At 41.0% G+C, this 72089-nt stretch overlaps 2 protein-coding genes and 1 long non-coding RNA gene across 7 annotated transcripts in view; 2 read left to right on the top strand and 1 right to left on the bottom strand.

Annotated features, from left to right (window-relative positions):
- Positions 1 to 6685, bottom strand: part of TOPBP1 (DNA topoisomerase II binding protein 1) — a 59924-nt gene extending 53239 nt beyond the window's left edge. For 2 of the 5 annotated variants that reach the window (XR_003908885.1, XM_029940255.1), the window contains exons 1-6: positions 6506 to 6685; positions 5791 to 5881; positions 4102 to 4236; positions 2514 to 2657; positions 1761 to 1942; positions 250 to 446 (exon numbers count right to left, since the gene is read on the bottom strand). Coding sequence is in view for 4 of the 5 variants with exons in the window: in XM_029940255.1 (XP_029796115.1) it covers positions 250 to 446; positions 1761 to 1942; positions 2514 to 2657; positions 4102 to 4236; positions 5791 to 5874 (742 nt within the window). In the remaining variant the exon portion in view is untranslated. Of the gene's footprint in view, positions 1 to 249; positions 447 to 1760; positions 1943 to 2513; positions 2658 to 3456; positions 3623 to 4101; positions 4237 to 5790; positions 5882 to 6505 lie in introns of those variants that run through there. The other 3 variants (XM_029940256.1, XM_029940257.1, XM_029940258.1) reach the window with 3 other exon arrangements.
- Positions 6686 to 6715: 30 nt separating this feature from the next.
- LOC115292265 lies at positions 6716 to 7412 on the top strand. Its single transcript, XR_003908887.1, has 2 exons — positions 6716 to 6773; positions 7170 to 7412. It is a non-coding gene; the product is annotated as an uncharacterized LOC115292265 (long non-coding RNA).
- Positions 7413 to 25472: 18060 nt separating this feature from the next.
- Positions 25473 to 56638, top strand: LOC115292837 (inhibitor of carbonic anhydrase-like). The gene is made up of 16 exons (XM_029940827.1): positions 25473 to 25571; positions 29210 to 29318; positions 30227 to 30388; positions 31569 to 31725; positions 32554 to 32609; positions 36016 to 36194; positions 37558 to 37729; positions 38643 to 38785; positions 40777 to 40867; positions 41999 to 42040; positions 44867 to 45022; positions 47894 to 48035; positions 53116 to 53180; positions 53684 to 53868; positions 55130 to 55316; positions 56211 to 56638. Exons 1-16 carry the CDS (start codon positions 25488 to 25490, stop codon positions 56243 to 56245), a joined length of 1965 nt encoding a protein of 654 aa, XP_029796687.1. The 5' UTR covers positions 25473 to 25487; the 3' UTR covers positions 56246 to 56638.
- Positions 56639 to 72089: the final 15451 nt, after the last annotated feature.

The following is a 72089-nucleotide window of genomic DNA, read 5'->3' as shown; positions in this document are numbered from 1 at the left end:
ACTTAGTTCCATCTACTAGCCTTTTTGTTATTCATCCAAATTTCTTGTCCTATAAGTTTTTCCAGTGACCTGGATAAACCTGGATAGTCATGTACTTTTTCTACAGAGTGTGAACCAAAGTATCTTCGTAAGATTTCAGGGGGGAAAAAATACACCAGATTTATAACATATCAGGAGCAAAAGCTATTCTGTAAACATCTTCACATGTTAAATCCTAGGGAAATTCCGTGCTTTTCCATAGGGCCTTACCTTTCGGTTCCTGCACAATGAGGTGCGTACACTCGTTCATCTTCAGTTGTCCCGTGTACTGGCCTCCATGCTTCACTGTGAGCTGCTGGACCGTCCTCCTTTTTAAGCCGCACAAGCCAGTCACACAGATTGTGCAACCAAGAAAAACAGGACACTTGAAGTCTTCCATGTTTACGTCAGTATATCGGACTATTCTTCTGGGGAAAATAATAAGGAAAAAGTAAACATATTAATATACTAGTCTAAAGTTTACCAGAAGAATAATGACAAACAACAGAAATCATTAAGGTCTTCCTCATTTTTTAGGATTTTAATCATTTTTAAGAAAGGGGAAAATGACAAATTGCTCAACACCATGTCACTAACAGAAAGTAATATTTCAGAGAAAGTTTCTCAAATAAAACTGTTTTGATGGAAAATACATTTCATTAACTCTTTAAATCCATGCTGGTCAAAGTGGTATGTTTTCCAAAATTTTAGGTCCGAAATCCCTACAAACACAAATGATCTTGGTTGCCTACTGGAAAAACAGACTTTTTATCCTTCCATTATACGGATAATATGCCAGGATTTCTGGCTGAACACTAACTCAAATCTCATTACCATTTTGTTTCCATGCAAGACAGACATGCTGGGAATGCAGGTTCCAACGAGGAGACACGTTTAGGATACGCTGGACAGTGTTAAGAGGAAGACTGGAAAAATGCCCATTTCTAAGGTCCACGAAGGCAAGCATGTATCCTGCTTTGCTATGTATATCTAATGCCTAGCTCAGGCCAGGGCCATAAAGTGAGCTTGATTAACATTTACTGAAGGACCAGAACTTAGTCAACGGTTTACATATATTTACATTCAACTTCACATGGGCGGGCGTCTTGCCAAAATGCCAAAATGGCTAATTCACTCTCCATCTTAATATACAGGCTGAGTAGTGGAAGGATAATGGGACTTAAAAGCTACAGTTGCTACAGTGATCTCAACTATTTTATAAGCATTTACTGCTGCAAACAATTTTATTATCAAAGCATGTCTTACCTTGTAGCTAACATTAAATCAATAGCCAGCCTATTCTACCTATCAACTAATACCTTGATGATAAGAGCCTGCAGATACTGTTCTCTTGTTTTCACTGAAGGGTAATAACTCTATTTTTTGTCCCTGAATAGCAAATCCTCCCCTATAAAAACCCACATTAGGGGCACCTGGGTGGCTCAGTCAGTTAAGCGTCCAGCTTTGGCTCAGGTCAAGATCTCACGGTTGGTGGGTTGGAGCCCCCGTCAGGCTCTGTGCTGACAGCTAGCTCAGAGCCTGGAGCCTGTTTCGGATTCTGTGTCTCCCTCTCTCTCTGACCCTCCCCTGCTCATGCTGTCTCTCTGTCTCTCTCTCTCTCTCAAAAATAAATAAAACATTAAAAAAATTTTTTTAATAACAATAAAATAAAAACCCACAATAAGCCAAAATGACCAAATGTATCATTTTTTTAAATCTAGAAAACTAAATGTGTTTCTTACTTCTCTTGTGACTTCTCCCAAAGTGTTTTAACCCAAGAAGGAAGTAAAATAGGTTTCTTTAGGTTTGCAGCAACTAAATATTTTTTGCTGCCAACTTCTCCTGCAATAAGATGGGTTACTGATATATTAAGATCTCTGTATACGCGTCCACCCATCATTTGTACGTATTTATGAACTTCTTCCTGTAAACCCAAAAGAAAATACATTAATAGTATTCTCACCACCATAAAGTTAATAATCAAATTACTTTTTGGATAAAGAAAATATGAAATATGAATTCAAAAATAATTACCTTCACACATTATTTTCTATATTTGTCCCTTTCTACTCCATGAGTTTATTTTTTTAAATATAAATTTTATGCATTATATATAAAACTATATATTTTATCTCAGCATTATTCAAGCATTTCTTACCTTGGAGCTAATGATAAACCCATAGCCCAGGCTACCTGTGAAGGCTTTTTTTTTTTTTTTAAGATTAATCACCTAGAGTGGAAAAAAATGTGACTCAAACTCATCAACTGCAGAGAGGAAAAAGGGAGTTTTCTTTCAAGTAGTCAGTTTTCAACTAAACAGCTGTTACTGTATTCATTAAAATAGAAAACATGTACACTATTGTATACTGACTTTGTTTAAGCCAAGAACATCAAATACAAAGTCTTTCCAAGTACCTTCTACATAGTAGAAGATTAAGTGTGGAGATATATAGATAGATAGATAGATATAGAGCATGATATTCCTCAACACTTACCCTTTTGTCTTTCTCCAGGCTTGTACAAGATACACTTACATCAGACATAACCATATTATAAACTGGATATTCAGCTCTGGGGACACATCGCTGGTGGTGCATACAAAATGTGACTACTTGAGGGCCAACAATTCTGCAGCCAAGCTGTAAAAAGAGGAGAAAGTTTAGTATGTAGGAAAAGACGTCCTGTATTATGAAATTACATTTTGTAACATTTACCAATTATTTACAGAAGGTAATGACCACTGCAGAAAAATCACCAAATTGTTACAGGAAAACTTATTTAATTTCTCAGGGACACTACACATTAAATAAACACACAGGCAAATCAAACAATGCAGTCTATCAAATGAAGTAAGCTTCAAGAGCCACATCAGTCAAAGCTGCCACCAAATTTTAATCTCGGAAACAAACACAGCCTTAATGATAGGATGTATGACTAACAGTCTTATGCTATAATAATTAGGAAATATCCATATGTACTTTTTAAATGAAGTACTCAGCCAATCAAGCAGTTTAAAATAAGAGCCTCACTGACCCCCTTCTAAAATACCTACACTGTCACACACAAAAAATAATCCTAGGCAGTTTCTACATCTGTGTTTTAACACTTTGTCTTCAACTCAATGTCCTTCCAAGTAAGACACAAAGACTTCTCTAAGGTATTACAGATTGCTAAAAAAGTGACCTTTCTTTGTCATTGATAACTAAGAAAAGTGACAGTCTTGCTCAATCAGCACATTCACGCCAGAACTCAAAAAGTCTGTGAGTGATTTAAATCATGACTGATTTAGAGATCTACAAGGCAAAAGATTACTGCTATCTTTTTGTTCAGCCATAGGAAAATTTGAGTTTTTAATGCTATTGATTCTATCTGACAAGGACTGTTATTTCCAAAAGGAGGGTAAGACCAACAATGCTTTTGGCAAAGGTGGGCACAGACCTTCCATAAATTGTGTAGGCACTGCCATCTACCTACTCTTCTATGTTTTCTTCTCCTTCAAACAAGAATCACTTCTTTGTAATCTGCATGGAATTACAGCCAGTTTACTTTTATTTCAATGCTTCTCTCTTGTCCCGACACCAAAAAAGTAATGAGTCAGTAGACTCTGGAATCAACAAAAAGAAATAAGATGGCTCATTGGTATATTGCAATACTCATCTCCAAAATGCTTCTTTCTTAGCATAGGTTTTAGACCCTACACAAGGTACAGGTACTAAAATTCTGTGTGTAAGAGCACATAGGAAAGACAGTAAGTAACCAAGAGTTATGGCGAGATCTTTTCCTGCTCTTTACTGAAAATCTTGCAATCGAACTAAGTTTAAGTACAGCAGAACTTCATCACTAAAATGTTTCACTACTATAGGGTTCATTTGAACTAAATGAAATTGTATCTCCTGAAACACAAAAGCCTATTGTAACATAATTAGCCTTTGAAAGTATTTTTCTGGTCTTCTAAAACCACAGGATTCCTCTATATTCATAATTTGCATAATACTTCATGGTCAGTAAAGAATTTATATCCACTGAAGAAAAAAACAAAACAAAAATCAGACTACAAAAGGGACACACTAAAAGTTAGCAAACCTTTTTGAGGTGATCAAAGACATTGCCACTAAATGAGTCACAGATATAAAGTGACCTATCATTCTCCTTTATGTTCAATGCCTCTTCTTCTGTAATAATCTGAAGATAATCGTCTGATTGGAACTCTTTTATTGACTGAAAGAAAATAAAAAAGAATGCACCTGAAATTTTTCACCTGTACTTAAGTCCTAAGAACTTAACCTTCAAAATCCATCTCTAATCCATTCTTTTCCCCTTTGAAAGCTATCATCAACTCTCCCCTAGACCTCTGCAGAAGTTTCCCCAGGGGTCCCTTTTCCCTTCCTTGCCCTAAATCTATCTCCACACAGCAGCTAGAAATCTCTTTAACAATACAAATCAGGTGATGAGTCTGGGCCCCTGCCTATCTCCCCACTATTACCTTCTACCTCTCATCTCTCTAGCCTCCTGCTTTCTTGCTGGGCCTGGAACAAGTTAAACTTGACCTCATTAGAGATCCTGCTCTTGTTCCCACTACCTGGAATATACTTCTCCCAGGTCTTTACCTGACCTGATCCTTCACTTTAATCTGACATGCTCAAGTGAAAAAGAAAAAGTCAAAGTCTTCACAATGGCCCTCGAGGCTTTTTCCATGACCTCTTTATTCTTACGCTCTAAACCACCCCTTAATATTCTTGGCTCATCCCTTGTTCACTACACTATAGTCACATTAATGTTGGATAGACACTCCAAGTGCTTTCTCAGGGGCCTGTGAATAGTTGTTTTCTCTGCCTGAAAGCTTCAGTCCAGACATAACACATGGCTAACTATCTCCCCTCCCTCAAGGGCACTCGATTATCATCTTCTCCATAAAGCCTTCACTGATCACACTCCACTTAAAATTGTAACCACCTCTCCTCCAACAAACATCCTCTAGAACCTGAACCTGTTCTGCTCTTTTCTATTCCCGTAACACTTACCACCCTGTAACATATTATAGAGTTTACTCATTTATCCTTCCTGATTTAGGTCTAGTCCCTCCTAAAATATAATGTAAGCTCTGAGAGTAAGGATCTTTGCCTGCTGTGATCACGGAGGTAGCCCAAGTACTAGAACAGTCCTTAACAAGTCATGACACTCAATAATTATTTGCTGAATGAACGTTAGAGAAACAAAATAATGCTACAATCATGTTTCTTAAACTTTAATATACACAGTAATCACACTGAGGATCTTGTTAAAACGCAGGTGCTAATTGGAAAGTCTCATTTAGGCCCAATGTTCTGCATTTACAACTCCATTGATGCTACTGGGGTCTGTGAGTAGCAAGGTTCTACAAAATCCCCTACACCTTCCCATATTACACTGTACACAATGAAACAAACATTTAATGCCAAAAAATGAAGTGTAACCAGTACACAATAGACTCAAATTTCTTCAACACACAAAGGTCTACTCTGATTAGTCCACAAAGAAAGAAATGTAACTTCCAAAAACAGGTGTGTTACTTTCAATAAAAATGTCATCATAGATTTAAGCTCTCCAATATATGCAGTAATGATATATATATACATCAACCCCAAAATGTGTAACAACACATCTATATCAATGTAGACTACAGTAAAACTCCAAAAAATAACTAAGGCATAAGAAACCCAATAAATAAAAAAAACACTAAAAAGAAGAAAATGAATTCATAGCATCAAACAAGGTGTTTTCAAGCGCCCTTACCTCAAGAGCTTTAAAAAAACATTCAGAATTGTCTGAAGACTTTAAAAACTTCACAAGAAACGGTTCTTTGTCATTTCTGGACATTTTTGAACTGTCAAAACAAAGGAGCCATTAAGAAGGACAAAAACACATCCTGTATGAAGTTAAATGTTAAGAGCAGCTATTTTTCTGTGCAGACAACAACGGCCAAGGACAGACATTCTGGCTTTGCCCATGAATTCATTAGTTTCTAAGAAACGCCGGAATATGGGCAAAGTCAAGAAAAACGATGACAATAACGATCCTGGCAAATTAGAAAACGACGTTAATGTCCCTAAATTGAATACATTCAGGGCTCTTGTTGTGGGCCTCTAAAACCCCTAAGCCCACTGGACATTCGGCTGCGCTTAGCTGAAAGATACACAGAACGCAACTGTCCACGGCCCTCAAGGTTTGTTCATTCCTCAGTAAACGGACTTCAATGCCTAAGTGGAAAGCCGGTTTGCTGGGGTCATGCCCCCAGAAGGCCGAATGGTCTTGCAAGCCAGCTCCCGGAGAAAGGCCTGACTCTAGGTCTAACCGCAGCCACGTCCTCTTCGGGTTCAAAGCCCCACCCGCCCGTACAAGGGCCGTTTGCACAGGCGGGGGAAACGAAGGCCCCGAAGGCCAGGGGAAGTGTAGCGACCCCCAATTAGAGTAAGGAGAGAGCTGGGTCCTCTCTCCGTGCCTCTCTCACCTCGGTGGAGCCTGGGGGTCTTCGGGCAGCGAGTTAGGGGCCGCGTGGCCAGCAAGACGGTGGCTGGGGTCGGGCGCCACCCCGGCGCACACCCGCCGGAGCCGGCGGCGCCCCCCGACCCGAAGCAAACGTAAAAACCCGGAAGTTGCTAAGGCCGCGAACCGACTTTCGCGCCAACCGCGCGGAGGCGCCCGCCTCTTCTGGCGGAAGTGACGCTTTCCGCAGTTGCGGGAGGAGGGCGGAGATGTCTGAAGTCGTAGTGGCGGTGGTATTCGTGCTGTTGCAAGCTGGTTACGGGTTACGGGGGGGTTTAGGGTTTGGGGTGGGGTGGGTGCGTGGCGGGGGGCGGCGCTGGGCTCCCCTGGGAGTTGACAAACTGCTCATGGGAAGACCTGACACATCGAAAAATAAAGCCCTGGGGAAAAGAGGGTTTCCTTAATCGGTATTTTACACCTGCCGTTTGCCAGGCAGTTCGCGTTAAACCGTATATTACGGTTCAAAACAAGTCTATGAGGCAGATAGTGGTATCTCCGTTTTAAGGATGTGAAAACGGAAGCTTAGATAAATTAAGTGATGTAAGGTCATACAGTAAGTGGTAGAATTAAAACTGCATCCAGGTCTTTTTGATTCCACAGACGAGGTCCGTTTCCCTCCTATGTTGCAGGAATATAAACAACTCCTACCCCAGCAAAATGATGTGAAGGGAAGAAAGATGTCAGGATGACTTCAGCTACACACCTAATGCAAAAAGGTCTTTGAGAAGATCTCCAGTGTGCACCCTTCCCTCTGCCCCCTTCAGTTAACGTCTCACATTCTCTAACTCCTGGAGTGTTGGGATACTCTGGGGTGGACCCTAATGTCCAAATGGCAAAGATCTGGGGGAGAGGAATAAAATGGAACTGCAGAATCTTGGCTTGTTGATAACAACAACAACAAAAACTGCTTAATTTTATTCTTTGCTCTTGAGCTTGAGAAGCTCATAACTTTGGGTTGAGTAATATGAGAGTTTAATGCCATCTATCTGATTTTCTTTTCTTTTTTTATTTGAAAGAAAGAGTGAGCACACATGGGAGAGAGAGAGAATCTTAAGCAGGCGCCATCCCCAGATTGCGACGTGAGTTTCAAAGTTTCAGTCTCACCAACCATGAGATCATGACCTGAGTGGAATACAAGAGTCAGCACCTAACAGACTGAGCCATCCAGTCACCCCTTTCTTTTTCTTTTTAGTGCCTAATGACGGCAATAAGCAGCTTGTGTCTAATTATGCTAATAAACCTATGGAAGGTCAGAATCAGTAACACTGGGGCTCAAAGGTAAAAGCCATTGTTGGGGGAAAGGGTGAGAAAAGTCTTAAAAATAAACACAAGTAAAAAAGAAAAAGAAAAGAAAATTTCCTAGAGTTGTAAAAGCAGCAGCAGTAGCCACCACAGCGAAATGGTTAAGGAGCAAAGTCAACAAAGGACTCCTGCCTACACTATTCCCATTTACCCTTCTCATTGGTGCTCTAGTATGTAGGCATCGTTATCCTGTGTTGTGTACATGGGGAAGTGAGGCTCGGGGTCCAGGGAGTGCCTGCACCTGGGCTGGAGAAGAGGTGGTGTGACTGGAATCCCCTTGCCCTTCCTGACACACCAACCTGCTCCTTGTCACATGCTGCCTGCCCATCTCAGCGCCAAGAGGCAGGAGCGTATTCCCAGCACTTCCGGGCTGAGTGGCGGCCTCGCGAGAGGAAGAGAGTCATAGGAAGAGAGTCATACCTGCTCTAATGAGGAGGAGGAAGGTGAGTTCAACTCTAGCTTTTGGCCAGCTGATTTTAATAGCCGAGGAGTTGACCTCATCTTTAGAGTAGACCAGGTGACAAGTTCTCCCATCTGTGTCTCCACATGGGTGTAGAGGGTCTGTATCTGTCCCTGAAGTATCAACGCTTGGAAAATGGAGCAGAGTTTCTTAAGCTAGTGTAGTGCCTGGACCAGCTGCCTCAGCATCAACCAGGAATTTGTTGGAAATGAAAATTCATGGGCCAGACCTGCTGAGTCAGGAACTCTGCATGTGGGTCCTAGCATTGCATTTTAACAAGTCCTCCTGCTGATTCTGATCACACTAAAGTTTGCCTGAACAGCATCTCTGAGGCAAGGATGAAAGTGGTGATATCAGTGTGGTTCATAAAGGTTTGGTGAAAATGGGAAACAAGAGATGTGCCTGTAGGCAGCTGCCTCAGAAGATGGGGCTCAGAATTGCCTTTCCTCTCACTTCTCTGGCATTCAGCGTTATCTTCCTGTTTCTTTGGCACTTCTGTCACCTAGAGTCAGACCCTCTAAGCCCTGCTTGGAGTAGGATTAAAGGAAGCTTGATATTTGACTGTTTGTAGAATGAAAAAACACAAGAAACAAATATGACAAGACAGTGACTTATAAAATAATGGATGGAGGGAATATCAGTATTTCTTGTTATATTTTGCTACATTGATAAGATTTCTGAAAATTAAGAAATAAACTAAAAATATGCATTTTTTGAGTGATAGGATTTCATATTTAAGTTTTTAATGATGTAAATGGATAAATTTAGGAATTATAACCCAAAATGAGATTAACAAATGATCTTTATTGCTGCGGAAATCACCTTTGCAGTGGCAGAACATTTGATTAAACTGTTGTATTCAATAATCTACAAAGTAGAGCCTAAGCGTATTGAATCTGCTGAGGTACAGGGACCAGGAGGTAAAATAGAATGTTAGGTCCATGTTAGTTGCTGCATTTAGATAGTTACTATGAGAAAGAAACAAAGTCAGAGAAGAATTGGCTTGTTTGCATGCAGAAAATAAAAGGGAATTTAAAAGTCTAAAAATGTAGACTTTGTGCAAGATTGGAAAAGCTGACAACATCCAGGCGCTAAAACTAAGAGATGCACCTGAGAGGTTTTGCATAACAAATTTCCATTATAGCCTATCCTTGTGGGAGGGGTCTAGTTGAGAGGATGGTCATCCCCCTCAACTGGTAAGGGACCATCAACTGAGAGAGAGAGAGAGAGGTGTGGACTAAAATAGCAATCAGGCTGGACAATTGGTCTAGGACAAAACTGCGTGTGTGGCTGCTACCATAGGCCAACAGCTCTGCCATGACTTCCTGGAATCCTTGCACGTACCCATATAGGGAAGGGGTTGGAACTGCAGCATATCTGAAGCTCATCGAGACACCTTGTGATCCTGCTGGAACATGGAAAGATGGGGGCCCTAAGGAGCTGCTAGCTCAGAGGCCACTTTCCACCTGTCTTCCTTCCTCCCTTAGCAAGCGGTGACCAGTAGTTTCTCATGGCTTCCCAGCTTCTGATGATGTGTGGGGCTTTCTGCACATCCCTTCCCCTCCAGAACAGAACCACTTGGCTGTTGTCTAGGTTTGGCTCCTCAGTGGTGGGGTTCCCACAACTCAGGTTGCAGTCCTCAGCCATTCTGTTTCAGTGTCATCCCTTTTGGTGTGTGGGACAAGGGCCTGGGGAGCTGGCACCTTTGTTTCATATTTTTTACCATCTGTGGAAGTGATTGATGATCTAAAGGTGTCTCATGTGTTTTTACCAGGCTAATCAGTTAGGACTTCCCTTTGCCCTGTATGTGTGAGGTTGATGACTAACACATGAAACTGATTGGAAGCAAATATGAAGGTTACTAAGCTTTTGAGATAATTGCTTTGGAGAAGGCAGCCAGAAATCTGGAGGACTCAAACTTTGACACAGTCTTCAAGCTTGCACAATAGGAAGTGGATGAAAAGTCATACAGCCCGTAAGGAGCACAAACTCCTCAATACCCTATTCAGATGTGGCTAGAGAGGATAATGGAGAAGGAAGAACCTCCCTCCCAGGGAGATGCCACTGAGGCATCCATGTAAGGCAATGAACAAAAAGATACTTTCGGAGAGCAGAACCTGAATCTAATCAGGCAGAGGACCTGCCCAATGCCTGCCCAGGATGACTTCAAAGTTGATACTGACCAGCAACAGCTATGGGGCTCTACTCTGCCCCTTTCTGAAAGGGAGTTTTATTGTAGTTACGCTGTTCCTGCTCCACCATCATATGTCAGGTATGTGCTTGGGCAGGGGTGGGGAGGGGGAAGAAAAGACAGATGGTCTTTTCAGTCCATATGTCATTGGGCCATAAGGTAGATTCTTGCAGAGACTGTAGCAGACCTTTAGTGCTCCAGACACACCCCTTCAATGCTTAAGCACACTGGCAAACTTCCAAGTGCCAGCATCTGTGTTTCTTTGCATGAAGAGATTCTCTGATGCCAGGAGTCTGCTTTGCCACCTACAGAGGCTTGAGGGTAAAATTATGACGCAGGGAAAGAATCCTCAAACAATGACTCAAATTTTTTCCTATCCCACTTTCTCATCCTCTCACATGGGTTTCTTCACCTACCAAACACAACTTTTGAAAAGTCTTATTTAAGAGTCTATTTTCTGGGGGAAGTCAAACTAAGACAAAAGACCCAAGATGTGAGTTTCCCTTTCATAGCGTATGTATTATATACATATATATATAATATATTACATTATATATAAGTCTTTAAATTATTCCCACATTATAATTCTTCTTGGGAAAGTTGTCCAGCCAGGGATTGCAGTTCCCATCCTCTTTGCATCTAGGTGGGGCCATGCGACTGGGTTATGGCCAACAGAACATAGGTGGAAGTGGTCCACACTTCCTCGCACCATTTCCACACTTCCTAACTCTGGATGCCAACATACAGGGCATCTTGGAAGCCACATGTTGAGAACGGCAGAGCCTCTCTCAGCCTCCACCTCTGACTGCCTCACCAGATCTGTGCCGGTGAACCCCCTCCCCCCACCTCTCTAACAAATCACCACCACGACTGTTGATTGGGCTTTATTCCATTGTGATAAACCATTGAGATTTGGAGTTTCATCCTTTATGGCAACTACTACTAACCCAGCCTAATCAATTCTAACTTGGCAAAGTTTAAAGAATTCATCTTTATTACCACAAAAGCCCTTGGGAAAAAGAAAGAGGAAGATCACTCCCAAAGAAAGATGCCAGAAGCCACATGGGGAAGAGCATGGACTATGGAAGCGGGTTTCAGTGCTGGCTCTGACATGTATTCTTGTCTGACCTTGGGCAAGTTACTTAACCTCTCTGTGCTTCACTTTCTTCCTGTATGAAATAGGGATAATAGTAGCATCTGCCTCATAGGGTTACTATAAATTAATATTTGAAAAGCATTTATTTCAGTGCCTGGTATACAGTTAATGATAAATTTACAAAAGCCTTATTTTCCAAAGGCTTTCATGAAGTCTTTAAATTATTCCCACATTATAGTTTTCTAACCTTTTGCTCCGCTACTGTGACGGGTTGTGCCAAAGCAATGGAGATAACTTTAGCCCTTTGGATGTTCTTCCTTTGCAATATGACTTCGTCCCTGTGCATGGGAGCTTTTCAGAGTTTGCTCCACACAAGGGTCAGAGGGTACCTTGGCCCTATTGGATATGGGCTGTGTAAGCTTTGGGTAGATCATTAACCTAGGAGAAATGTTCACGCCTTGACTCTTTGGTTTTGGTCCACGGGTCTGCAGAGATTGCTTAAGCCACTCAAACATTTATGTGCATTTATTCATCTATTTGAGAACTTTTTGAGCCCTATAAACCAGGTATTATTTTCCAACCTTAGGATTTCTATGTTGAGCAAGAAAAATGTGATGCCTGCCTTTACAGATCCATTTCTTTTCAAAGGTACGAATAAATGAAGGAAGAAATAGAGCATTTATAAATGAGCACAATAACCCATAAAACTTGTTAATCCAGTAGTAATATACTAGAGTCTTAAAAAATAAAGATTAAAAAGTAGTAGCCACGTAGTGCTCACTTGTGCCTCTTTCATGATGAAGTAGCGTATGTAGAAATTGTGCTCTTGTTGAATACATCTAGAAGATGTGGGTAAAGCACCATAAAACATCTATTTAAGAGCATTAGAGACTTAGAGGTGCAAAATTTCTAGAAAAGGGAGAGGATAACAAAGGGGTGAGATGACATTCTACAACCACATTTCCCTGGGGGTGATTTGCCACTTCTGGGCACAAGGGAAACGGTACCTGGGTTTGCCTGAGCAGAGGGCCACGGCGGGCAGAACCTAGTGGCAGCCTCAGGGATGGAAAAACAGAAATGGAGGCAAGATCTCAATGAGAAGGGAGATACGGAGAGCTACATCAGACAAGTCACCAGTTTTCTTCTTAAGATGTTTGTCGTAGTTTGATGCTCCATGGAACAGGAGGTAAAGTATCAGAGTCCAGCTCCAGCAGGAAGACAATCCCACCCCTTAGAGCAGGTGTATTAGTTTCCTATTGCTGCTGTAACCATTCCCACAAATGTAATGGCTTAAAACAACACATATTTACTATCGTACAGTTCTGTGGGTCAGAAGTTTGAAGTAGGTCTCACCGTGTCATCAGGGCTGGACTCCTTTCTGAAGGCTTGACCGGAGAATCCATTTTCTTGCCTTTTCCAGCTGTAGAACTGCTTACATTCCTTGGCTCACAACCCCATGCCCTTCCATTTTCAAAACAGCCAGATGGCAGAGTCTTTCTTACATCACATCACTCAAACACTAACCCTTCTGCTTCCCTCTTCCATATTTAAAGGACCTTGTGATTACACTGGCCCACCACATAGATAATCTAGGATAATTACTTTATCCTGAAATTGTCTGAGTAGCCATTTTAATTCTATCTGCGACCTTAATCTTCCCTTGCTGTGTAACATAACATAGAGTTTATGGGGTTAGGACATGGATATATTTAGGGGGTCATTTTTCTCTTTACCATACCAGGCTTTCAATTGGAAGCTATGGGAGTCTACCAAAACTACAACCCAGTCTTTTTTTAAAAAAATTTTTTAATGTTTATTTTTGAGAGAGACAGAGCATGAGCAGGGAAGTCGGGGGGGGGGGGGGGGCGGGGAGTAGAGAGAGAGGGAGATACAGAATCTGAAACTGGCTCCAGGCTCTGAGCTGCCAGCATAGAGGCCGATGCAGGGCTCGGACTCAGAAACTGTGAGATCATGACCCGAGCTGAAGTCGGTCATTCAACCAACTGAGCCACCCAGGTGCCCCAAAAAGTACAACCCACTCTCATTCAGCCCAAATTTGGTTGAAAGAGATCAGATCCCACTCAACCTTCGAAGCAGAATAAAACAACAAAATCACTTTGGAAATGATGGTGTATCATCTGGAGGCTCCAAAGAAATTTATAAACATGTTCATTTGTTCAAGCAAAAATTAAATGGCATTCCAAGAGAACTAGATGTCCAGAAACTAACAGAAAAACACACAAAAATAAATACACCTACAAATAGCCCAGATATTATAGTTAACAGACAGACACAGACTTTTAAAAACTATGATCAGTAGGGCCAAGAAAATAGAGAAAAATGTGATGATAGCAGGGGAATAGATGGTGAGAATAGTGGAAAACATGGAGAATTTCATTAGAGAACTGAAATCTAGGAAGAAGAAATCAGGTGGAAATTCTAGAAGCGAGACGGGCAGTAATTCCCCTATGAATGCAAGAAAACGTGTCCTTGTACTTTCTGTCTGTGATTGTGGCAGCCAAGATTGAATGGCAGAACATCAGAATCACAAAAATATGGAAAGAAAAATATTGCAATTCAGAAATAATCTTGTGTATGGCAAAAAGACTCTTACTCCAAAAAGGAATCTACTTGATTTTACATGTGAGTTTACATGAAAAGGTAATAATTGATGGTAATTTCTCAATAAATGGATTTAACAGTACAATAGATACATGGAAGAGAGAATTAGTAAACTGGAAGACAAGTCAATATAAAATATCCAGCTGAAACACAGTGAGGAAAAAATAAATGGAAATAGAGAAAAAAGGCATGATACATGTATGCAGTTTTAAAACATTACAACACGTACAATTATAGAAGTATAAAAGTAGAGTCAACAGAGAATAGGCAGGAGGGAAATTTAAGCAATGAGACTTTCCAAAAAATGATGAAAAGCTTCCCACAGCTAGAGTAAAATCACAATTAAGCATACCATGGTTAAGTCAAAGAACATAAAGTAGATAGAGTATTTTAAAAGCAGCCAGAGAAAAAGAAACATAACCTTCAAAGGAACAACACTTGACTTCTCAACAGAAATTATGGATAAAAGAAAATAGTAGAGTAACATTAAATTTGTGGAAGAAAATAGCTAACAGAGTGAAATATACTCAGTGGGAAAAAAAATCCTACAAAATTGTTAGTTAAAAACACTTAAAACCCTGAGAAAATTCTTTTCCAGACTTGTACTAAGGGAAAGAAATTCTTTAGACAGAATAAAAATGATTTCAGATGGAAACACAGAAATTGAGGCTGTAGTGAAGAGCAATGAAGAGAGTAAATATATGGTTAAATATAAATAATTTAATATTAATAAATATTGACTTACTGATTCTGACATTCTGAACTATAAATGTGATTAAAAGTACATAGCAATAACATAACAGACAAAAGGGAATAAATGAACTTAAAATGTTATAAAGTCCCTAGCATTAGCAAGGAAATTGTAGAAGGCACATTAGTTCCTTACACTATAGTAAATTAAAAGTGTGTGTTGTAATCTGTTGGGTACCCACAAAAGAACCGGAAAAGAACATTTAATAAGTGAATAGAAAGGAAAGGATGGAGTAATTAAAAGACTGATTACTCTAAAAGAAGGCAAAAAAAAAAAAAAAAGAAGAGGGAACATAAAACAGGTTAGCCAAATAGAAAACAAATAATAAGGTGGTAGATAACACTCAAATATTAGTAATTACATTAAATATCAACAAATTATATATGCCAATTAAAGTGTAAGACTGTGAGAATTTTAAAAATATATGCTGCTTATGAAAGACACTTTTTCATTTCAAATTTTTATTTAAATTCGAGTTAGTTAACATATAGTGTAATTTTGGTTTCAGGAGTAAAATTTAGTGATTTATCAGTTACATACACTACCCAGTGCTTATCATAACAAGTGCCCTCCTAAAACCCATCACCCACGCAGCCCATCCCCATCCACCTTCCTCCATCGACCCTCAGTTTATTCTCGGTCTTTAAAGAGTCTCTTATGGTTATCTCCCTTTGTTTTTTTCCCTTCCCCATATGTTCATCTGTTTTGTTTATTAAATTCCACATTTGAGTGAAATCATAGTATTTGTCTTTCTCTGACTTATTTTGCTCAGTTTAATATGCTTTAGCCTCATCCACATGGTTGCAAATAGCAAGATTTCACTCTTTTTGATGGCTGAGTAATATTCCATTGTATGTATATGTGTGTGTGTGTGTGTATATATATATATGTAGGTATATGTACATACCACAGTTCGTTATCCATTCATCAGTTGGATATTTGGGCTCTTTTGATACTGCGGCTATTATTGATAATGCTGCTATAAACATCAGGTGCATGTACCCCTTTGAATCTGTATTTTTGATCCTTTGGAAAAATGCATAGTAGTGTGATTGCTGGGTTGTAGGGTAGTTCTATTTTTAGCTTTTTGAGGACCTTCTATACTGTTTTCCAGAGTGGCTGCTCTAGTCTGCATTCCCACCAACAGTGCAAGATGGTTCCCTTTTCTTCACATCCTTGCCAACACCTACTGTTTGTTGTGTTGTTAATTTTAGCCATTCTGACAGGTGTGAGGTGGTATCTTATCATGGATTTGATCTGTATTTCCTTGATGATGAGCATCTTTTCATGTAAAAGACACACTTTAAATATAAGGACACACATACTGAACACAAAAGGATTAAAACATATATCATGCATACAATAACCAAAAGAAAGCTAGTGTAACTATACCAATATTAGATAACACAATTTTCACACATATATATACACACAGATATATATGGGATAGTATGCAACACTGAGAACACACCAAGGACAGCTATACACAACAACATAGATGATTCTTAAACATGTAACCATGAGTGAAAGAAGCCAGACACAACATTGTACATACTGTATGATTCCATCTCTACCAGGAGAATTGGTCCATGTTATTAGAAGTCAAGAAAATGTGTATCTTGGGGGGGCATGGAAAGTAACTGGAAAAAGCACCATGGGGCCATCTCTGCTCTGTGAACGTTCTGTTTCCTGACGTGGGGGCTGGTTCACCTGGTGATATTTCATCAAGCTGTACACTTAGGATTTGTGAAGTTTTCCGTATGCTTATTGTACTTCGATAAAAATTGTTAAAACTTCATCTAAACTTTCCCTAAGCGGGGGATCACCGACTTCAGGACTGGGCAGATGGAGGCTGCAGGACCAAGTAGAAGCAGCCCTCTCGGAGTTCAGCGCTTCGCCTGACCTCAGCCTTCATCAGAGGGTTGCAGGGAACCGTGTCTTTGGGGGGGGGGGGTTCCTGAAGGTGTCCAGAGTGGGTGACCATCCTTTTGGAGGAAGAATCTGAAGATGCCTGAAAATGGTGTTGAGACCACTGTGTGTCTGTGTGCGCGTGCTCTCCTGGGGGAAGAGTCCCCAGGTTTCATCCTGTGGACTGCCCCCCATTCCTCTGGACTCTGTGTTTTCCAAACATTTAAGAGTAGCATGGCTAGATGAAGGCCCAGGGGTCAGGGAACTTACGTCCTAGTAACTCACCTGGGACCCGGCGGATCCCCTGCCTTCTCTCTCTGTGATGAGGGCAGTCCTGCGGGCTCCGACGTTGCTTCCGCTCGCACCCCGGGCATGCGGACCCCTAACCCGCGAGCCAGTTGCAGTCTAGCAGCTCCAGGAGCTGGGCGGACAGAGTGGCAGCGGGTCGGCAGCAGCGTGACTCGAGTTCGCCGCCCTCCAGCCCTACGGAGGGCCGGGGATGGTCGGGGGTGTGGCGAGGACGGTCTGCCCAAAAAGTGAACCCGTCGGAGGAGGCGGATCCGCTCCCCCCGGGGAGGGGCAGGTAAAGCTTGCCTAAGGGCCCGAAGCCGCTTCAGTGTCGCGTTCCTGCAGCGGAAGATGAAGTTGGCCATCTGCTCCCTGCTGTGCGCAGGGACCCTGGGTGAGTGCACACTGGGAGCCCGGCGGGGACTAGCCCTCCAGGGCGCGGACCCGGTGCCAGCCGAGGGTCAGCCATAGCGGAACTGCACAGCCTGCGTGTAAGGGGCTCGGAAGCAGCCCGGAGCCCGGCTCGTTCCAAAGTGCCTCGGCCTGGGGTGGGGGTGGGCGGCGGGGGGCGGTGAACCCAGGCACCTGACAAACTTGTTGCATAGAGCAGGAGGCCAAACAAATCCCGCTTGTCGCCTGATGCTGTACAGCTGGGTGAGCTGATGATGGTTTTTACATCTTTAAATGATTGAAAGAAAATAAGAACAATGGTTATGACACATGAAAATTATATGAAATTTAAACTTCAGTGTCCACAAATAACATTTTATTGGAACACAATCATGTTCATTCAGGTAAACGTTGCCTATGGCTGTGCTCAGGCTTCAAGGACAGAATTGAGCAGTCGCTACAAAGACCTTATAGCGTACAAAGCCTAAACTATTTATTCATTAGCCCATTACAGAAAAGACTTACGACATTTAGCGTAAAAGCCATCGATTCTGTTCACGGTGAAGGAGATAGGCTCAGAGGAGAGAAAGGATTTTCCCCAGTGCTCATGGCTTTGTTTTATTATTAAGCAGGGGAGGGGCTTAATGTCAGGTAGGCTTGACACATCAGGTACCTAACCAGAAGGGTTTTCCTGCTTTGAACAGTAGTCTCTCATCCCTATCACACAACAGGGAGGTAGAGAAATGTACGGGAAAGTCAGTTACTCTAGAGTAGGATCCACCTGCCACTCAGTTCTGTGTGACTCTGGGCCATCCCTTCACCTCTTTGAACTGGTTTGCTCATCAGTTCAGTAGGAACTGCTTTTTCACAACCAACACTGTGAAAGTGAAATGAGATGAGGTGCCTAATGGCAGAACTCTAGACACAGGTGAGTTACCACTGGTGAAAATCCTGAGCATAAATGTAGCAGGCCCCTTCCTGTGTTGGGCAGGGGAAGCCCAGGGCTCTTGGCTGGGTAACTGCAGGAAGGTAGGCAATGGTTCAGTGTCAGTGAGCTCATACATGTGAAAAACCCTGCATAGCTCCACAACCCTGGTTCTTCCCAGCCTTGCTCCGTCTGCTCTCAGGCTAGCTTAAATACTTCTGCAGTGGTGAGGTATGGTACTTGAGGAGAAGGGTAACTTGGGGATGACAGAGGGAGGAAAAGGCAGGAAGGGCAAGGAGTGCCACACAGGGCCACACAGGGAGCTCTGCAGGGGCTGGGAAAGGCTGGAAATGTAGAGTACAGCTGTGTTCCTGCTACAGCCACCGGGGAATCCAGAGTGAAGCACCCTGGCGGTTCCTTAATTGCTCCCGATCAGGGCTTGTGTTATTTTTTTCTTCCTCTATCTCCTTTCCTGGAAATGCCAGGCACTGACCCAAAGGTCATTTTCCTGATCAGGTCTGTATTTACAAACCAGAGGCAAGAGCTGCCTACCGCCCCCATCCCCACCCCACTGTCCTTCGCAGTGGGCCACTGGATATGAACCAGGCTGGAGTCTGGGATGTTGTCTTTTCAAAGCTCAGTGGTTTTTTTCCGACAAAAACTCTTCTGATGGGAAAGGACAGTAACGCAACCAAAATAGTTTAAAACTAAAAAGATCAAAAGAAAGGGGCTTATTATTAGTAGACCTTTGCTTGAAGTGTTGAATTGACAACTACGTCTTCTTTATCAAGATAATCATGGATTTTAAAATTTTGCTGTATGGTGAATTTTACTGATTGGTTTTGCATAGTAAAGAATTTTGTAAAGAATTTTTGTGTCTGCATTCATGGGGGATATTTGCTTGTAGTTTTCTTTTATTGTAATGTCTTTGGATTTGGTATCAGGTTAATACTGGCCTTACAAAATTAGTCAGGAGTTTTCCTCCCTTCTCTATTTTATAAAATAGTTTGTGCAGCATTGGTATTATTTCTTTCTTAAGTGTTTGATAGAATTCACCAGTATTGTCACTTGGGCCTGGCACTTCCTTTAACATATATTGTAGTGCAAATTTGCTGTTGCCAAATTCCCTCAACATTTGTTTGCCTGAAAAAGTTCATTTTTGCCTCCAGTTCTGAAAGTTATTTTCTTTGGGTATAGATTTCTAGGTTAACAGGTTATTTTTATTTTAGCTCTTTTTCTATGACCTAATGTGGATTCTGACAAAAAGTCCATGATATTTAATATCTTTGTTCCTCTATACTTAATTTGCCTCGTTTCTCTGGTTGCTCTAGAACTGTGAGTTTATAGTTTCCATAGCACTTAGGAAAATTCTGGCCAAATATTTCTTCACATTTTTTTCCAGGCTCCCCCCCCCCCCCGCTTTTCCTGTAGGACAGACTGCAGTTATATGTTATATACGTTATATATATGTTATATGTATATGTTAGATCACTTGATATTGTGTGACAAGTCCCTGAGGCTCTGTTTATTGGTTTTTCATCCTTTTTTTTTTTTTTTCCCTCCCTGAGCTTCATTTCAGAGAGTTTCAAGTACTGTATTCCGGGTTATTTTTTTTCTATTGCAGTATGTAATCTGCTGTTAATCCCATTCAGTTAAATGTTCATTTCAGACATTCTGCTTTTTTTTTTAAAGTTTACTTATTTTGAGAGAGAGCAAGCAAGTGTGAGTGGCAGATGGGGCAGAGAGAGAGAATCCCAAGCAGTCTCTATGCTGTGTAGAGCCTGACACAGGGTTTGATCCCACAAACCTTGAGATCGTGACCCGAGCTGAAATCAAGAGTCAGATGCTTAACTGACTGCGCTACCCAGGTGCCCCTCATATGTCTGTTTTTTATCTCTAGCAATTCCTTTTGGCTCTTTTTTAGCTTACATTTGTTTCCTCATTATACCCAAGCTTTCCTCTGAATCTCTAAGCATACTTATAACACTTAAAATAGCTTTTTTAAAGTTATTTTCTGTTACTTTCATCATTCCTTTTACTTCTAGTTCTAATTTTGTTGACTGTTTTCCTCTTGGTTATGGGTTACATTTTCCTGCTTCTTCACCTGCATAGTGATTTTGTTGGTTGTGGACATTGTGAATTTTACCTTGCTGAGTATTGGACTTTGGTGTGGTTTATTTAAAAAAAAATTAATTTGGTTGTTTTTATTTAACAAGTGTTAAACTTCATTCTGGCAGGCAGTCATATTAAATGCAGATCAGCTTAATTCTTTCAAAACTAGTTTTTAAGATTTTTAGTCTGTGTCTAGAATATTCTTTATTATAGGGTAGTTTAGCCTACTTCTGGGAATTTTAATAAATGCACTATTTATTCAACAAGATTTTTCTCCATTCTGAATCATGGCAACTTGAGATGATTCCTGATCCTATTTAAGTTCTGGAAAATGTTTGGTTTAAGCTCCCCATTGAATTTTCTTTCTCTAGCAGTTGTTCTTGCTGGCTTCTACAATGCTCAAGTTGGTATTTAGCCAGAATCTCAAAAGTATGTAGATTCTGGATCTCAATCTTCTCTCTCTCTCTTCTCTCCTTTTCGGCATTCACTACTGTTTGGTAATCTGTGCTACAAATTCTAATTGCCTAAGCCTTACCTAACTATGATCCCTGTCTCCTCAACTTGGCAAGCCGATCAGGCTACTTGGTTTTCTTCTCTCTGCTCTGCCATCAGGAAATTCGGTCCAGGAAGAAAATTAGGGTGATCACAGGACTCACGTTATTTGTTTCCCTTCTCTCAGAGATTATAGTCCTGCCCTTCCCATGGTCCAATATATTATGTTATGTTATTTTTTTTTTCATTCCAATTAATTAACATTCAGTATAATATTAGTTTCAGGTCTACAATATAGTGATTGAACAATTCCATACATTACCTGGTGCCCATCATGACAAAGGGACTCCTTAATTCACATCACCTATGTAACCCATCCCCCCGACCCCAATCCCCTCTGGTAACCATCAGGTCGTTCTCTATAATTAAGAGTCTGTGTTTTGCTTTGTCTCTCTTATTTTTCTCTTTGCCTGTTTTCTTCCTTAACTTCCACATTTGAGTGAAATCACAGAGTATTTATCTTTCTCTGACTTATTTTGCTTAGCATTATACTCTCTAGCTCCATGCCTATCATTGCAAATGGCAATATTTCATTCTTTTAAAAAATTTAATTATTTTCTATAGCTGAATAATATTCCATTGCTGTCCATTGTTGATGGATACTTGGGCTGCTTCCATATCTTGATTGTTGTAAATAATGCTGCTATAAATATAAGGGTGCATGTATCCTTTTGAATTAGTGTTCTGTATCATTGGGGTAGGTACCCAGTATTATGATTTCTGGGATCTAGGGTAGTTCTATTTTTAACTTTTTGAAGAAACTCTGTACTGTTTTCCACAGTGGCTGTACCAGTTTCCACTCCAACCAATAGTTCATGAGTGTTCCTTTTATGCCATATCCTTGCCAACACTGGTTTCTTATGTTGTTAATTTTAGCCATTCTGACAGGTATGAGGTGATCTCTCCTTGTAGTTTTGGTTTGTATTTCCCTGATGGTGAGTGATATTGAGCATCTTTTTATGTGTCTGTTGGCCATCTGGATGTCTTCTTCGGAGAAATATCTGTTCATGCCTTCTGCCCACTTTTAATTAGATTATTTGTTTTTTGGGTGTTGAGTTTTTATAATTTCTTTATATATTTTGGATACTAACCTTTTATCAGAGATGTTTTGGTTGTTATTTCTCATCTCTCATTTGTGATTTTATTTATTTGAGTCCTTTCTGTTTCATGATAAGTCTGGCTAGAGGTTTTTAAATTTTTTTGATTTTTTTCAAAGAACCAGCTCCTGGTTTCATTGATCTGTTCTACTGTTTTTTTTTTTTAAGCTTCTATAACGTTTATTTCTGCTCTAATCTTTATTATTTCCTTCCTGCTGCTGGTTTTTGGCTTTGTTTGTTATTCCTTTTTTAGCTCCTTTAGGTACAAGATTAGATTGTTTATTTGATATTTTTCTTGTTTCTTGAGGTAAGTCTGTATTGCTATAAATTTCCCTCCTTTTGTTGCATCCCAGAGGCGTCCATGTACTTAAAAAAAATTTTTTTTTTAATTTCCTGGCTGACCTATTCATTGTTTAGTAACATGTTATTTAATCTCCATGTATTTGTGGTCTTTCTAAGTTTTTTCTTTGGTTGATTTCTAGTTTCATGATGTTGTGGTCAGAAGAGATATATGGTATGATTTTGATCTTGAACTTGTTGAGATTTGTTTTGTGGGCTTATATGTGATCTATTCAGGAGAATGTTCATGTACACTTGAAAAGAATGTGTATTCTGATGTTTTAGGATGGAATGTTCTGAACACATCTGTTAAGTCCATCTGGTCCAGTGTGTCATTTAAAGTCATTGTTTCCTTGTTGATATTCTGTTTAGATGATCCATTCATTGATGTAAGTGGGGTGTTAAAGTCCCCTATTATTATTGTTCCTTTATGTTTGTTATTAACTGATTTATGTATTTGGGTGTTCTATGTTGGGTGTATAAATATTTACAATTGTTGTATCTTCTTGTTGGAGTACTCCCTTTATTTTTATATAGTGTCCTTTTTTTTGTCTCATTACAGTTTTCATTTTAAAGTCTATTTTGTCCCTTATAAATATTGCTACTCTGGTTTTCTTTTGCCCATTGTCCAATAATTAAAATTTTTTCTTCATATGGTTTTTTTCTACATTGTGTGTGTGTGTGTGTGTGTGTGTGTGTGTGTGTGTTTTAGTTGTTCAAAGTACTAGAGCAAGTCCCATATCGGTTACCCCTTCATAGGTAGAAGCAAAAGTCCATCCTGCCTTTGGGTTTTGTTGTTGTTGTTGTTGTTTTATTTCTGTCAAGACTTTCACTTTTCCCCTAATAATACAAATTTCATTCACCCTGTTTTGTACTCACATTTAAAAAAATTAGAAGTGAAGGAACCAGTTTTAATAATTTGAACATAAGCACAGTGATGACTGAAAATATAAACTTTCAAAAAAGCTTTCCTAAGAAGTGCATACCTTTGAAAAGGAAAAACCCTGCAGTTGGATATGGTAGCTCTTTGTAGAACTTAACCTGCTTACAAAGCTATTTTCATTTATAGAGTTGTATTGTCTCTGCTGTTGCCAGTTTTTTCTAAGCACAAAATGTTTTAGCAATGTACATTAGGAAGCAGAATAAACATGCTTTGAAAGGCTCAAAGTGCAAATGAAAGCTAATACTCCAGATGTTTCTATTCTGCACAAGAGCACATGGCCTCTAGAGTTCTAGTCCCTAGCTTGCTCTCCTTCCGTGGGCTGCTACTCTTACAGGCTTTTCCAGATAGGGCTGAGGGGCTCCATACGTCATTCTGTGTTTCATATGGGATTCTGTCTAAGGTAATTTGGCATCTCCTGTCCTATTTATTTTGATATTTCTTACCCACAGACACTTAAAAAGCAGTACAGATTTTGGAGTCAATCACACTTGGGTAGTTCCTGTATTCGCTTCATCTCAAGTTATTTTATATCCCTGATAGTTTTTTTTCTTAAATTTCATCTTCAAACGGAAACACTAATATTTAAATGACAGGAGGTTTGTGGATGTTAGAGCAGAGTACGGTGCCTGATATACAGGACTTTATCAAAAACTGGGAGCTGCTACGGCTGTACTTTCATCTTCTGGATTTTATTTAAAATAACATCTGGCTCAAATACTACAGTTTCTAAATGGCATTTTGCCTTTAAAATTGTCTCCACACTTATTACTATAGCTTAAAATGAATAAAACATGTACTGATTTTAGTGCCCCAGCAATTAGTAGCATATAAGGTTGGAGTGTCTAATGTCAAAAGAATGACTAAATCAGTAGGCTCAAGATTTCTTCCCATAGGTTTTTCTTTTACGTTTACTTATTTTGAGAGGATGAGAGAGCAAGAGAAGGGGAGGGGAAGAGAGAGAGAACCCCAAGCAGGTTCTACACTGTCAGTGCAGACAGAGCCCAATATGGGGCTCAAACTCATGACCTGAGCCAAAATCAAGAGTTGGATGCTTAACCAACTGAGCCACCCAGGCACCCTCCCATAGGTTTCTTTGATAATTTTCCTTTTCTTTGAGGTGACATTAATTAACATAAAATTAATCATTTAGAAGGATACAATTCAGTGGCATTTAGTATACTCATAGTGTTGTGCAGCCACCATCTCTATCTAGTTCCAAAATAGTTTCATCACGCTGAAAGAAAATCCTGTGCCCACTAAGCAGTCAGTATCCATTCCCTTCTCCCCCAGCCTTTGGCAACTACTTTGGCAGTCTGCTTTGTGTCTCTATAGATTTGCCTATTCTAGATATTTCATATAAGTGGAATTATATAGTGTATAGCCTTTTGTGCCTCGCTTCTTTCATTTAACATACTATTTCTGAGGTTCATCCATGTTGTAGCATATAGCAGTGGTCCATTCTTTCTATGGCAGAATAATATTTCATTGTATGGATATACTATATTTTGTTTATCCATTTATCCATTGATGTACATTTGGGTTGTTTCTGCCTTTCTTGACTATTGTGAATACGCTACTATGAATATTTGTGTATGTGTATTGGAGAACCTGTTTCCAATTCTTTGGGATATATACGGAGGGGTGGGATTTCTGGGTCACGTGGTAATTCTGTTTACCTTTTGGGGGGTGCTTTTGGTTTTGTTTCCGCAAGGGGAAAGGCATAATGAGAGAAGTGGGACCTGAAAACTCATGTGGGCCATGCAGCCAACCCAATTTTGATCTGTCCCACTCAGGCAACCCTTTACCTTGTCTTTAAACTCTTCTACCAGTGGAGAAAGATGAGTTCTGTGGGTCCCTTACACTGCTGGCATCTGTCTCCTAGGGCTGTGTCTGGCTGTCCCTGAGAAAACTGTGAGGTGGTGCACTGTCTCAAATCATGAGGCCAGTAAGTGCTCCGATTTCAGTGACAATATGAAAAAAGTCCTTCCAGCGGATGGTCCTCATGTCACCTGTGTGAAGAGGGCCTCTCACTTTGAGTGCATCAAGGCCATTCAGGTAAGTCACAGCTGTCTAAAGGAGAGTGGAAGAAAAACTTGTACTTCCTTTTTCTGTACTTGTTATTGTTTATTGCTTCAGAAAACTTGCTTTCCACAGGAACTAGACCATGCTTTAGAGGAGAAGGAGATAAGCTAAAGACCTAAAAGTACAGGGACTGTGTAGAGAGAAAAATATAGGTGCTCAACATTCATTAATAGTAAAAACAATAATAGTAATTAAACAACTAATAGAGAAGGATTCAGCGAAAATGCCAGCAGTAAACCTAAGCCAGAATTGCACTGAAGAGAAATCTATACAGAGTCAGAAATAAACAAGAAGCTGTAGTATCACCATTATTACTTAGCATTGTTTTTGGAATTTTCCAGTAATGCAGTAAGATACAAAATACACATAAAATAGAAAGAAACAAATAAAATATCAGTATTTTCAGATGATTGCATGCCTGGAAAGTATAGTAGAATCAAGAAAAATATTACTATAATGAACTGTTGGCACCTCATCAAGATAAAAATCTTCTGTATTGCACAAGAAACAAAAAACAAAAGGGCAACTGATGGAATGGGAGAAGATATTTGCAAATATCATTTGCAAATGACATATCAGATTAAGGGCTAGTATCCAAAATCTATGAAGAATTTATCAAACTCAACATTGCTCCCCCTCAATAATCCAGTGAAGAAATGGGCAAAAGACATGAATAGATACTTTTTTAAAGAAGATATCCAGATGAATAGCAGACACATGAAAAAATTCTCAACATCACTCATCATCAGAGAAATCCAAATCAAAAGCGCAATGAAATACCACCTCACACCAGTCAGAATGGATAAAATTAACAACTCAGGCAATGACAGATGCTGGTGAGGATGCAGAGAAAGAGGAACTCTTTTGCATTGCTGGTGGGAATGCAAACTGGTATAGCCACTCTAGAGAACAATATGGAGGTTCCTCAAAAAATTAAGAATAGAACTATCCTATGACCCAGCAATTGCACTACTAGGTGTTTATTCAAAGGATACAGGTGTGCTGCTTCAAAGGGGCACATGTACCCCAGTGTTTACAGCAACACTATCAACAATAGCCAAAGTATGGAAAGAGCCCAAATGTCCATCGATGGATGAATGGATAAAGTGTATATATACAATGGAGTATTACTTGGCAATTCAAAGGAATGAAAACTTGCCATTTGCAACAACATGGATGGAGTCAGTCAGAGAAACCCAAATATCATATGACTTCACTCATATGAGGATTTTAAGATGCAAAACAGATGAGCATAAGGGAAGGGAGGCAAAAAGAATATAAAAATAAGGAGGGGGACAAAACATAAGAGACTCTTAAATATGGAGAACAAATGGAGGGCTGCTGGAGGGGTTATGGGTTGAGGGATACGCTAAATGGGCAAGGGGTATTAGGGAAGACACTTGTTGGGATGAGCACGGGTTTAATCCAGTGGGGATAAACCACTGGATTCTACTCCCGAAATCATTATTGCACTATATGCTAACTAACCTGGATGTAAATTTGAAAAAAAACCCCAAACTTAAAACCCAATAAAAATGAGACAACTCAATTTTTTAAATGAGCAAAAGATTTGAACAGACATTTCCTCACAAACAGATGGCAAATTAGCACATGAAAATATATCCAAAGTTATCAGTCATTATAGAAGTGCAAATTAAGATAATAACACTACATATCTACTAAATAAGTGTTAAAATACACTTATCATATTAAGTGCTGATAAGGATTTAGAGCAACTGAAACCCTCAGATAGTGCTGGTGGGAATGCAAAATAGCATATCTAGAAAACAATTTGGAACTTTCTCCTGAAGTTAAATATATAATTATCATACTACCCTTTTTTGGTATCTACTCCCCCCTGCCAAAATAATAACATATATCTACATAAGTACCTGTATGTTAATGTTTACAGTTGCTTTATTCATAATGTTAAAATTAAAAACAACTCAAATGTCTATCAGCTGGTTAATGAATAAACAAATTGTGGTACAACCATAAAAAAAGAAAAATATGACTATAATTATTTATTAATGAATAAATTAGTTTGTAAAAAGGTAAACATATCACAATATCATTTTCATATACAACAGTTATTAGTTGGGGAAGAGTAACCCAAATTTGTGACTCATTTTCACTGAAAATAACATACTATAGGGGCACTTGGGTGGCACAGTTCAGGTCATGATCTCATGGTTCATGGGCTCGAGCGCCACACTAGGCTCTGTGCTGACAGCGTAGAGCTTGCTTAGGATTCTCTGTCCCTTTCTTTCTGCCTCTCCCTTACTTATATGCTCTCTCTCTTTCTCAAAATAAATAAACATTTAAAAAATTTAAATAGTATACTATAATTCTATTATGCTATAATATATTCTACTATAATATAATACAAAAATGTTTCAGGAAAAAATAAAATGACAAATCTGCAAGATTGTAACAAATATAATACAAAGGTCTACGATAAATGAATAATATTTATTAATAAATTAAAATATATGACATATTCCTAGATGGGAAGACTAAATATCAAATAGTTGCATATTTTCCCAAAGTTAATTAATAAGCTTAATATAATTTTCATCAAAGTATAGTCCTTTTAAAAGAGTCAAATATAAAATTTTAATAAAAAGCACATGGATAAGAATATAAATAGTATTTTAAAAAAGAAAATTAGCAAAGGAGTGGCAGAGGCCTACCTGAAAGTATAATATTTAAATAGCAGTGTTACAAAGATCAGGGTCCTGGTGCAGATGTTAGGAGGACTGAAAGCAAACAAAATTCACACATATTCACAGCTTGCTATTTATACATTCATCTATCTAGTTGTCTGCATGATAAAAAAAAAAAGCCAAGTTACTTCAAATGTGAATTGATAAATGAATTAGAAAAATGATTTCAGTTGGTTAAGTGTCCAACTCTTGATTTCAGCTCAGGTCATGATCTCATGGTTGTGAGATTGAGCCCCGTGTCAGGCTCTGTGCTGTGTGAGGAGCCTGCTTAAGATTCTCTCTCTGCCCTTCCCCAACTCATTCTCTCTCTTTCAAAAAAAAAAAGGTTTCTATGATGAGTTGAGAAATGATCCACCTTACTTCTGAGAAGAAGCCGTGAGGTTGCTGCTTCTCACAAGAAGGAAGGAATCCTAGGCTGACAGATACTAGAAGAGAGAATCCAGATCTGTGAGTGCAAACCATAACTTCCTGTGGATGGAAATATTCGACAATTCTCTCACTCACCTCTCCACCAAACATCTATTGAACACCTACCTGTAGTAGGTGCTTCTCTAGGTTCTGAGATTCAGCAGGAAAAAACCAACCAAACAAAAAAGTATCCCCACATTGGTGAAGCTTGCATTCCAAAGGGGAAGAGAAATAATAATCAATTAAAATTTGTCAGGTGGTTGACTGGGGAGAGGAAAAATCAATGGGGTTAGGGACCAGCATTTGTGCAGGGAGTGGTAGTATTGTGGTTGGAGAGAGCCTTGCTGAGAAGGCGACGTTGCAGTGGACATTAAGGAGGGAATGAGGTGTGACCCATGCAGATATCTCTGGGTCAAGTGTCCCTGGCAGAGGGCTAGGTTAGGGGCTCCATTCATGGTCTGGTCTCTTCTCTTTCAGGCAAACGAAGCAGATGCTGTGACTGTCGAAGGAGGTTTGATATTTGAGGCAGGCCAGCTCCCCTTTAACCTGAAGCCCATCGTGGCAGAATTCTTTGAGTCAAAAGATGGTGCGTTCTCCCTGGGGCCCCAGGTTTCTGGTCTGATACTGCAGCCATGGAGGGAGGCAGGTCTCTGTCAGCATTATACCTGGAGAGAACAGAGTTGCTGGAGCTCTTTGGGTTGAAGGAGTCTGTCATCTACACTGACCTACAAGGGCTAGAATATTGACTCTCCCTGGGAAGTTGTGAACTGTATGCATCCTGTTGGAAATGCCCTTGGTACTGCTGGGTAAGAGGGGTCAGTGCTGTCCAGAGTCCATCATGTGCCCAGTCAGGCTGCACCATTGGGAGGCCCATCTCTGGAGACACACAGGTCTGGACAGCCTCTTGCCTGTGCTAATTCCCCTGCAGTTGCTACAGAACATGGGTCTGTGAAGGATGTGAAAAGAGATTTTGAGGGAGTTAAAGAATAAGGCTTTGCCTCCTCCCCATACTTGTCCAAAAATGTCATCAGTAGGTGCATGAGCACAGCCCACCTCTATCTGACTCTAGCAACTTTCAGGGCCCTGGGAAAATCCTTAAGTCACCCCTGCATTCTTCCTCTCACACCTTTACCATTGTATCTGGGCTGCAGGCAGAGAAGCAGAGAAAGAAGAAAAGCCTTTGGGGAGAAACAGTAACATCACAATGACTGGGAGCTGAAGGTCTCCCTAAGAATGACCTGCAGGCCCTGTAGAAGCTGGTGGCCCCCACCCCATGGCTCCACTGGCTGGGAGGGGCTGGCAGAACCCTGAAAGGGGACTTCTCCCCCATCCTGTGAATCAAAGGCTAATTTTTTCTTTCTTTTTTTACCTTCACCAGGGGATGGTGCAGGTCCTAGGATTCCTGGAAGTTGCCCATTGCACACATTCTTGAAGATTAGTTAACAACAGTGTGGTATATTCCTTTGGTCCATCTTTCTCTCTGTTCCTTTGCAGATCCACAAACCTACCATTATGCCGTAGCTGTGGTGAAGAAGGACAGCGACTTCCAGCTGAACCAGCTCCAAGGCAAGAAGTCTTGCCACACGGGCCTAGGATGGTCTGCTGGGTGGAGCATCCCCATTGGGGTACTTCTTCCCTCTGACTCTGTCGAAGAAGGTAAGCCTGCTAGGGCTGGGTGCCCTCAGGCAGGACTCCTACTCCAGTCACCCACACTGATTGTGTTGGGGACATATCACTGTCAGGCGCTGAGTATCATTGCAAGATGAGGAGAGGACAGCCTGCTTTAAATGGGACTGGCTTGGGACCTGGCAGCTGAGTCTTCTCTCAGCAAAGGTGTCTTGGTCTCTGATCTTCTGACAACCCCACATTCATTGTAACCCCAGCAGTTTGGCTTGACAAGGGCGATTCCTGAGGCTCATGAGAAAGGGGAACTCCCTTCCAGCTTCCCAGGAAGGCTCACTAGGGATTATAGCCACACCACCAGCAGTCTGGCCTCAGTGCGTGGGGTGAGGGCCTGGGATGGGGGAAAGAAGGGGCGTGGACTGAAGCCGAGATTGTTTTGTGTACCTCTTGTTCAGTTATGATAAGCCGGGGGAGTCTAGGGCCCCTCGTTAGCCCTTGAAAAATGATGGACAAATCTTTCAGTGCTTTTGATCCCTGTCAACTCTGCAGCATCCATGTTTCGTCTGTGATAGGAACAAGGGGCTTCTGGGGTCAGATGGAGTGCTACAGCCAGGGCCACAGCTCGGGCCATGTTTGCCCTTTCTTGGGGTCTCTCTTGCTCAGTGTCTGACACTGCTGGATATCTGTCTGAAGCATTATGACTGTTGGCACACCCCTACCAACTACCAGGCAAATTATCCCAACTCTCTCCCTTGGATTCCTGGAAGAGGAATCCCCAACTACCATAGCGCCTGGATCCAAAGGGGAGAGGGGTAGGTGGGACCATGTCCCAATGTAAGGAAGGGCTGTTGGAGCTTCTGCAGTGTTTAGAGTTCTGCCTGCCATGCCTAGAGCCTCCACGGTGGTGAGTTAGCAAGGTGAGTGGCCCCTTGGTTCAGTGTAGGTAGGCGGCTCTCATGCCCTGCAGTGGACATGCTAGGAGTCCCTGGCCCATGCCTTGGTGTGATGTCTGAACACATGGGGACCCCAGGCCATCCACTCCTTGGCCACGGGCACTGTTGGCCACCTCTGGACATCTGCTTCCTCAGGACAGTCCTGAGAAATATGTACAGCCTCCTAGGCTCTCACATAGGGCCACTCATTCACACAGAAGCACAACCCAGAGGCCCCCAGCCAGTTCATGCCTTGAGATCCATATGTCTGTGTTAAGCAGCCACAGCAGAAATGGCCGACTTCTTCTCCGGCAGCTGTGTCCCCTGTGTGAATCGGACAGCCTTCCCCAAACTGTGTCAACTGTGTGCGGGAAAAGGGACAGACAAGTGTGCCTGCTCCTTCCAGGAACCATACTTCAGCTACTCAGGTGCCTTCAAGTAAGTGGGGCCCCCCTCTTCTCCTCACCCTGATGATGGGGAATCGAAGGCACCAGGAGTAGATAGGGCCTGCCCAGACCACCTGGAATGTCAGTGTGAAAACCAGGGGGTCCTGAGTGCCTCCTATGGCCCAGCCTCACTCCTAACCATCATGAGGAGTAGTCTTCTGTGTGGGAGCCCCTCTTTGCTCCCCAGGGCCTGGGCTCTGTGTGCTACCCTCCTGGACCAGGGAGGGCTGAGGGGCTAGACTTGTCTGTGGGTCTCTGGGATCCACAGACACAGGCTTGGGCTTCTGGTTGGGCCACAGGCCAAAACCTCAGCTTCCTTCTTTCTGGATGAGCATCTCTCCATGTTAAAAACATGTGCTTGCCTCTCCCCACCTCCCTCTCAGCCCTCTGCAAACATCTCTCTATGTCTGTAAGAGAAATAGCTACTGGATAAAACCAGAACAAAACTCACCAGGAATCCAAGGCTATCCTGAGTTTTTATCCTCCATGTATTAGGTTTGAAGACTTTATTTAAAAAAAAAAAATCACTTTAAGCTGCCTTTGAAGAGACAGGTGAGGGTCTTTCCTTCACACCATCCCTCCCTAGAGTCACCTGGGTTGTGGCTTACAGAGCTCCTGCCCCCTTCAGACCCGGATGGCTGTGAAGGTTCAAAAGCCCCTCAGAGAGGGCCATTGCCTCTGGGGGATGCACTGAAGTCTGGGAAACTGTGGGCAAAGCCCCATGAGCCAGTGGTCAGGGCAGAGCCTCAGGGGGGTTGCCAGGGCAGGGGTGAGCCCAAGTCTTGGACACTGGCCTGACTATCGCTGTCCTTCTCCTCAGGTGTCTGCAGGATGGTGCGGGCGATGTGGCCTTTGTGAGGCACACAACAGTGTTTGGTGAGTGCTGGACGGAGGAAGAATCATGTGAGCCATACCCTGGCCAGGGGAACTGGTTCTTGCTGAAAGTTTCGTTACATCTAGAGATGGGTGATGACAAGACCATTAAAGAGACAGGAGAGCTTCTGTATAAAAATCATTTCTGTTATTTGTACTTTGTTTAGTGATCAATTTGTCCGATTTATAAATCTACTAGACAGATTGAAGCAGTATTTATCAATTAATAAGACAAGTTGTAATAATTCAGTTCTCTTAGCCACTGCAATATCTATTTCAAATGTAATCACATTCTCCTGATTCTTCAGTAGAAATGGTTCCATAAGGCTTCAATCACCTTAAACACACACACACACACACACACACACACACACACACACACACACACAGATTATTATAATGACTTCAGAACTTACTAGCAAATCTACAATTAGCTGTGTTGCAAAAGCATTATTACTGCGGACAAAAATATATTTCTTTTGTGGTTCTATATTTTTAAAAAAGACCCTTTTAAGAGTTTGGGGCAATTTATCAGAAAGAAGCAAACAAACAAACAAAAAACCAAAATAGTATTTCAGGCAGATTGAAGTTACAGAATCTGGGTTTTGTTTTGTAACCAATTAAATTTCTATCAGATACAGAATATACTTGTATTACTCAACATGTTTAAACCAAATGAATATTCAGTATTCGAGGTTCATTTTTAAGATAAATGTCTGCTACCTCAAAGGAAATTTTAAGTTCTCACTTTTTACAGAGTTCCTGATGACACAGTGTCTTTCTGTAGCATGAAAGAGGAGTTTGAGGTGCTTTGTTACTTTGTTCGGCCATTCATAATTCACGGTCCCCTCATTATTACACACTGACCTGGTTTATTAGCATTTTGGCAACTGGTGCGTGTCTTATTATTGGTACATTTGAGGAGTGGGGCCATCCATGGGTTTCATTGCCCAGAATCAAGTTGTTCCAGATCATTGTTATTGTTATCTCCTCTGGCTGCTCCAGTGGCCACAGTTACTATGCCAGCGGGCAGCATCTTCCAACACTCACCCTGAGGCGTTTGAAAACATCTTCACTTTCTGAAAACATCAGGTTGTCTCAGACTGTCCTGGTTTGCTTCTGCTGAAAGTCATTTGCCTGCTAATACAGATCATTCACTGCTTTAAAAAAAGTTTGTTTATTTTGAAAGAGAGAGAGAGAGAGAACGAGAGAGAGAACCAGCAAGGGAGGGGCAGAGAGAGAGAGGGGACAGAGCATCGGAAGCAAACTCTGTTCTGACAGCAGTGAGCCCAATGCAGGGCTCGAACTCACGAACTATAGATCACAACATGAGTTAAAGTCGGATGCTTAACCAACTGAGGCCCCCATGTGCCCCTACTCATTGCCTTTCAAGTAGAAGTTTATGAGAGACAATACACCAGGCTTCTGGGGTGCAAGTGAATGTTGGGGAGCTGCTGCTACCCCTGGGCCCCTGAGTGACTGAGGTCAAGTTCTTTCTGGAGCTATTAGACCATATTGGTTCTTTCTATTTAATTCTGACATTACTAAATCATTAAAAATTTTTTCTTTCAACATAAAGATTTAACATGTATTTTCTCTGTGACATACCTGATCAAACTTGTAACCATCACAGGAACTCTAATTGTCCTCCTTCCCTTTCAGTGGGAGAGTTTATGCACCCCAAAAACCTTCTCTATGAGTTTGCTAGAGCTGCCGTGACAAAATACCACAAACTGGGTGGCTTAAGTCACAGAAGTTTATTTGCCTCACAGTTCAAGAGGCTAGAAGTCTAAGATCAAGGTGTCAGTAGGGTGGGTTCCTTCTCGAGGTTCTGAGGGGGAATCTGTTCTTTGCCTCCCCCCTGGCTTCTGGTGGCTTGCCGGCAATCTTTAGCATCCCTTGGCTTGTAGTCACATCAGTCCAACCTAAGTCCTCTCTTCACATGGCATTCTCCCTGCGTGTGTAGCATTTTATCAGGATACCAGTCATACTGGACTAGGGACCCACACTACTCTGGAGTGACCTCATCTTAGCTAATGACATCTGCAATGATTCTATTTCCAAGTAAGGCCACATTCTCAGGTAATGAGAATTTAGGACCTCAACAGAGGAATTTCAGGGGGACATAACTCAACCCAGAACACTTTCAAATACCAAGACAAGGGGACCCAAAGAGTCTGTTTTCCTCACAAGGTTTTCTGGTCCTCTTTGTACTTGAAGAGAACCCTAACTGGGGCCCTGAGCCTCCTTCACCACCTTTACCCAGCAAGCTCTGCCTCCAGGGGAGTAGTGCCACTTTAGTTGGGGACCTGGATTGTCCTTGCATGGTGATGCATCAACCTCAGACTAGCTGACAAGTTACCTTCACTCTCTGAGCCCAAGTTTCCTCATCTCTAGAATGGCATCATCATATCACTGGCTTCCCTCCAGTTGCTAAGAGGATTAAATGAAATAGAGCATAAAAAGCCTTCAGCACAGTCTTTCATGTGCTGTGAGTGCTCAGAAAACACTTGCTGTCATCATTCATATCAGCAGAGTTACAGATACTGGGGTAGTCGGAGGGGCCCTGGGCCAAGCATGCTTCCCAGCCCCGTGTCTATCTGCATTGTGGACCAGTCATTTCACCTCCTGAGGCCTCGGGTTCCTCATAAGTATAAAATGCATTTGGAAAAGATTTTCTTTCAGTCCTCTTTAGGTTGTTAGAAAATTATTAAGGAAGACAAATTAGGGGTGCCTGGGTGGCTCAGTCGGCTAAATATCTGACGTCGACTCAGGTCATGAGCTCATGGTTCGTGGGTTCAAGCCCCACATCCGGCTCTGTGCTGACAGCTGAGAGCCTGGAGCCTGCTTTGGATTCTGTGTCTCCCTCTCTCTCTCTGCCCCTCCCTCTCTCTCTGCCCCTCCCTCACTCGTGCTCTGTCACTCTGTCTCTCATTCTCTCTCAAAAGAATAAACATTTTAAAAAATTTAAAGAAGACAAATTAGGTGATACAGACAAATTTTAACATTTCATGAAGTTGACGGTCTTCTTTTGGAGAACTGCAAAATGGGGTGGAAGTCAGGGAGCCTCTATAAATGAATAAAGAACAAGGAAGAGAGAAATAGAAAGTATCTGATCGGCTGGGGCCATAGAGTTAACCTTGTCTAGATTAGAAGGCCCAGAGTTGGTTTGGTGTTCAGGGACTGGCTGACTGAATAGACTTAGTTTTTATTCAGGCAGAGCATTTATAGGAACACAAAAGTTAATCTAAATTTTGGTTTGCTTTTGTGGCACCTGGGCAGGAGCAGCTTCATCTTGGGCCTAGAAAGTTATTACAACAAGGTCAAACGGTCTGTGATTCAGGGAGTGGCAGGGACCACAGCTCGTAGCTCTGTCTGCAGTCGTCTCAACTGGGCTTTCCTCCCCCAGAGAACCTGCCAAACAAGGCCGACAGGGACCAGTATGAGCTGCTCTGCCTGGACAACACCCGGAAGTCAGTGGATGAATCCCAACAGTGCCACCTGGGCCTTTTTCCTTCTCATGCCGTCGTGGCTCGAAATGTGGGGGGCAAGGAGGACTTGATCTGGGAGCTTCTCAACCAGGCCCAGGTATTCCCACCCACCATCCTCCCAGCCTGCTTGGGGGAGGGGGTGTCCCTGCTTAGATTTGGGGCATTTTCCTACATTCCCTTCTAGCCACTCTGGAAGCTCTTCTGGGTGTAGGAAAGGAACCATGTTACACATCATCCACTTCACTGAAAAGTTGCTCAGTCTATATATACTATAGACAGCAGAGGCCATAAAACCCTCACCTTATATCACTGACCCCCTGTGCCAAAGACTCCATAGAAGTGCCTCATTGCTCCATTTTTTTTCTTTCCAGTTCTAAAGGGTCCGCAGGGCAGATGCCCTTCCGCCATGGAGTATTCTCCTATTATCATAGTGCATGTGATCCTGCCCTGCTGACTTCCCTCAGTGGCAGGTTCTCTGGCCATGAGCATTCTCTCTGTCTGGTGTTGGTGGCAGCCTCTCCCAGCCAGACCTTATTCATCCCCCGCACCCTACTCTATTGGTGCTCTTTGCTCAGCACTGGGGATTCAGAGATGAAGGGGACAATGATTTGCCCTTGAGTTGCTCCCAGACGAGTGTGGGAAACATGATGAATATACAAACAAATTATCACCAGATGAAATGGTACAACCTTGGGGACCTGGATTGTGTACCTCACAGAGGACAGAGGAATTGGTTTGTAGGGAAGAATCTTGAACTCTGGGAAGTAAGGTGTGTGTACCCCTAGGAGGTAGGGGGTGTTTCCAGACTGGGCAGCAGGTGACATTTCATGTAGAGCCACTGCAAAAGGAAAAAGTGGACAGATATTGGAAAGACCTTGGGGGTTAGGCATGATAGTCAGGAATGGCATTGGGCCAACTAGTGGGGGTTGTAGGCATAGGGCCTTTCCACTGTTTGGAAGCCAGAAAGTTTCCAGCTGGTCCTTCAGTAGTAGGCCTGAGGTAGGAGAGGAGCCCAGGACTCCTGACCTCCAGGCTCAATGGCAGGTGCTGGACCACTAGTCACTCCAGAAGGAAGACCACTAGAGCCACTAGGGACAGTCGGATGGCCAGAAATAAGGCAGCCTTCAATGCCTGCCCCACGGGAACATGACATTGGAGAGGAGGATATGCCTGGCCCACAGCAACCCAAACCTCTTGGTGCAGATCTCAGGGGGAAAGCCCCTGGAAGTTTCCCTAAAGCTGCACATGGCAGACAGCTGGGATTTGGGTAAAGCATTCCCTGGAGAGACATGAGAAGCCCAAGAACCACAGGGACTTTGGGGGGCCAGGTACTTTGTCTTCACTCTCAGGTGCTCATGTTTTCCCCCTTTCAGTTTTCCTTATCTGGTTTTGGGTTTGTTTTCCCTTTCCCTTGCTATGCCAGCCTCCCTCCTTCTCTGTTTGTTTTGTTCTTTGAACAGGAACATTTTGGAAAAGAAAAGTCAACAGAATTCCAGCTCTTTGCCTCTCCTCATGGGAAGGACTTGCTGTTTACAGATGCTACCAGTGGATTTTTAAGAGTTCCTCCTAAGATGGACGCCAAGCTATACCTGGGATATAAATATTCTACTGCCATTCAGCGTCTAAGGATAGGTGTGTAAGGTCCTGGGAGGGCAGCAGAGCAGGAAGGCCAGAGAAGCTTTCCCAGTGCCTGAAAGCCTCACCCCACCCAAATTTCACTGGCCTTGGAGCCCAAGGGAGCTACCAACTACACTGGGATAATGAAGGGATTTTCTGCTAAGCTGCGGAAAAGACCTGAATTATGAGATCACAAAAGGGTTTTGAAGACCTTCAGATTACAGTCAACTTAAAGGAATGATGGTTCTCGCTCCTGTGTATTAGTCAGAGTCACCTTGCCCAGTGGCATGTCTATTTGACAGGGGAAATAGCACATCCCAAGCTGACGTCAGAACATGGCCTCTGCCACTATTAGGGGTGAACCTAGCCTTTCAGAGGGTGTTAATCCAGATCTTGCCTTCCTCTGGATCCCTATGGTTCATTTTTTCTTTCCTCCCTTCCTTATTTTTTTCTTCATTTAGTCAACCAATAGTTATTGAGCACCTACAAAAGCCACTATGTTAGATGTGGCCATACTGTGATAAGCAGATATTGGATGAGGGGAGAACAATTAGGCCCATCCCCCAAAGAACACATGACTGCCAACTGGGTAATACTGCTGGATGGGAGAACCCAGTCCTGTCAGAGCAAACCCTGGGAGGTCCTGACCTGGGCTAGTGCTCAGAAAGTCCTCTCCTCGATGGGTGTACTTGATGAGGTGAGGTCAGTAGGGAGGGGACCGCTCTGCCTTCACTGCTCTTTCTGAGTACTGAGTTCCCCGTTTCCCCCCGAGGGTGATAGGCAGGGAATGAGCAGTGATGTCTCATGCCCACTCTGCTGTTGTCAGTGAGGGCACCATTGGGCAGCCATTCTGCAGCCAGTGGCACTAAACCCGCAGACATATCTTAGGACTTATTTTGGATGCTGGGCTTCTTTCTACCTGTCCTAGGTGTGGAAGACTCCAAGAGGGTGCTATGGTGTGCAGTGGGTCACCATGAGAGGGTCAAGTGTGATGAGTGGAGTGCTTTAAGTGGTGGCGCCTTACAGTGCACTATCGAGGAGACCACTGAGGACTGCATTGCTGCCATAGTGGTAAGGAGGGCCCTACCCCCACAGCTGGGCTTGGACACTGAGACACACAGCCTCTGCCCTCTTCCCATTTGTCTTCCTGTCAGCCATGAGGCCAAGATGTAGCTGTTGTGTGCTGCCCCCACCCTCCACAGCGCCACCTGAAAATATTATGCTAGAAGAGAAATGAAAGATAAATAAAATCATTCACAACTTCATAACTCAGAGATCATGACCATATAATTTCTGAGCTATGAAGTTGTGTTGCTATTAACTTTCCATTTTCTCTAAGAGCAGACAATATTTTTGTGGTTAGAAAAATTAAATTTATGGGGCACCTGGGTGGCTCAGTCAGTTGAGTGTTTGACTTCAACTCAGATCATGATCTTGTGGTTGGTAAGTTTGAGCCCGATGCCTGTCAATGCAGAACCCACTTCTGTCCCCCTCACTCTGTTCCCTCCCCTTCTAGTACTCTCGCAAAAATAAATAAACATTAAAAAAAGAAAAAGAAAATTATAAATAAAAGACTAAAAAATTGACAAACCTAGGAGACACACAGTCTTCTTGAAGAAATAAGATCTATATTTTGGTAAACCTTCCTCTGACTAATCCGTACATTAAAATCTGGCAATTTATATAGTCTCCTAAATTTGTCAGCTAGAAGGATTAAATGAATTTGAATGCTCAGGAAATTGCCTAGCATATAGTAAGCTGCCAAAAAATGTTATCTATTGTTATTATTATTTAAAGTCAGCACAGAAGGTGCACTCTCTTAGGTAATAAAATGTTCACTTAAAATAGGTTTTTAATGGCTGTATAATATTCCACTGAGTATTTCAGCCTCAATTTATTTAACTAATTTCTAAATGTTTACATTTGAATTATTCCCAAATCCTTTGCTATTGTAGATAATAGGGATTTGAAGATTTTTGTTCTATAACCTCAATATTTCCAGGCATATCTTTGATAGTAATAATAACTAATATTTGTGAAGCACTTACTATGTGCCAAGTATGTTTATGAGCTCCTAACTTTCATTAATTCATTTAATCCTCATAATAAGCCCATGAGTCAATTTTATGGATGAAAAAATGTATATAGACTAGTTCTGAGGTATGTGTTCTTTAAAAATAGTTGATCCTGGATGCTGTGTGGTATAGTGGTTATGAGCAGGAGCTAAGGAATTAAACTATGTTTTAGTCTTAGTGACTGTCTATTGGAGAAATTATTTAAGCTCTCTCTGATTTAGTTCATTAATGTATAAAAGGGGGAGAATTACAGCACCTGCCTTGTTGGATTTTGTGAGGAATACATGAAATACTCACTGGAAGGTGTTTAGAAAGGACCTGGCATATAGTAAGGGCTTGGTAAGTTTTTGTTTCTATAGTTGTTGCTACTATTTTAGGATAGATTTCTAGAAAGGCTATTAATAGATCAAGAGCAAAGAGTGTATATGTATCTGTGTGTTTTTATCACAATGACCTTACGTATACATTTTTTGCTCTGCTGTTGAAAAATTTCACTGATGAAAATAAGTTAACTATTAAGAATTATTTAGCTAAAAAATTAATAGTTTATTGAACATTTTTGTTGCGTTAGTGCTCTGAGTTAGTGCTAATGGGATTATGGGAAGAGAGAAGAACATCATACAGAAGAAAACATGTTCCATAGAAACATTACTAAATCCAATCCCTGAGTCTGGTCATGTAAACTGCTGAGTGATAACAGTCACAAATAAAATGTGGTGAGGGAATGTCCAGTACTCAACATGGGTCTAATGAGAGATTAGAGATGCCAGGGAGCATAATCTGGGTTGGGTGCTTGCTCCTGGGTCAACATGTCCAGCTTTCTAAACCCTGTGGTTAAATGGCAGAAGTTTTGGGTGATCCACGATTTGATTAATCAGAAGTACATGTGTGCATGTAACATGACATTAGCCAATGAGACAGAAAACCTCTGAGGGTCAGTGAGACAGAAAACAGCCTCACTGTTGTGCTACTGATTTATTTCTTCAGAAAGGAGAGACTGATGCCATGACTTTGGATGGAAGCTTCATCTACGTAGCGGGCCAGTGCGGTCTAGTGCCTGTTCTGGCAGAGAACTACAGTAAGTGGAGGGGGTGCATCTTGCTGTTTTATTTCCTCAAGGCCATTGACATAGAAAGATGAGGAAATGATTTAGTTCACTGTTGAAATACTAACTGCTGTTGGAATGTGTGAGGCTAGCAGACAATGTCCTCCTTCCCCAGAGCCAGAACTAATGAAGATACGGATACAGGAGTAAGGCAGAGTGAGGTCAAAGGAGACCTTTATTACTGAAAAGGTGATACAGGAGGGCAGGGTACAGAGCTGGCTGCAGGGCTTCCAAATTGCCCTTGAATTAGAGTTACCCACTAGTTCAGGAGAACAGGTCTGTTGGCTCACCCCATGGCTGAGGGCAGAGAAGAACACGTATTGTCACAAAGCTTCATTGAAAAGATCTAAACCACTCTCTCCCTACTCTCTTCAATAAAGAAGGGGCTGAGCCACATGTACCTCAATACTTGTGCCAAATTTGCTACTCCAAAATTAATTGAAGATTGAGGGGTGATGCTACAGGGTCATGTTCTTCAGTGGGGACCCATTCACATAAACACATAAAGTTGGGGAAAAGAGGACTTCACCAATATAATTTATGAAGTACCCCATCCGTTAGGTGCTGAGCAAGAAACCATACATTATCTTTCAATACAGACAACTCTGTGAAGTAAATAGTGGTATCTCCATTTTACTGATATAAAAACTAAGGCTTAGAGAAGTTAAATGATGTGTCCAAAGTAGAATGAAGACTGTATCCAGGGTTTTCTGACTCCAACATAATTAGAATATAATGATTGCCCGCCCTAGTCCGGGGCTCTGCAGGGATGAAAGATGTCAGGGTGACTTGGATCATGTAGCAAATGCAGAAAGACCTTTGTCAGGATCTTTAGTGGCCTCTGCCCCTCTTCAAAGGGCATCTCATTTTCTTTCTCTGTAAGTCCCTGAGAGTTGGGGAGATTCTGAGGTGGAATCTAATGTTCAAATAGCAAAGATCAGGCAGAGAGGCGTAAAATGGGCCTGCAGATTCTTGGCTTGTTGATAACAAATGACAAACTGCTTAATTTTATCCTTCACTCTTGAGATTGAGAAGCTCATGACTTTGGACTGAGTAATATAAGAGTTTAATGCCATGTATCCTGGTTGGTTTTTTTCTTTTTAGTGCCCAAGGATGAGTCTAGGTGTGTGAATACACTCATGGAAGGTGAGTCAGAATCAGTAACACTGGGGCTAAAAGATAAAGGCCATTGTTGGGGGAGAGGGTGGGGAAAGCCTTAAAAATAAACCAGAGTTATCAGAGTTGTAAGAAAATAAAAAGAAGGATGATGATGAGAAGCCGCCACTACCCCAGCTTATTGTTAAGGAGCAAATCCATCATGAAGCTGTAGCAATAATTCCTGTTTGTAGGGTACGTACTATTGCCCGCACTGTTCCTGTTTACCCTTCTCAGTGGTGCTCTGGGATGTGGGCATCACCATCCCGTATTGTGTATAGCGGGAAAGTGAGACCCAGGGCTACACAGCCAGGAAGTGCCTGCACCTGGGCTGGAGAAGAGGTGGTGTGACTGGAATCCCCTTGCCCTTCCTGACACGTCACCCTGCTCCTTGTCACACGCTGCCTGCCCATCTCTGTGCCAGGAGGAGAGTTATACCTCCTGTAATGAAGAAGAGGAGGAAGATGAGCTCAACCCTTTAACTTTTAGCCAGCTGATTTTAATAGGAGAGGAGCTGACCTTATCTTTAGAGTAGACCAAGGGACAAATTCTCCCATCAGTATCTCTGGGCAGAGAGGGTCTGTATTTGTCCCTGAAGTACCTTCCCTTGCAAAATGGAGCAGTGTTTCTTAATCTAGTGCAGTGCCTGGACCAACTGCCACAGCATCACTGAGAACTTGTGAGAAATGCAAATTCTTGGGCTCCACCCAAAATTCACTGAGTCAGAAACTCCGAGGACGGGCCTACTGCTGTGTGTTTTAACAAGCCCTTCAGCTGATTGATACATATTAGGGTTTGAAAACAAGGGTGACAGAGGATCTTGAGATGAAAACAGATGCTCACTTGGGCTTGGAGTTTGCTATGACACAAGTGAGCTGGAGGAGGTGGGTGGATTTTGGGCACCACAGCACCAGCAGTGTCTCTGTTCCCTGCTGAGCATGGGGTCATGGAGGACCAGCAATGCCCACGCTCCATCACGCCTCTGGGGTGCAAAGCTGCTCCCTTGCAGAAGCTCCCCTTCATTGCAACAGGACCCAAGTCCTAGGATATGCTGTCTCTCTGCCCCTCTGTTTTCATAGCTAGTAGTCTTCATTGAGTTGTGTCTTTAATTTCAACACTAACAGCTGGCATTTTTGTCATTCATGCAGTCTATCCATTATAGAATATGTGAAGTCAGAAAGAACTCTGCTTGAAGAATGGTTGAAATTTCCAGGAACTTCAGGGATAGGCAAATGCAGGTGGACAAAAATGCTTAGAAGACAGTTCAGGGTGGCTGACTGGGATGGAGAAAGTTAGATGTGAGAAGAGATGGAGAGATGGAGAGGGATCAACCCCAAAGCCACACACACACACACACACACACCCCAGATGTCAATAATTGATGCTATTTGTGCAGAAATAGCTACACCTCAGGAAAGGCACTGTAATGGTATCTGGCTGCTGGAACGGTGTGACAGAACACAGTCTGGCAGACAAGGGCTTGCTGTGGCCTTGGGAGAATCTGCTGCAGTGAGAGAAAAACTCTGGTACCGCTCGTCCAGCTAGCAGTGGGGCTGGAAACCCAGCAGCGGAACCTCCCCGTCCTGGCCTAATGTACAATGTGCCCATATTAGCACATCTGATCCCCCTAAAACACCCCGGGATGAGTATCATTGTCCCCATTCTACTGAGGGGAAACTGAGGATCCTAGGCATGAAGTGACTTGTCTGAGGTTGTTTAGGAAGTAACTGGCAAGGAAGGTCTTCCACCTGCCATGGTGACTTCCAATCTTTCCAGGCTTGAATATTTAGAGACCTGAATCACAACAGCAAGAACGGGAGTGCAGTGGGGCGGAGGGTTCGGAGGGGTGGTGGGGAATCGTATTAGCTTCTAGTCCTGAAGATTTACGATTCTAATCTTATAAATTCAGCTTTGCTGAATGTGTGTGTGTGTGTGTGTGTGTGTGTGTGTGTATAATTACAATTTTTTTAACATTGGAAAAAAGACTAAATTGTCACAACTAGAGAAAATGATATTGTCAAAAATCTAGAAAATCAGACACTATTTCTTTTTAAAGTTTATTTCTTTTGAGAGAGAGAGGGCACAAGTGGAGGAGGGGCAGAGAGAGAGGGAGAGAGAGAGAATCCCAAGCAGGTTCTGCAGTACAGAGCCTGATGCAGGGCTCCAACTCACAAACAATGAGATCATGGCCTGAGCTGAAGTTGGCCGCTTAACAGACTGAGCCACCCAGGTGCCCTGAGACTTAACTTTTAAAAAGTCATTAAAGCTTTTTCTTTAGGACTTATGTTCAACAGAAATATTTCAACAGGTGCACACTTATATATATAAAGATTTATATAGATAATTTGTAATCTGGCAAAGTGGGTCACAACGTAAATGCCCAGCAGTAGGGTTATCACAAAATAAAGTATTTCCATATAGTGGAATGTAACTTAGATTTAACCATTTAACACAATGAGATAGCTGTATCTATTTCTGCTGAATTGAGAAGGTGCCTACAATATATCATTGAGGGAAAATGAAGCATCTTGTAGTAAAGAATAGATGGCAGGATACTGAGAGTATGAAATACAGGTGTAAATATTTCTGGATGCATGCGTGTAGACGTATCTGGAGCGCAGCAGTCAGGCTGTTTGGCCCCATACCTAATAATGATAGTTGCTGGCAGGGTCTTCTGCTAGAGTAAGGGGAGGGTTTCAAGCTACTCCTCCTCCCTTGGGAGAGTGGCTGGCAGGGGCTAACACAGCAGCTCTAGAATACATTCAGAGGGTCCTGGAGCTACTGAAGTTGCATCGTGGTATCTATCTGTGTTGCAAGGTTATTACGTCGTGGCCGTGGTTAAGAAACCAGATCCCGACCTCACCTGGAACTCCCTGCAAGGCAGGAAGTCCTGTCACCCCGCAGTTGGTACTTCTGCAGGCTGGACCATTCCCATGGGTTTGATATACAACAAAACTGGGTCCTGTAAATTTGGTAAGTGTGTTCTGGGGGGTGGTGTGGCAGCCCCTTCCTTGGGCCTGGGCCTGTGTAGGAGAGGAATTCAGTTCAATGGCAAGGAATGCCAAGGGATGATATAAATGGGTAGTGGGGTCAAGGGCTGGGCAGACATTACAGGTGAGCTTCACCTCTGCTTGAACGGCTGCCCCCCTCTCTCCTCACCTCCTCACTTCTGAGGGGAGCAGCTTGGCCCAAAGGGCAGACATTAGGGAAATACCCATTCTTTATGTGTTACAGCTGGCTCAGGGAACAAGCCTGGGGTGACAGAGCAAGAGTGGTGTGTGTGTGTGTGTGTGTGTGTGTGTGTGTGTGTGTGTGTGTTGTTTTCCCATATAAACTAGTTTGGGTGCTTTTTAAAAATTGAAAACCTATGCCAGTAAGTCCTTAGACACTTTATCTTTCACTTCCACCCTTATCTCCCTTAGGTTTTCATATTCGTCATTTTAGCAGCACTCTTGCCAAGACCTAAAAGGCCCTTGGTCCCCTGCTTTTTCCAGCCATCTCACAAATCCCATTCCTATGCAAAGCGTATTCCCTCTCTTTTCTCCCTCTGCTCCTTAGCAGCTAAACATGGCTAGAGAGGTCACAGGGCTGAGCACTTCATTCCGCTGGAAATGCTCCAGCTGCTGGGCTCAGTGGGCCCCTGGCATTCATGAGCACCCCGACTGTGTCTCAACGCCAACCCCTGTGCACTTCCCAACAATCATCCTGATGTCCACACATTTCCATCCCTTACCCATCTACCACCCTTTCTCGGCAGATGACTCATCTCAGCCGCAGAGACATTTGAAATGATCAGAAAAATTTCCCCTTACCATGCCACTGCCAAAGCTGTGGGCCTCCTGACGGCTGTGTCTGCTCAGCCTCCCTCTACCTGTGCTTTGTGTGGGGCCCCTCCCCCACACCCTTCCCTAGAGCCTCATGCTTTTGGTTACGACTTCTTTTTCTGGTATAGCCAATAATTTCTTTCAACATTGAACACATCCAGTATCTTGCATTTTTAAAAGTCCTGCCTCTCTCAGCAGTCTCCTCCCACTTTTGACTTGTTTCTATTCCTCTTTACTGCCAGACTTCTTAGCAGCAAGGTCTGAGCCAGTCACCTCCCACTTGCTCCTCGGGTCCCTGCCCTCCGGCTTCTCTGTGTCATTCCATAGGAAGAACTCTGGTCAAGGCCACCCAGGACCTCCATGTTGCTCAGCTGAAAGGTCACCCCCCAGTCCATTCCTCCATGACTTCTCTTTCTTCAGATCACCTTAAAACACTGTCCTGACTTTTATGGAAACACACTGGCTTGGTTTTTCTCCTACCCCTACAGAATCCACTTTCCCAGTCTGGTTAATAAATGTTTCAGTTGCTTAAAGCAAGTTTTCCCCTCTACTCTAAACTCAATCCGCAGGCACTCATATCCATGCCTACAGGCTCAATTACTATCTAAACAAATAATATTATACATACAAAACTAGGGACATAGCCAGTGCTAAGTAAATTTTTGCTGATATCACTATTATTAATATTATGTTTATATGTTGATAACTATTACATTTTAATCTCTAGTACAGATCTCTCCTTGACCTCCAGGACTGCCTATTTGACGGTATCTAGTTGAATATCTCAAAAGCACATTAAGCTCAAAACAGAATGCATCATCTCTGCTGAGCCTGGTCCTGTTTCAAGGCTGCGTAGCTTGGTGGAGGACCTTTTAGTCTATCCGCTTGCCCCAGCTGGCAACCAAGCTGTCATCCTGCACACACCCATCCATCACCTGTGATGTCAGTTTCTCCCTCCCCTCCACTGTCTCTCTCACCTTAGTGCTGCTCTAGCCCAAGCTGCCTTCACGTCCCTGGGACTACAACAGTAACCTGCTGCCTGCACACCACATCTGGCCTGGATTCCAGCCATCCCATTGCCAGACCAGTCTTTGCAAAGTGCAGGTCTGGCTATATCCTGCCCACTATACCTGGCCCAGCATTACTATAGCCCTTCAGAAGCTCCTTATTTCTCTAAGGATGAAGAACAAAATCTACATAAAGGTGTAAAAGGGAATCTGGACCTTGGCTTCTCCTCACTCACTCTCGCAGTGGGTGGTCCAGCTCAATGTCCTCTATTAACCTTTTTGTGTCGTTTGCCCCCCACCCCAATGCCTGCCCTAGGCCTTTGCAGGTACTGCCCCCTTGTCTGGAAAACCTGTTCCTATTCATTCTTCATCTCTCGACTTAAGGCTTCTCCCTGACTCCCAGGTCTGCACTAGATCCCTCTATCTGCAGCTGTGTAGAACCATATTCTACAGAGCAAGTGGGGGTTAGTGGGGGTGGGTGGATAAATTCACTGGTGTGGCTACTTGAATTATGACTGTTGTTCATGAACTTGAATTCCAAGAGCGCAGGGCCTATGTGATGTCCTCACAACAGTGCCCTGGGACCCAGCACAGTGCTTGGCAGCTGGGTCTCTCAGGTTCCTTCCTGGATTTGGAGTCAAGATGGAATACCTTGTAAGGAAGGGCAAGGGCAGCAGAGGTCAGGAAAAATGGGGGACAGGTTCAACCAGCTGGGACTTTTAGTTTTGTTGTCTCTCTCAGGATTACATCTGTGTCTGTCCTTCCACACCTCTGCCCTGTGCCACTTCTATTCCAAAGACCATTGTCCCAACTTCAGCCAGTCTCCCTTTACTCTAGTAACTCTAGTTACTCCCTTTGCTCTAGTTGCAACCTTTTTTAATTTTATTCCATAAGATTCCTATTTCTAATAATATGGTAATAAACACCTGAATGTGGCAATCCTCGGGACAAAATCTGAGGCTCTCTTGCTAACATTGGTGGGAAGAGCTGACCTCCTGTGTCTTCCTGCACAGATGAATTCTTCAGTCAGAGCTGTGCCCCTGGGGCCGATCCAGCTTCCAGGCTCTGTGCTCTGTGCAGTGGTGGCAGCGACCCAGCCCACACCTGTGCTCCCAACAGCCGCGAGAGATACTACGGGTGCAGTGGGGCGTTCAGGCAAGTAGTGTCTGTGCACCTTTCTCTTTGGCACCACCCCACTGCCATCTTTTCCATCTTTTCCATCACCCCAGCATCTGGGTGCTGCATTTAAGAGGGGCCAGAATTAGAAAACAGAACTGCAGATTCCCAATGGCCCCAAGGACTCAAGTCCAGCTCCTTTCTGGAACACTTTTCGGCAGACCCAGCTGACTTAGGGCACCTGAAGAGAGGCAAGAATGATGGTGCAGGGTCACAATACTGGTTCAACTTTTGTTCTTTTCTTCTGTGTGATTGTGGACAAGTCACGGAATCTTTCAGAGCCCTGGTTTAAAATCAGAGGAGGGGTACTGGGCACATGCTTCTTACACCTAGCTGATGAGTACATTTTAAAAGGCGAAAGATTTATACGATCTGAAGAGAAACCAGAGTATGATGAGTACATTTTAAAAATAGATATTCTTAGGCTCCTCCAACCATTCAAGAAACATTTATTGAGCACCTAGTATGTGGCAGGCACTGGCCTAGGTAGAGGGTTATGGCAGCAACAAGACACATGTAACTCCCACTCCCTGTCTGCTCTCATGAGAGTAGGACAATAAACATATAAATAAGAGCCAATCACTTCCTGACTGTGATAAGTGCTGCAAAGGAACAAAGGGGGATGGTGTGGTAGTGACTTGGGTAGGGGACGGTTTTGGTGACAACAAGTGGAAGGGACTGTGTGAATTGAGCATTAAATATTGAGAGGGAATCCGGCCTCAGACAATCTGGAGGAACAGTATCAAGGAAGAAGGAACAGCAAGGATACAGGCATGGGGCAGGACAAATTGTGCTGTGTTTGAGGCCAGAAAAGAAGGCCCTAAGGTGAGGGGGGTGCATCAGGGCTGTGTAGAAGCTGGAGTGGCAGCATTGGATATGTCTCCGTGCCCTACTGACCTGACCAGGAGGGCAGATTTAATTCTAGGTGTGCTGAGCAGCAAAGGACACTTTGGGGCAGTAGGCATGTTGTGTGAATCAGGGTTGTGTGGGTGCTGTGTGGAGAATGTGTGAGCCTCTAGAGAAGGACCCCTTTATTTGTCACACTGCCAGATGACTTATCCTGCCATCTCCGAAGTTTTCTCTTTCATAAGCCAAATATAAGTGATATATTTTCACAGATCCACAACACTATATGCTGAACATGAACCCTAGGCTAACATAGTTTTTGTTTTTGGTTTTTTATTTTTACATCAGAAAGTGTGTTGGTATTAGGGTTGATGGTCTTCTTCGTACTAACATGATATCAAAGCGGACCTGGAACTGTCAGAGCTCTGTCTTGAAACACAGCTTGCTCTCATCCCCAAATGAAGGATCAGTTCTCAGTCCTTGCATTGCTTCATCTACCAGCATCGTTGGTACCACCCATCATTTCCTCCCCATGGATGCATTTTCCTCCTTGGCTTCAGGACACCACACTGTTTGAATTCCCTCCTCTCTCTCCTGCTATCACACCTGTGTCTTTGCTGTTTCCACCTCACATCCCCATCCTCAACATGTTGGTGCACCTGAGGGCTCCGTCCTTGGACTTCTCTCTTCATGTCTACACCCTTGGTGGTTTTATCTACTCTTGATCCATCTAGATGCTGACAATTCCCAAATTTATGTTCCTGTTCAGAGGTCTCTTCAGAACTCCAGATGAAACCCCAGACTGCCTAATGGGCATCTTCACTTGGATATCTAATCACTCTCTCAAATTTGAATGTCCCAAACTGAGCTTCTGAAATTTCATACACTCCCACCCAAGCCTGTACCTCCATCAGTCTTACCTATGTCACTTAAAGGCAACTCCATTTTTCTTCTTGGAAAAAAGGAAACCTTAGTTTCTGTTATCTATGTCTACTTTATTTCTCTCAGACTCCATCATATCACGCTGACTCTACCTGAAAAAGATAACCAGAATTGGCCTCATCTCCACTGATACCACCTTGATCCAAACCATCATCACCTCTCCCCAGATTGTTACCATGCACTCCTAACAGGGTCAGGAAGCATCTGCCCTGTTCTTCTCTCCCTCCAACACCCAGTCTATTCCCAACACATCAGCAAGAGGGATTCTCTTAGAACATAAATCAGAGTATCTCTGCTTAAAACCCTCCAGCAATTTCCCATATCACTCAGAGTAAAATTTAGGGTCCTTCTTTGACCTATAAGGCCTCTTTGTAATATGAGAAGGCCTTTGGGACTTCATCTTCTCTATCTTTCCCCTTGTTCTATCTAATCCAGTCATCTTCATAGCCTAGTTATTCCCTGAAGACGCCAGGCATACTCTTGCTTCAGGGCCTTTGCACTTGCTCTTACCCCCATCGAGAGTGTTCTTCTTCCTCATATCATAGCTAGTTCCCTCATTTCCTTTAGGATTTATCAGGGAGTCTTTCCTGGCCACTGTAATTTCACATACACACACACTTGCCCGTACCAATATTTCATATCTGCCTTTCTTGCTTTATGGTTTTTTTAAGCACTTTTCACTCTATAGAATACTATATATTTTATCTACTTGTTTAATGTTTTTCCCCTTTAATATAATGAATAAAGACTCTTTTGGTTGCAAGTGAAAAAAACCCAAGGAGCTTCTGCCTTGTAACGACTAAGACTTGAGCCTCCAGAGACAGCCAAGAGTTGCCAGATAAAATTTAGGATGTCCAGCTAAATTAGAATTCTAGATAAACAGTGAGTTAATTTTTAGCAAAAAGGAATATACTTTGCTTCTCTCTCTCTCTCTCTCTAACTTTCCCCCTCCCCTCCACATCTGTCTTATTGTCTCTTTCTCTACTGGATGGTTTTCTCTATTTCTCAGTCTACATGGAAGGAAATATCTGGGATTAACATTATTACAGTTTCTCAGTTGTAAAGAAGTAGTCAAACACAGACTATAATATATTCACCCCAATTCCCAAGAAATGGAATTGTCAGCCCAGTTCCAATGAAAGCTTTGAGTTCACACAACTTATGCAATGACGTTGCATATAAAGTTTTACCTGCCTCCACTGTGACCAGAGATGGGGGATGGAGTCAGTTCTCAAAATATTAAAGCTTAGTAGATAAACAATAGTCAAGAATTTTTAAATAAAATTATACAAAGGGTATTTTGTTCTCCTAGATATAAAAATCACATTGTAATACTATATAATACTGTAATACTATGATTACTACAGGCTTGTTTAGGTGCAAGAATGACAAATCAGTGGCAGAGAATAGATTTTCAAAACTTAGACATGGACACATAATATTTGGCCTATAACGAAGATAGTGTTTCAAACTGGGGGAAGGATGAACTTGAGAAATCAGATAAAATGAGTATGGTGAACTGGCCCCTGAATCTGGTGGGGGCAGATGCAATAGTGAGTCAGTCCCATAAGCTGACTGGCAGGGGTCAGCAAGGGTGGTGTGAAGGGATGCTTCTTATAAGTGTTTGGATAAGGCCCATTGCTGAGGGCAGTGTGGGATCAAAACAGGGATTCTTGTTTTTTAAAAAAGAAAAGTATAAATGCTGATAAAAAGAGCCCTGTGAACAGGAAAAGACTCCAATTGCATAAGGGAAAGAAGAAAAGTATCAGAATGTGCCTGAGAGTGTGGGCAGGATGGGATGCAAGGCACCTGAGGAGGACACTTGCTGGGTGGGAGACCTTTGTTCCCACTTTGTGCCTGATGGGCAGGAGAACAGCACTGGAGACTTGGGCTGACAGATTTGGCTGGAAGAAAGCCCATGTGATGATATCCATGTTTTCTCTGGGAAGCAGGAGGACATGTCAGAATGAGTGTTGGGGGGAGGGAATGTGGAGAGATAGAAGTATGCGGGAATTTGAAAAACATTTTAGTCACTGCTCTCTAGAATGGGAAGGTGGCTGTCTCAAACACCACTAGAACACAGAATCCCCTGAGGAGACTGTTAAAACACAGATATCTGGGCCCCACCTCCAGAAGTTTCTGATCTAGTAGGTCTGGGGTGGGGCCCAAGAATGTGCAGTTCTGAAAGGTTCACAGCTGGTGCCTATACTGCTGATGCCAGCCCACGCGTTGAGAATCACAGCTCTAGAGTAGAGCAAGGAAAACAGGAATGTCCCATAGAAGTGAATGATCAGAAGGGTCTCTGGTCTGCTTCCCTGTTGAAATGTGGACACACCTGAGGCCAATGATCATGCTTATTCAGGACCAGGACTATATGGAGAGTGGGTGGAGGAAATAAATCGGGCAAGGAAGCTTAGAAAAATTGAATGGAAGTAATTGACCCCAGCTAAGAACAGAGGGATCTGATGTTAGAGAAAACTAGAGAGGTACTTCTGATAATGAATCATTAATATCAATTGCCAAATGATTGGATATCACAGAACTGATTTTTAATGTATTCAACATTTCTCATAAAAAATGGACCTTAAACGCAGAGAAACATTTTTCATGGGATTAACCATGAAAACATATCCACATTAACTTTTATTAAAGCTCACTAGACCTATGGATGTGAAGACACTCCTTCAAAATCATGTCTTCCATGATGATGGGAGTTTTGATCCAACCAAAGAGCCGTTCTTGAGTATCCCTGTTAATAGGAGAACATAAGCATCTTCTCTGGAGAAACCAATCAGTATTTCAAATAAGAAATGAAATAATGGTTATCTACAATAAAAACAAAATGAGCAGATTTCTTTTTCAATGTTTATTTATTTTTGAGAGGGAGATGGAGACAGAGTACGAGCGGGGGAGGGGCAGAGAGCAAGGGAGACACAGAATCCGAGGCAGGCTCCAGGCTCTGAGCTGTCAGCACAGAACCCGATCCAGGGCTCAAACCCACGAACTGCAAGATCATGACCTGAGCTGAAGTCAGATGCTTAACTGACTGAACCAGCCAGGCACCCCCAAAGCAAATTTCTTTTTCTATTACATTTCCCCTCTAATTCCCAGGGACAGTTGGGTGTTACAGTTGTATGTGTGGATGTGGTCAGCATTAGTTGTGTCCAGTGGCTCTGATGGAGGGTGTGTGAACCCCTAGGTGGTTCTTTCTGGGTGTCTTTCCCTCTCACGCCTATGGGTCCTCCTCGCTGACCTGATCCTCCCTGTGCAGGTGTCTGGTTGAGAAGGGAGACGTGGCCTTTGTGAAGCATCACACGGTCTTCCAGAACACTGATGGTATGTGTCTGTGCTGTCCTTTCCTCCCTTGGAAAAAATCTGAGTCTCTTATGGGAAGTCACTCCCCAGTTGGGGCACCAGGGAAGTTTATTAAAGGGTGTTCTAGCTCTCTTAATTTATAGACATTCCTTATGTATTCTGGATACAAGTTTTTATCAGCTATATGGATTGAAAATATCTTGTCCCTCTCTGAAAGGCTTTAAAGGCTTTCACTTTAATGATGTTTTTTGATAAACAAAAGTTTTAATTTTTTATATAGTTCAACCAATCTTCTCCTTTTTGGCTAGTGATTTTTTGAGGCTTTTAAAGAACTCTTTGCCTTTACTAGGGCTAAAAAGGCACTAACAAGAAAGGTTATGAATTTATAGGCTTATGAATTTTTCTCTTGTTTTATTTTTAAAGTTTTATTATTTCATTCTTCCATGTCTCTGTGATTCTCCCAGACATTGGTGGTTGGTCACCCCCCCCCCCCCCAGTGGCTGATCCATCTTCCTTCTTCTTAGGAAAAAACCCTGAAGCATGGGCTAAAGATCTGAAGCATGAAGACTTTGAGCTGCTGTGCCTCGATGGCACCAGGAAGCCTGTGACTGAAGCTCGGAGCTGCCATCTGGCCAGAGTCCCAAATCATGCTGTGGTCTCAAGGAAAGATAAAGCAGATTCTGTTCGCAGAATGCTCTTCAACCAACAGGTACGGGCACGCAGGAGGTCCCGTCTGCACAGTCCCCCCAACAGAGTGCCAGGTCACTTGCACAGCTGACAGGCATACCCAGCCCAGTCTCATACCCTCTATCCCTGGAAAGTAGAACTAGATGCTTGCATCCCTGCCTCTGATGAAGGCAGAAAGGTAGCTGGTGGCCATGTTTACTTTGTGCTCTGGGGCTGTCTAGGATATCAAAGTGGACTAAAAAAGCCTTGGACACATGGGTACCTGAAGTGTCTCCCTGAGGCTCACTTGTATCTCTGAGCAGATTCCTGACACCTCCTGGAGTTGTTCAGTTCCTCCATGAGATGATCTCTTTCTTATTCTGTCACAGAAATAAGGAAGTCGGCTCAGGGCCGTTCATACTAGGATGAGGTGTTTGTGGGAAAAGCAGAATGGAGGCTGCTCTACCTGACCTAGGGTGGGTGCCAATGCATTAAGGAACCTGGAAAGGCTGAGCACTGTTTCAGGCTTCAGGAAAGTTTCAGAGCCAACATTCGATTAGGCAGCCAACAAGAGCTATGTAGTAGCAGGATTCCTAAATGGAATGATCTTTAGGAAAACCCAAAGCTTGATCTGCCTTTTGCACTCACACCCCGCTTCCTGGAAGAGCCCCAGATGAGTACTCCATGTCCTAGCATATGCTGCCCACACATCCCAGTTAAAGGACTACCACCCAGGGAGAACTGGCAAAACAAAAGGCTCTCAGTCATGCACTTTTGAAGGGGTGCATCTCCCAAAGGGCAAGCTGCCCCATTGGCTACAGGGGGGGTTGAACAAAGGAAAAGAGAGGAGGGGTAGGAAGAGATGGAAATGATCAGGTGCCTGGGGCAGATCTAGGGAATAGAAAAGGCAAGGGGGCAAGGATTTCGATCAGCGGGAAGATAGACAATTGTAACCCAGCAAGTTGAAAATTGACAGAACTGTGATACAGTGGCCAACTTGAAGCTTTTCCTATTTAGCAGTTGCTTTACATACATCATCTTTACTATTTAGGGTTATTATCTCCGTTTACAAATGAGTAAACTGAGGTTCACTGAACTTAGTAAAGAATTTTCGTATAGTCACATGATGGCCAGGATCTGAACCCAGAGGCCATACTGTTTGCCGTTAATGGTGCCTCCTAAACTGTTACTGTGTCCCAGGGCTCCGGGGGCTGGAGTTGAGCGGCAGACTTGGATCTTCTGAGGCAGAATATACAGCCTTGTGCTCCCTGGTGCTGCTGCTCACTCTCTGTCTTCTGACTCAGGAGCTCTTTGGAAGAAATGGGTTTGAATACAGGATGTTCCAGATGTTTGAATCCTCAAACAAGGATCTGCTTTTCAGTGATGACACTGCATGTTTAGCTAACCTTCAGGATGAAACAACTTCCAGAAAATACTTAGGACAAGAGTATCTCATGGCTATTGATAACATGAAACCATGCTTACACTCTGGTAAGTAGAATAAAACACCAAGGAGCAATAACATGGAGGGGGGGTTGTCAAGGTAACCATAATTGTATTAAGGAACATCGTGTGCCAAGCCCTGGGCCTGACTGATAGGAACACAAAGATGAAGAGGGCTTCCTCCTGGCCCTGCAGTAGGATTCAGACTTACCAGTGAGGCAACCCAATTAGACAAGCATATAAGACACTGAAAAAAGACCAAATCATTTGAAGGAGACAGCAAGTGCAATAGAACTTGAGATCATTTGGAAATTGAAGTTGTTTGCTTGTGCATTTCCATTTTTTTTGCTAACGAAACAAGAAGGTACACATGTGTGAGCATTTCAGTGTAGGGAGACGGTTGGGAGATGACCATAGCATGACTCACAGAGGATCAATTTTCAAAGATTTTAAGTCAAATGTATAAATAATATTAATAGAAACAAAATGAAGTTAGCACTACAGTATGCCCTTTCTAGTTTTATGTCTATATCTGCATATATATATTTATAGTTAAAGATATACAAATATATATTAAATGGCATAGTTTACACACACACACACACACGTGTGTGTGTATTTTAGAATGGCATAGTTGTCTCAAAAAGGATTCAGCTGGAGAAATAAAATGAGAGCTGGGATAATCAAATTGCTGGGAGTGTGCCTGGGTTTTTGTTGAATTATATTGTGCATTGGGGATCATGAGAGCAGGAGGAAAGGAAAATGTTGGTATTTAAGGTTAGCACTGACATCAGTTAGGAGATAGAGATAAGAGAGATAGAGATAGAGAGAGATTTTTAAAAAAGTATTACCTAGTATTTACTTTTAGAAAAGAGGAATGGAATTGTGTTTAGTAAGCATAGGAAGTACCTGAAGTTCTTTCTCTTATGTTTTCCTTTTCAGAACTTCTGGACGCCTGTACATTCCATGTACATTAAATGCTGATCAAAGTGGACATCCACAGGGATGCTCAGTGCCTGCAAATATGGTGGGGCATCATGGGCCTGTGTTAGCCTTAGTTATTTTATAATTATGTGCTGGAACTGACACAACAATTAAAATGAATGAAAATTATTGTGTCTTCTCAGAACACTTCATTAAATATTCTCAGGTTTTTTTTGAGGGGAGAAAACTATGTCTTTATATTAGAGTTATGCTTCTGAATTTAATATCTATTAAATTGTACCTTTGTAAAGAACTGTATAAGACTAGCTCATCTTCCCTCCCCATTCTTCATTTTACCCAAGAGTGAGTGGTGATTACAAGTGTGAAAAAAAAGCATCAGTGTTGCAGTACCAAGGACTTATATAATAAAAATAAAGAATAAGGAATGAGTTTGTGTATTTTAAAAATATATTTGAACATTTAAAATTTACATTGTCAAGTGGAATCAAAATCCTAACTCTGATTAATTGGAAAACATTAAAATTACTGCAAAAATCTAATCTTACTACCCTTTTAAAGTCAACTTCCTTAAAGTGGGATTTATACTCATTTCTATTAAGTCAGTTTCTTATCAGAGATTTTACCATATCTAGTATTACCATAATTGCAACCTATGGTAGTGCTTCAGTAAAAGTCAAATGGGAGCCTAAGTTATACATTGTTAAATGTTAGTTTTATGAGTGTGGACTTCTGCTTCTGTCTGTGAAAAAGTAACCAGTACAGAACTTGCCCTCCTTCCATAAACAACTGAAAAACTGGACAAAGTATGTGAAACAACTGTGTTCAAACCTTGGGCAATAGCAGCACAGGACTCTGGTCCCTGAAAGAAGGGAAAGAAAAGAAGTAAGCAGAAGGAAGACCCTACTTTTTGCCTAGAGGAAATTTCCAGATGATGGAACAGAGTGGGGCAACCCAAGAAAGCCTGTCACATTAAATTGAGGAAACAGAGATAAGAGCTTGGGGAAGCAAGATGACTGAAGTTTGTATACAGAAGAGATCTGTATGAGCTTCCTTGAGTCTCTGGTGAACTACTAATGTGCATGAATGTAGAATGAAATTGGAATCCATCAGCGTAGGCAAAGAATAACTGAGAAATCGATAAGCTAGTTGAATGATTCCCAGTTAACACATAGAGCCAGGAATCATTGTATTCCTACTAACTGCAATGAAGAGACTTAACCTAATTGAACACCTAAGGATTTCACTGAACATCAGGCCTTGGATATTAGGCTAACTAAAGTAACTGTAGACTAAAGGCTACTCTAATACTGCCCTTACTAAGAGCGAAACTAGCCTTGGTAGTAGGATCCAGCTGTTCTGTGAGTAGCTTAACTGCCTTAAAAAAAAAAAACATTAAAAAAAATTTATTACTGATAAACAGAGAGAAACAGAGCATGAGCATGGGAGGGGCAGGGAGAGGGGGAGACACAAAATCTGAAGCAGGCTCCAGTCTCTGAGCTGTCAGCACAGAGCTGGATGCAGGACTTAAACCCATGAGCAGTGAGCTCAGGACCTGAGCCAAAGTCAGATGCTCAACAGAATGAGCCACCCAGGAGCCCAACTGCATTCTAAAATCTCAATACATTAAAGAGAGACAACAAAATTTAAATATTCAACAATGTAGTGTACATAATATCCAGTATCAAATGCCAAAATTACCAGGTATGCAAAGAAGCACAAAATGTGACTCAGAGTTAGAAGATAAACCAACTAATAGAAACAGACCTACAAACCAAAGAGATGATGGTATTCAATGAACTTTAAAACAGTTGTTATAAACATTCCCAAAGATTTAAATGAAAACACGAATGTAGCAAAGAAAAAAGTGGAAGGTTTAAAAAAGACTCAGTGAAAACCTAGAGCTGTAAAATTTGTATTTTTCAAGGAATTTGTCAATTTCACTAACTTGTCTATTTTTGCCATAAACTTGTCCAAAATGTTTCCTTATTATTCTTTTTAATATTTAAATGATATAATGGTATCTATTCTTCCATTCTCCATACTGGTAATTTGTGTTTTCTCTCTTCATTTTTCTTGATTGGTCCAGTTATAGATTTGTCAATTTTATTGAACTTTTCAAAGAAAAGGTTTTTTTTTTTTTTTAATTTTCACTATTTGCCTATTTTCTTAAATCTCATTTTTTCTTCTTTACCTTGTTTCTTTCTTCTACTTACTTTTCATTTAATTTGCTTTTTTTTCTTAGATTCTTAAGGTATAAACTTAGATCAATTATTTAGAACAGCCTTCTTTCCTAATATAGACATTTAAAATTATAAATTTCCTTCTAAGGACTATTTGAGCTGCATCCCTTCAATTTTGGTATATTTTTATTATTATGCAGGTAAAATTTTCCAGAGATTTCATCTTGGATCTGTTTGTTATGTAAAAGTTATTTTTAATTTCCAAATACCTGGTGATTTTCCAGGTATGCTTTTAACTTCAATCCTCTTACTGAGTTTTTTTTTTTTTTTATGGCTAGCTATGGTCTATCTTGGTGGTTGTTCCATGTACACTTGAAAAAATATGTATTCTGTGTCTTGGGGTGTAATTCCATAATGTGTAGATCTATAACATATAGTATAATTCTATAAATAGCAATTAGGTCAGGTTGGTTAACATTACTGTTTAAATACTCTGTCTTGACTCGTTTTCTGTCTAGTTTTTGTGTTAAGTAATGAGAGAAGAGATTGAATTCTCTAGTTGTAAGTATGGATTTTCTCAGCACAGTCAGGTTTTGCTTTATATTATTTTGCTCTGTTAGGACATACACATTTAGGATATTAGGCTTTCTTGATAAATTGGCTGCTTTATCATTATGAAATGTTCCTATTGCCCCTGGTAATACTTCTTGTCTTAAGTCTACTTCATTGGATATTAATATGACCACTTCACCTTTCTTATGACTAGCATATGCTTGGTCATATTGTTTTCCATTCTTTTACTTTAATCCTTCTATGTATATTATGGGGTGTTTCTTATAAAGAGCATTTGGTTGGGTCTTTCTTTTTTCATTCAGTGTGATAATCTTTATCCTTTTTAAAGGATGTGTTTAGTTCATTTATATATAATATAATTAGTAATGTTTGTTTTCTATCTGTCTCATCTGTTCTTTGTTTCTCGCTTCCTCTTTTTCTGCCTTCTATTGGATTGAGTATTTTTTTAGTATTTCATTTTATCTTCTCAATTGGCTTTTTATCTATTCTTCTATTTTTTAATGTATTCTCCATTATACTTATCTTTAGTTTAATACTAGTGTCAAATAATGTTATACCAGGATACAAAATTAATATACAGAAATCTGTTACATTTAAAGTAGAAAAAGAGATGAAGGAGGGCACTTGTGGAGAAGAGCACTGGGTGTTATATGGAAACCAATGTGACAATAAACTATTTAAAAAAATAAAGTAGAAAAAGAAATTATGAAAACAATTATATTTATAATTGCACCCAAAATAACAAAATACCTAGGAATAAATTTAACTGAAGAGGTAAAAGACCAGTACTCTGGAAACTATAAAACATTGACGAAAGAACTTGCAGATGACACAAACAAATGGAAAGATACTCTATGTTCCTGGGTTGGAAGAACACATATTTTTAAGGTGTCCATACTACTAAAAGCAATCTACAGATTAATGCAATCCCTATCAAAATACCAACAAGTTTTCACAGAACTAGACAAATAATACTAAATTTTTTTGGAACCACAAAAGGCCCCAAAGAGTCAAGACAATCTTGAGAAAGAAGAATAAAGCTGGAGGTATCACAATCCCAGATTTCAAGATACACCACAAAGCTGTAACAATCAAAATGATATGGTACTGGCACAAAAATAGACACAAATCAATAGAAAAGAATAAAGAGCCCAGAACTAATCCCATGCTTGCGTGTGAATTAATCTATGACGAAGGAGCCAAAAACATATAATGTGGAAAAGACAGCCTCTTTAACAAATGGTATAGGGAAAACTAGACAACTACATGCAAAATAATGAAACTGGACCACTTTCTTATACCATACACAAAAATAGATTCAAAATAGATTAACTACTTAAATATGAGACCTGAAATCATAAAGCTCCTATAAGAAAACATAGGCAGTAATTTCTTTGACATTGGCTATGGAAACATTTTTCTAGATATGTCCCCTCAGGCAAGGGAAACAAAAGCAAAATTAAACTATTGAGATTATGCCAAAAGAAAAAGACTTTTTCCTGATGAAGGAAACCATCAATAAGACAAAATAATTCAACACCAAATAGACATAATCCAATTAAAAATGGGCAGAAGACCTGAATAAACATCTTTCAAAAGAACATACAGACGGCCAACAGATACATGAAAAAATGCTCAACATCACTAATCATCAGGGAAATGCAAATCAAAATCACAGTGAGATACCACATTACACCTGTCAGATGGCTAAAATAAAAAAAACACACAACAAGAAATAAAAAGTGTTAGCAAGGATGTGGAGAAAAGGGAAACTTCATGCATTGTTCGTGGGAAGGCAAATTGTTTCAGTCACTGTGGAAAACAGTAAGGAGGTTCCTCAAAAAATTAAAAATAGAATTGCCATGTGCTCTAGTAATTCTACTACTGGGTATTTACCCAAAGAAAATGAAAATGCTAATTTGAAAAGATACTTGTACCCCTATGTTTATTAAAGATTTATTTGCAATAGCCAAGGTATGGAAGCAATGTTAATCAATAGAGAATGGATAAAGGAAGTGTGTTGGGTGTATGTGTATAATGAGTATTGCTCAGCCATAATAAAGAAGGAGATTTTGCCATCTGCAACAACATTGATGGACCAAAAGGGTATAATATAAGTGAAATAAATCAATTGGAGTAAGACAAACACCATACGATTTAACTCATATGTGGACTTTAAGAAACAAAACAAATAAACAAAGAAAAAAGAGACAAACAAAAAAACGGGCTCTTAAATACAAGAAACAAATTGATGGTTGCCAGAAGGGAGGTTGGCAGGAGGAGGGGAAATAGAAAAAAGGGGATTAAGAATACACTTATCCTGATAAGCACTGTGTAATGATACATAGAATTGTTAAATCGGGGCACCTGGGTGGCTCAGTCAGTTAAGCGTCTGACTTCGGCTCAGGTCATGATCTCACAGTCTGTGAGTTCGAGCCCTGCATCAGGCTCTGTGCTGACAGCTAGCTCAGAGCCTGGAGCCTGCTTCTGATTCTGTGTCTCCCTCCCTCTCTGACCCTCCCCTGCTCACGCTGTCTCTCTCTGTCTCTCAAAAAAAAAAAAAAAAAAAGAATGGCTAAATCATTATATTGTACACCTGAAACTAATATAACACTGTATGTTAATTATACTTCAATAAAAAATAAATAAAAAGTAATGCTACATGACTTTGTATATAAGATCCTGTCATATTACAGTTTCACTTTCCCCAGTGATGTGTGTATAAACTTTTAATAATCAGATCTTCAAGGTAAACAAAAGGCCCTGATCTGCATCTTTTGCCAATTCCACGGAGCAAATACTTTTGCCACAGATGATTTCAAGCTACCAAAATGATGCCAATGTATTCAGCGTTTAGAAGAGAACAACACAATCAGCTTTTGCGAGCCAGCATAAGCTTATTGCCCTACCCCACCGATTTCCTTCTTTTATTGGTGTGCTCTTATTATCCTGTTTTACGTCTACATACATTAGAAACTTGGCAATAATTTTTATTATTTTTATATCAAGCATCAATTATCTTTAATGAAATTTGTAAATGACAAAATATTTAATATTTGCATCTTCATTGTTTCTGGCTCTCTTAATACCTTTGTGTAGATTACAGATTCTAGGTGTTTTGGGGGCATATCTTCCTGGTATGCTTTCACTGTCTGTGGATATACAATTTTTTCTTGTAATAACTTTATTTGGTATTTGACCATTGTACTTTATGTTGTTTAATTTTAGGTGAGATTTGCCTCCCTGAACTTTTAAAATAAGGCTATTTTTAGGAAAGAGTGTCTTACTTCACAGAGCTCTCTCTTCTGTCATTTTTGTATTATTTAAAAACATACTAGCTTGCTTTCTAGGGCTTTTTGGTTTTATTCCCTTGTCTACTTTGATCCAGATCTTCTTGTTCCTTCATCCTTTTTGTCCCTTTTCTGCACAATTTTGATTCTACTTCTAGTTCCAGATTGCTCCAGATCCTCTGGGCCCTTCTTGGGAAAGGACTTTTCACATCTAGTCCTAGGTCATCTCCCCAGGGGGCCACCTGCATGCTCAGCCAGGAAAAGTCCTAGAGTTTCACCTGCTATAAAGTCCTCAGGTTGTCTGCCCAAAGCCTCAGAGACTATTGGCTCTGAGAGGCTTGAGTTTCTACTGCCACTTTTCCCTACCAGAGAGCCAACCTTGCAGTCTTCAGTGGCATAACCTTGAAGCAAGAATCCAAAGACCCTGGTCCAACAGAGGCTTTTCACTGGCCCTGGGGACAAGCTGTCAAGTATCCTGCCCCTTTTTTCTCCAAATTGTAAGAACTTGAAATTAAGACAGATAATTAATGTCTCACAGTTCAACCTATTTAGGCACCAATGGACCCCTTTCAGATTTAATAAAACCCTGGGACTCACCTTAGTAACACAGACAGACAGACAGACAGACACACACACACACACACACACACTACTTGTTGTACCATTTATATGTATTCATAGGTCCAGTCCGGCGATTTTTCTGTGACCTCATACCACTTTCCTCTGGGGGTAGAATGAAGATAGAGGCTAGTTAACCTGTTTTCAGGCAGATGCTACCCTGTGGGGCTAATAAGTCTTACTAAATTACACCTATTGGGCAAGTTGTACATATTTATGTAAAAGGCCATTCTCTGGGAACACTTAGAACAACTAAAAGGGTAAAACCACTCAATTGTAGAAACCAACAGTTGACACCAATTATCTACAGATCTGTATAGGCCAGAGGTTTATTTTGGAACAGCTGAGAAAACAGGTGGACTTTACTCTTCTCTTTCCATGGAGAGCAGGGACATCAAACAGTGGCATTCTCTGTGGAACAGGAGAGGATCAGCGATCTGTTTGTTTGCCCCAGGAGTACTAGACTGTGCTCCGCTTTCACAGCCGCTTTTCATGGGCCCACCTGAAGATCTCAGGACTTAGCTTCTCTTGGTGAAAGAGCTATGGAAAATAAAATCCCTAAATAACCTTGTTAGAAAATTGAGTGACACTCCAGGACAGTGAGTCACAGGTTGATGAGGAGAGCTCCGGATGTTGAATCCAAAGTAGGTTCTTGCTTTGCCTGCCCTGCTGGGCACTCTACCAAGTTATGTCCTCTGGCTGGGCCTCAGTTTTTCTCTCTGTAAAATGAGCTCATTGTACTAAATGGTCTCGCAGGGTACGTTTTGTTGAAGGGCCCATCAGCAATAGAAAAAGCTCTTAAGAAATGACGTAGGGTCACTTCATCAAGTCACTGAACATGTTGTTAGCACTTAGTCCATACTAGGTGTTTTTAATAATGATAGTCATTGCCATGTACTGGCAAGGCCAACACTTTAATAGCACTCTGAGTAATATTCAAAATGAACCTAGAAGATAGGTATTCATATTTGTATAAGTGATGAGAAAACAGAGTATAGGAATAGATAAGTAACTTGTTCAACATCATGTAGCTTCTAAGTGGCCTATGTTTTATTTATTTTTTTATAGTATAAAAAAATTTTAATGGAGTGTGTACTAGATAAAATTAGCAGAAATAAGCAGTACAAGAGATGATCAAAATACCCAGAAACAACAAAAATATAAGGATTCACTAGGATTTCTATAGATCACGTCATAGGTGAAAAGAGATCCTTTTGTTTTCTTTTTCATTTAGGGTGCCTTTCATGTATTTTTTTCTTGCCCATGTGGCCTATGTTTTAAACCCAGGAATCTCTGACTCCAATTTCATATTCATTTTATTCCATAGACTGCCCATGACAATACTTAGTACCTGCCCTCAGGAATGGACAGGTGAGTAAAAGGAGTGCAAAGATAACTAACATATAGACAAAATAATTCTGCCAGGCTCTGTCTGGTGTATTGTCTACAATATGTTGTCTAGCATTTAGTGATCAGCACTCTTGTTGGTTTCCCTGATGTGATGTGACCTGAGGGGCTGGGCTCACAGTGCTGCATACACAGGACCTATAGGGGAAAGATAGTGGTCATGACACACACACAAAATAAATAAATAAAAGGAGAATAATGTGCTGGGTACTGTTCTAGGTGATTTATTTTAATGGCTAATTTAGTTCTCATAACAAGCCCATGAAGTAGCTATTATTATTCCCATTTTCTAGATGGGAAACTGAAGGTACCAAGAGTTAAGTAACTTGACTAATTCACTGATTAACTGAAAGTCTTACTCTATAGAAGTGAATGTATGGAAGTAAATGTCATATTAGCTTTAGAGGTGTTGTCCATCAGGGAGAACCAAGGCCACATTCTTCTCTTGTCCTAATCTTTGGAATTGTGAACACTTCTCATGTTTATTTCTATCACTATCTAATGCTACTTTTATTACTACTATATTCCTGCTTTTTGCTGGGCAGATGATTTTCGAATACAAATCTAGGAATAAACTCTACTTCTGGGAACAGATTCCTATACCTGGGATCCTTTCCTTATTTTAGAATCCAGACTTCTTGATATTCTGGTGTCCTGGCCCACTTTATACCAGGCTCTCTGAATTCCTCAGCCTTTCTTTCCCCTCCCTAGTATCTCAGTTTGTGTTCAGGGAGAGGACAATTATCAGAACGGCCTCTGGATAGGGAATGAAACAGCTTCTGTAACGTGTTGCCTGTTTCACAATTTTGCCTTAAAGCAGCTCTGCCATGGAGCTCTAAACTACGCCCCTGGCCCTGACCTCTAACCCTGTTCCCATCTTTGCCAAGCCTGTCTAGGTGTTCTGCAAATGGCGTGCCAGAGAAGACCAGCTTTTACTGCACGCCTACCTTTGATCAGTGACTTTTGTTCCTTTACACATGGCAGTTTCCAGAGTCTACTCAGCTCCAGGGTCAGTGGCCTCTGCACCTGTTGGCCTAGAGGTCAGGTACAGCTGGGTTAGGTTGAACATTATACTGACAAGGAACGGGTTTTCTTAGGAGGTTCTTTTGCTTGTAAAATGGATATCCCTAGATTTTGAAATGAGGACAAACAACCTGCTGTCTTTCCCAGTATATTAAAGAAGAATGACTGATATGAGAAAATAAGCCCAGAGCTTTGAAACGTCTAATGATGCTGACTGTCTCTGCTCAGTTATTCCTCAGCCTGTGTATCACTCTGCTATTCAGTATACCAGGTGACTGTGGAGACACATACAAGGCTTCCCTTTGACTCTTACTTTTTCTCTTTTCCTTTTTTTTTTTTTTTTTTGTTCTTTTATTCAGTTAAAAACCATGTATTTGCTCTCTACCTTTCCTGTACTTGAGGTGGCCAGGGACAGTGGAGCCTGAGAGACCGGGGCAAAGAGTCAGCTGGAGGTCAGGAGATTGATTATGTACAGAGAAGGGGAACAAAGACCTAAAAATATTGAGAATATGGGGGGTCAGGTTTCTCACTGTCAGAGAAGGAAGTTGCAAATATAGGGAGAAAGAAAACTACATGATTTGCCATGGTCTTCAACTGGAATTGGAAGAATATGAACTCATAGTTGGAGAGAGAGAGAGAGGGAAAGGCAGGAATAGATGTAGATGTATGTTATGAATGTGTGTGTCTATGTGTGTGTGTATGTATCCCAGCTCTGTTGAAAGATTCTAGTATCAATTTCTCTCTAAAGCTGTCATCACACCTAACACACAGATTTTGGTTCCTAAATACCATTCTATACTAAAAGGACAAAGTTTCTTAGAGTAATTAAATTCCAGAAACAGATATTCCAGGGGTGGTGCAGGGAAACTATACAAGATAGGCTGGAATGTCTTATTCTGCCAGAAAGTGAAACGCTTAAAAAATAATGGGACTTAAAGCAGTGCTATCAATAATAGCCAAATTATGTAAAGAGCCCAAATGTCCATCATCTAATGAAAAAATAAAGAAGATGTGGTGTGTTTACACACACACACACACACACACACACACACACACAGGAATATTACTTGGCAATAAGAAAAACAATGTAATCTTGCCATTTGCAACAACATGAATGGAACTAGAGTGTATTCCGCTAAGTGAAATAAGTCAGAGAAAGACAAATATCATATGATTTCACTCATATGTGGAATTTAAGAAATAAAACAGATGAAAATAGGGAACGGGAAGGAAAATTAAAATAAAAATAGAGAGGGAGGCAAACCATAAGAGACTTAAATACAGAGAACAAACTGTGGGTTGCTGGTGAATGGCGGGATGGGCAAAGAGAGTGATGGGCGTTAGGGAGGGCACTTGTTGGGATGAGCACTGGGTGTTATACGGAAGTGATGAGTTACTGGGTTCTACTCCTGAAACCAATACCACACTATATGTTAACTAACTTGGATTTAAATAAATAAACAAACAAACAAAGAAATAAAATAATGCAGCTTGTGAAATATACATGGAGCAAGCTTGAAGGGCCACCCAGTGGCCAAATTTAAAATAATCTGAACATCAGAATAAATAAGGAGGATGATTTTGGGAAGGTGGCAGAGCAGGAAGCACCAGGAATTTGCTTCCCCACCCAGATAACAATTGTACTGGCAAGATGTATTTGATGCAATTACTTTGGAATTATGGAGGCTATTGAAGGCTTCCAACATCTAGCGGAAGTCTTAGAAAGAAGATAAGTTGCCATCAATTTCAGTTTTTAGCTTGGCAGTGGCTACCCATCTTCCTCTTCCCACACTATATCAGGCAGCTTTGCACATGTTTCAGGAGCACGTATTTCAGCACACAGCTGTGGGAGCCGGGGTGGGCAATCCTGTCATGCAAATATCAGAGATATGTGTTATGGTCACTGATTGCTGCTTCTAAACATGGAGGTGCAGATACAAAGGAGGGAGGCCTTCATTATTGTACCTCCACTCATTTTTGCAAAACTTTCCTCCTCTAATTAACTTCCAGAGAATTTAAAGAGCTAACACCTTTCCCCGCTTTCATATTTCTCTCTTTCTCCATTTTCAGAGTCATACATTTAAGACAAGGACATTCAGAAGGAATGATATAGGAGCACCTGGGTGGCTCAGTCAGTTAAGCCTCTGACTTCAGCTCAGGTCATGATCTCATCTTCATGGGTTTGAGCCCCGCATCCGGCTCTGTGCTGATAAGCAGGCCTGGAGCCTGCTTCCGATTCTGTGCCTCCCTCTCTCATGCTCTGTCTCTCCCTGTATCAAAAATAAATAAAGCACTAAACAAATTTTAAAGAGCGACGATATATTCTGGAGAAATTAGAAAGTTACTCCACAAACTGAGGGAAAGGAGCAGGATCAAAGAAGACCTGAAAAGACCTTATGTTTTCACTTCAATCTCGTCTTTGGTGCAGAGATGGACTACAGAAATAAAAAGCAAAACAGAACAAAACTGCAAACACTGGGGAAGAAAGAGAACCTGGTTTCCAGAGTTACTATATCATTAGATTCAAATGTCTAGTTTTCAACAACAACAACAAAAAAATCACAAGGCACACCATGAAACAGGAAAGTATGGCCTATTCAAAGGAAAAAAATAAAACAACAGAAACTGTCTTTGTAAAGAACCTGATAATGAATTTACTAAACACTTTAAAATAACTGTCCTAAAAATGTTCAAAGAACTAAAAGATGTGGAGAAAGTCAAGAAAATAATATATAAACAAAATGGAAATATCAATTAAAAGACAGAAAACTTAAAAAGAAACCGAAAAAGAAATTCTGAAGCTAAAAAGTACAACTGATACAAACATTCACTAGAAGAGATTCAAAGGCATATTTGAACAGGCAGAAGAAAGAATCAGTGAACTGAAAGACAGAAAATGTAAGTTATCAATTTTAAGGAACAGAAAAAAAGATGGAAGAAAATTTGATGAAAGACACAAATATAAATATCCAAGAAGCTCAAGTAGGGACCCGTACCAAGACATAGTATAATTAAACTGTTAAAAGCCAAAGATAAAAGGAGAATCTTGAACACAGCAAGAGACAAGTGATAAGATCACTAGCAGATTCATCTTAAAAAAGTTTGGAGGCTAGAAAGCAGTGGGCTGATATATTTAAAGTGCTAAAAGAAAAATATTGTAAATCAAGAATCCTATATCCAAAGCAAAATTGTTCTTCAAAAATGAGGGAGACGCTGGCGTTGGTGGTATAGTGGTGAGCATAGCTGCCTTCCAAAAATGAGGGAGAAATTAAGACTTTCTCAGATAGACAAAACCTGGTGATGTTTGTTACTAGTAGACCTACAAACAATGCTACAAGGAGTCCTGGAGGTTGAGATCAAAGGACATTGATGATAATATAAAATCTTATGCAGAAATAAAGATCACGTAAAGGAAAATAAGTGGGTGATTATAAAATATGGTATTTTGTAATTTCACATTTTGTTTTATACACACACACACACACACACACACACACACATATATACCAGACAGAAGATAAATGTGTAAATGGAGGATTTGAACACATGCATTAAAAAACCAATTATTTGTTTTTAGACACACAAGGTATAAAGATGTAATTTTATGACATCATCAACTGAAATGGGTAGGTAGTAGAGCTGTAAAAAAGCAGAGTTTTATATGTTATTGAAGTTAAGATTATATAAATTCAAATGAGTATTAAAACTTTAGGATGTTAAACGTAATCTCCATGGTAACCACAAGGACAATAGCTATAGAATATACCCAGAAGGAAATGAGAAGAGAATTGAAATGTTTCACTACCAAAAAAAAAAAAAAAAAAATCAACTACACACAAAAGAAGATAGTAATGCAGGAAATGAGGGACAAAAAAGTTATAAGGTATATAGAAAACAAATAATATGATGACAGAACCAAGTTCCTTCTTCTGCAGTAGTTACTTTAAATGTAAACGGATTAAACTTTCCAGTCAAAAAAACCTAAATTTGCAGAATGGAAAAAAAACACACTACCCCACCATACACTGGATAAGAGACTTACTTTGATCCATGACACAGATTGAAAATGAAAGATGGAAAAAGATATTCCAAAAGAAAGCAGAATGGCTATTATAATATCAGATAAAATAAATTTTAAGTTAAAAAAGTTCACAAGAGGCAAAAAGGGCATTGTATATTAATAAAAAGTTCAACATAGCAAGAATATATAAAATAATAAACATTTACACACCTAACAACAGACCACCAAAATATATGAAGTAAAAATTGACAGGCTTGAAGGGAGAAATAGACACTTATATAATGATAGCTGGAAACTTAAATACCACACTGTCACTAATGGACAGAACAAGACAGAAGGTAAGTGTGGAAATAGAGGACTTGAACAAATCATTGAACCAGACATTTACAGAGCACACTACCCAGTAACATGGAGTACAGTTTTTTCTCAAATGTGCATAGGACATTTTCCAGGACATACCATGTTAAGCCACACAGGCTCAACAGATTTTAAAGATAGATATGATACACAATATCTTCTCTGACCTCAATAAGACGAAGTTAGAAACCAATAACAAAAGGAGGGGCACTTGGATGGCTGCAGTCAGTTGGTTGAGCCTCTGACTCTTGGTTTTGGATCAAGTCATGATCTCACAGTTTGTGGGATCAAGCCCCATGTCAGGCTCCAAAGCCTGCTTGGGATTCTCTCTCTCTCCCTCTCTCTTTCTGCCCCCCCCCCCCACTCACATTCACCCTCTCTTATTTTCTCTCACTCCCTCTCTCTCAAAATAAATAAAACTTAAAAAAAACAGTAACAAAAGGAAAACTGGAAAATTCACAAATTTGTAGAAGTTAAACAACATGTTGTTAAACAACCAATCAAAGAAAATAATCACAAGTGAAATTGGAAAATACTTAGATATGAATGAAATGGAAAATATAACATAACTTATGGGACATAGCAAAAGCAGTCCAAAGGGGAAAATTTATACTATAAACACATTTTAAAAGATGAAAGATCTCAAATCAACAGCCTAATGTTACAAACTAAGGAACTAGAAAAAGAATAACAATGTAAATTCACCTGGTAAAAGAAAGGGAATAATAAAGACTAAGGTAGAAATGAAAGAAATGGAGAATAGGATAGAAAAACTAGAGAAAATCAATGAACCCAAAACTTGGTTCTTAGAAAAGATCAACAAAATAGACAAACCTTTAGCTTGACTGATTAAGCAAAACAGAAGACTCAAAGTACTAAACTTAGCAATGAAAGCAAAGACATTACTGATTTTACAGAAATAAGGATTATAAGATTACTGTGAACAATAGCAAATCAACAAATTGGATAACCTTGGTGGCATGGACAAATTCCTAGAAACACAAAACCTATCAAGACTATATCATGAGGAAATAGAACATCTGAATTGACTTTTATTTGGTGAAGATATTGAATCAGTATTTAAAATTCTCTCATTATAGGAAACCCTGGACATGATGGCTTGACTGGTGAATTCTACCAAACATTTAAAGAACAAACACCAATCCTTATTAAACTTTTCAAAAAATTTTTTAAAAAAGGAACACTTTCTAACTTATTCTGAGGCTTATTTTATGATACTATATTCTATAATACTAAAGCTGGACAAGGACACTGCAGGAAAAGAAAACTACAGACAAATATCCCTATGAACATTGATTCAGAAATTCCTTACAAAATACTAGCAAGCTGAATTCAACAGCATTTTAAAAGGATTATGCACAATGACAAAGAGAGATTTATTTCTGGAATGCAAAGATGGTTCTATATATGAAAACCAATTAATGTAATACACAACATTAACAGAATGAAGGAAAAATCCCACATGATCATCTAAATTGATGCAGAAAGGCATTTGACAAAATCTAAAGATTTTTCATGAAAAAAAATAAAGCACTCAAACTAGGAGTGGAAGGAAATTACTTCAGTGTAGTAAAAGCCATATATAAAAAACCCAAAGCAGAAATCATATTCAATGGTGAAAGACTGAAAGCTTTTCCTCTAAGATCAGGAACAAGGCAAGGAAGCTCACTTTCACCCATTTTGTTCAACACAAAAGTTCCATTCAGAGCAATTAGGCAAGAAATAAAAACAAAGGCATCCAAACAGGAAAAAATAAAATTATCTCTTTTGGCAGATGGTATGATCTTATATGTAGAAAACCCTAATTATTCTAACAAAAATTTTTGTTAGAACTAATTAGCAAATTCATCAAAGTAGCAGGACACAAAATCAACAAACAAAAATTAGTGTTCTACATACTAACAACAAATAGTCCAAAAAGGAATTTAAGAAAACAGTTTCATTCATGATAGTATCACCAGGATGCTTAGGAATTATCTTAACCAAAAAGGAAAAGAATTGTACAATGAAAATACTGCTGAAAGAAGTTAAAGAAGACACAAGTAAATGTGAAGATATCCTATGTTTACAGAATATAAGACTTCACATTATTATGATATAAATACTACTCCAAATAATCTATAGATAATTTCCATCAAAATCCCAACAACCTTTTTTTCATAAATAGAAAAAAAATCCCAAAATTCATAAGGAACCTCAAGTGATTCTGTATAGCTAAAATCTCCTGGTGGAACAAAGTCAGAGGATTTACACATCCTGATTTTAAGACTTACTGTATGTTACAGCTATCAGGAGTATGGTACTAGCATGAAGACAGACACATAGACCGATGGAATAGAATAGAGAGCCAAGAAATAAACGTGTGCATACATGGTTAAATTATTTT

The sequence above is a fragment of the Suricata suricatta genome, chromosome 5, assembly GCF_006229205.1.
Source record: "Suricata suricatta isolate VVHF042 chromosome 5, meerkat_22Aug2017_6uvM2_HiC, whole genome shotgun sequence".
In the NCBI taxonomy this organism is placed as follows: domain Eukaryota; kingdom Metazoa; phylum Chordata; class Mammalia; order Carnivora; family Herpestidae; genus Suricata; species Suricata suricatta.
Note: the sequence above shows the minus strand (reverse complement) of the source record. Positions and strands in the feature narration are given on the sequence as shown.

Coding starts and splice junctions, on each gene's coding strand:
- LOC115292837 (XM_029940827.1), top strand. CDS start 25,488: ATGAAAAAAGTCCTTCCAGCGGATGGTCCTCATGTCACCTGTGTGAAG. Junction 29,319..30,226: donor ATTCTTTGAGTCAAAAGATG/GTGCGTTCTCCC, acceptor GTTCCTTTGCAG/ATCCACAAACCTACCATTAT. Junction 48,036..53,115: donor GGGTGCAGTGGGGCGTTCAG/GCAAGTAGTGTC, acceptor CTCCCTGTGCAG/GTGTCTGGTTGAGAAGGGAG.